Genomic DNA, 72,089 nt, shown 5'->3' with positions numbered 1-72,089 from the left:
TAGTTGAAGCACAGACTATCCAATCTAATCTAAAGGTAAAACAAGTACTAACGTAGAGTAGACTTCATTTGTTCTGAAAAGATGGCTTTGATACATTTTTCTAGGAATATTTCGATTTCTGTCAAATATACTAGTATAATACTATCTTTTGAAACAAAAACACTGCCATCGTTATTCTTATTTAGTTTTCCGTTTTTGTCATAAAAGCCCGATAACTTTAACTAGAGGAAATATGTGCTAATTATTTTAGTAGAACTAAGGAAAAACTTGTCTCAATTACATGCGATGATAACAAAAATTATTCATCAAGATCAATATTCATTTTATTTTAATTTTTTTTCGAAATTATTCATTTTAATCACATTATGTTGTTTTTGTTGTGATTTACATTGATTTGGGTCTATTATTAAATACCACCAGGAATGAGTCAAATCCCGGGCAAAGTATTCTGTTATTGCTTTGATCTCTCTTTTGTGTCAAGCTGGTTTTTACAGGCATCAATACATCACCATGCATTGTTTCATATGTGACAGGAAGTTTTTTTAAACGATGAATTCATGAATATTAATTTATGTTATTAAGTTAGTATTTATTTGATAATAGAATATTAATGATATTTCATTAAAGCATATGATGGAAACCAACCCTTTTATCACTTTTTCATTAACAGAAAAGTAACTTCACTTCATGGCTGCAATGTCAACTGGCAAGGGTTACATAGTCACATACTTTTCTCTAACGTTTGCATCCTAATATTTTTGGATACAGGATGATAACTAATCTAATGATGGTAAGGAAATGTCATAGTTACCGGTTTTCTATAATCATATGATTAGTGGAACATTTTCATACGGATAATTTTTATATATCACATCATTTTAATGATGAAAGATACTAGTATATTGAAGGCTTAAATTTACATAGGTACATATAAGGTAATCTATATACCGTGATATCTAATGGAAATATATTTATTATTTTTGGCTGTTCATTTCATTTGTATAATTTCAATTCATATACATGTATTATATTTAAATGTGGTTAAATTTTGAGTTCTTTGATGACAGCTGATTTATCTCGAGAATATGTTTTATAAGCGATCATGCTATGCACAGCTTGTATCAGAATCTGGATAGTTTCATTTGCTTCTTATATTTTATAAACATTATTAATTCCATTGCTTAGGACAGTTACATAATTTGGAAATAGTCAATCATGATTAATGTTTCAGCTTACAATACATATTATAATTGAAAAGATCACTTTAGGAGCACATTATAATAGCATATTTCCATTTAACTAATTTTTACACTTGTTTAGCATTTGTTTACTAGTATTTCCATTTCTTTCAATGACAAACATATTTCTTTCCTTTCTGTATGCAAGACCTTTTGTATATAATTTGAAAGTTCATTTTCCTAAGTTCTTGATTTGCACTGACCAATTAACAACACATACACCATGTATTATGTGTCCAGAGCTATACCCAGTCAATAGAACTTGACATGTCAATACGAATGGCTTCATGGTAACTGTAATATGTGGGGCAGACATGGACGTGTATGCCATTTGGAATGTTGCTATAAACATGGTCAATCAAAGTCCTATTTTCAGTTGTTGCAAAATCTACCAATTGGTGATATCCAAATTCTTTCATGAATTTCTGAATTGGTGTGGATGTAGTGGTACTCAACAAGTTTTCATTGAAATCACCCAAGATGATATTGATTCTTGAAGTTTTATGTAGTTTATTCAAGAGAAGTTCTAATCTTTGGAGGAAATGTTTGGTTGTATACACACTTGGCTTATAAATGATAACAAAAGTTATCTCAGTGTCCATATCTTTGAGCATCAACCCCTCTATATCTCTTATTGGCATCTGAACTCTGACAAATTGGCTTCTTTGTTTTATGTAAGCTGCAACTCCTCCTCCTTTTGCTCTATGCAGATTTCTAATTTGTTCATTTTCTCCAACATAAGACTGTTTTCGTGAAACATGATGCAACACAAAGTCATCCAAGGCAAACTGTTCTAAACTATCACAATCTGACATCCACGTTTCTGTCAGACATATTAAATCAGAATTTCTAATCCTGGTATCATGAGCTAGCTCAAGAAAGTTTTGTCGTAAACTTTGAATATTGATCAGTACAATGGACCTAAATGGTAGAATTTGAGTCTCATAAGTGAAAAGACGTGGCATTTTTGACAATGCATCAGAAATTTTCTTGTCAGCATAAATTTTTTTATGGAAGATTTCTTCGCTGTTAACTGAAATACTAAGACCTTTTTCTGATGTTACTCTACTTAAAGCTACATAAGCTTGCCCTGCCGAAAAAGTGCGATTCAAATCAACAACTATCTCTGTTGTTGTCATACCTTGCACCTTATGTGCTGTACATGCCCAGGCAAGTCGTATAGGGAATTGATGTCTTACGAAGTTCTTGTTCGATGAAGTCCTCATCTCTTCTTCACAACGATTTACTGTCACAACAAACACATCTCCCATTTTTTGTCCTGTATTTTTTCCTACATTTTCATTGTCAAAAGTAAGATTTATGGCTTTTACTTCATTGTCTGTGTTTTTCACTATTTTGACAATAGTTCCAGTAACCCCATTGACAAGACCATCTGCAACACAGATATTGCGTATCAGCATAACTCTGGCATTAACGGATACCATCAATGAGCTTGACATTCCATCACTTTTACAGCGAACAAATGGAGCATCTCGTAAATGCATCCTTCCACTGGTCTTATCCCTTTCAAAATCCATAGCTCGTACTTCCAGAATATTTTCACAAGTCTTCTTAATCATATGCAAGTTAAATTCATTCACTTCATCATTTGTAGAAAATACATGGAGGGCATTGTCATTTCCATCTTTCACACATCTTTTAAGCATTTGAAGAACTTGATTATCTAGATTTTCATCAAGGGTTCTGGTTCGTATCAAATTCAAATTTTGCGCAAAACTGACATCTTCCTTCTGGCGCATGATTTCATCTAATTGTACTAGTTTGAAATATTCATTCCAGAAATCTTCCGGATAAGAATTGTTTTCTATGTATAATCTCTCATCGTGGCGCTGCTTTACTGGTGGTAGTTGAAAGAAATCTCCAACAGCAATGATTGAAACACCTCCGAACGGCAACTTGCTTCCCTTTATTTGAACTAGTCTTTCATGTATATAATACAAGAGCTTTTTGTACACCATAGATACTTCGTCAATGATGAGGATTTGCAAATTCCCTAATTCAGCTCGAATGGGACTGAGGCTTTGCTCTCTCAACGGTTCATATGGGATGGGCATGTATTTATTTAAAGCAAATGCATGGTGAATTGTGCATCCCCCTATGTTAAATGCTGCAGTCCCAGTGAATGCTGTAAGCAGAACACAGGTTTTGTCTGGTTCTGTACTTGTTTTTTGCAGGATTTCATTTGCTACATTTTCAATGCTTTTGATGAGATGACTTTTCCCAGTACCAGCTCCACCTGTAACAAATATATGGAATGGCTTTGGTTTGCTATGATCAAGTGTTTCAAGGCACCAATTCCTTACATAATACATAGTATCTCGCTGTTTCTCATTAAGATTTCTTAGCATTGGCTTTATTTCAGCTTTTGAATTACCCCTTGTTACAGTGTATGGAACTCAGATGTTGATAGATCTGGAATGTTTTCATTGCTCTCATTGTCGACCATTCTCTTGTCTGTTTTCCTCTTACAACTATCCCTGTTTAGTTCTGTTTCAGGACATAACATTGCCCATGCATCTTCAACATTCCCTAGATTTTCATACATCTCTGTTGCAGCATCTAAAGCTTTTTCATTTGGTGCATATCTCCCCAAATTTTCATCAACAATATGTTTTACACACACTAGACTTTCTGTTCCATTTAAACTTACATGTCCACTTTCATAAAAGGCTTGGAATGTCTCAAATCCAGGGGGCTTTAACTGACACATATCACGATATGGCAAGAATAATTGCAGCAATGACTGATAATATTTTTCAGGGTTTTTTTCTGCATTAAATCTTGGATATCGAATCACAGCTGGTTCAGATTTTGATCGTCTCTGAATGTAACCTTTGTTATCTAACAATTCATAAACTCCTTCTCGTTCTGTTTTAGGTATTTGTGATTTCGCTAGAACTCGAAATTGTGAGCAGAACGTTGCAAGGCACATACAGGGAAAATCACAAGTCAGGGGTCTAGCTTTGTATCGATCAACAATACTTGTTATCCATAGTTCATCTTCAGGATCATTTTGAACAGAGATTTCTTCTTCAGAATCATTTTGTTTTTTCTTCTTTAAAAGGGATAGTGGCTTGCTTAACCTTGTGGGATTTTCACCGACAGGTATGAAGATAACTTTTCTAGAACATTCACGCATCCGTTAATTGCATATTCGATATACAGCTTCTTGCACACTAACTTCACGGTGATTGAGATAAGCAGATCCTATCTTTTTCATGGTTTGCTTGGCATTCATATTGCCCTCAGCAGCTTCTATCTTTGTTTGCTTCAAAAGCATGCCCATTTCACGTTCTGCTTTTGATATATATGAAACGACATAAACGATGCAGCTGAAAGGGTCTAACACAAACTGTATATCAAGATTTGCATCCCAGCATTGTAATAGTAATGGATTGTATTGATTAATCCACAATTCGTTTAGGTTTCTTCTTAGAACAACTGCCTGCTTTGAGGTTACAACATTGTAAGCTTTTTCATAAATATCTTGAGTTAATTGTAATGCATCAAAAAGTTGAGTTGTCGTTGTTCCTTCTTCCAATTGTTCATTCTGGATTTTTTCCCAAATACTCAGTAGTATGTCTTTGGCTTGATTCTTTTCCATTTCAGTTTCATCATCATTGTCTTCTACTGGGGAAGATATGAAGGTTTGGGAAGATGGTGGTCTTGGATAGTTGAAACGACACTCTTTCCCACCTTTTCTGCAAGATTTGGAATGTTTTTTGCTATGCTGTTGAACCTGAAGAACTGTTTCATGTATTTTGTCATCTTGAAGAGGAATTGAGCATGTTACATATTTGTCAATGAAATCACAAACAGCTTGCTTCCCATCTTCTAGCAGCTTTGGAGCATCTTCCACCCAGAACAGGCAATGAACATGTGGTGATCCCCTTTGTTGGAACTCAACTCTGTAGAAGTAGTCTTTTATTTTACCTATTGGGTTTAAAGGGCTCAAAATAACTTCATGTAGAAATATATGAAATCTGTGTTCAAACATTCTCGCAACTACTACAGGATTTGATTTCAAAAGTGTGCTTTTTTCTGTCCAATCCAGTTCATCTGGTTTCCTTTTATCATCCTGTTGTTTCAGTAAAGCATTTAAAATTTCACTCCAACGGAATTCAGCTGAGGAAAATGAACAAAACCAGGTTGGAATACCTAGTTGTCTCAACATTGCGAACAAATCCTTTTGTACATTTTGCCAAAATGAAGGTGTACCCCTTATCGGTTGCAAAAACCGCAAAGCGTCGCCACTTTTCAAAAGTTTCTTTAAAGATTCAGGGTCTTGTAGCATATTTGAAGTGATATGTGTTCCATCTTTCGTCTTTTCAAATGACTTTCTAAGGGAAATCTGAGTTTTGTCAATGACTTGTTTCAGTTCTGACAAATACTGACTAAAAAAAATGTAATCAGTGTCTTGTGCAAACCTTCTGTCAGCATGCATGAGCCTATTGTTGAAGTACCTAGACAAAGTTATGTTAAATCCCCTTTCCTCTGTCCAAGTATTTTTCCCATCTGGGAATAAGTGGGGAAAAGATTTTGCTTCATTTCCTTTCTCCTGAAGCATTTTAACTGGGTTTTTACCTTCAGCTGGAGCAATGTTATATATGTCGTCAAAATAATGATCTAAAACTTCTTGACCAATATCTGTTGGCTGTAGGCATGTGTCATACTGAACTCCAGAGACAGTGTCATCTTCATCGTCTTCCTTTAGATCATCATGTTTGCTCTCATTTCCAGATTCATTGAATTCTGACTTGTGTTCATTTTCAGAATCACTTTTAGTTTCCTTCTGAAGTATTGTTGCATCTGCATACCACTGATTGTGCTCCTTTAAATAATCCAAAGCTTTTTGAATTTGAGATGGATTAACAAATAATATTCATAGTGACCCTTGTACAAAAGCTTTCGTTTAAGTTTAACTTTGAGTACCATATCATTTTCTTCATTTCTTGGTAACTTTTCCACTGCTTTTATATCAGATGGAACACAAACAACAGGTCCATAAATAGCATTTTGACCTCCTTTCGGCAAAGATGCAATCTTCATGAATGGAATGTGCAAACAAACCAAATGCTTTTCCAGTGTATTAAGATTTTTCAAAACTTCAGGAACGTTTGTTAGTTCTAAATTGTTTGTGGCACTTTCTGCTGGAATTTGTCCATTTGAAATCTTTCTGTAACACGTTTTGCATAACCATAGGGATGAATATGAGCAATTCTTATCACAGCTCTTATTGCATTCATGCATGCATTTTTCTGATATACATTTTTCAGCAATAACTCTTATGGAATCTGATTTATTCTCGAAATGGTTTGAATGAATTCTTTGCACTTGATTTTGAAACAAAAGTCGTAGACAACAAGCACATGTGTAACTTGGACCCTGATTTCTCTTCATCCTGAAATTCTCCAATACAGAATCATACATCTCAAGCTTCTGGGTTTTCTTTTTCTTGCTGTCTAATATTTTCTGTTTAACTTCAGGTCTGGTTTTATATCTCATTTCATTGTACTCTTTCTTTTTTCTCTTGAATTCCTCTTTCATGTAGTTATTTTTGTTTCGACTTTTCAAATCTTCTTGAAATTTAAGACAACTGGAGTATTTCGCTTTGCTTTGTTTTTTCTTGGATGATCTGACTTCATCATTAGTTTTGTATTTAAGTCTGTTTTTTTCCTTCAAATTGTCTTTAAATGTTGAGCTTTCATATCTTGTTTTACTTTTCTCTATCACAGCTTCCCTGAGGAAAAAATTAGTTTTATATTTCTGTACACCTTTTTGTCTGACTAAAGCTCTGTGTTTGTCATCTTCATCATATATGTTTTCTTGCTACACTGTTTCAAATAATCTCTGTACTTCTGATCATTCCTGTACTTTGTTTTCCATTTGTCAAGTAATTCTTTTCTGTAACCAGCATTTCTCTTGTATTTTTCCTTCCCGAACTGAATTAAATTTCTTTTGTACCTGGCATCTCTTTTGTATTTATTGGAACTTGATAGCAATATTTTGTCCCTGTATTTCTCATCAGTTTTGTATTTAGCTTTAGCATATTCTAAAGATCTCTGTCTGACATTTTCATAACAGTTTCTGTGTTTCTCCGACATTTTTTTCTTTACTTTATCTTTAGCGTTGTGCTTTTTCTTTGTGGCTAACACATGTTTCCTGAAACTCATACATGTTTGATATCGCTTGTTATACCAGTCTTTCTTCCTTTTCCTCTCTCTATCAATTCTATCTGTTTGCATAGCTGTTTCAAGTGTTCTTGAAGTTGAAGATGAAGCTTTAGTCTCTGTGTTAACTGCACAATGATTGCCAGCAGGATTCTTGTTGAAAACAGAAACTACCACATCATAGTGATTTCTGTTCACATGATTTAGATATATTGCGCCATCTAAAGAACTCCATGTTTTGTCTATGAGTTTGCCACTATACTTTGACCACTGACTATCCTCATATGTAAATATTGGAATGTTCAACATGTGAGACATAGCTATCACTTCAACTTCTGTTGCCCATGAACCAAATGTCCCCATATCTTTTACATAGCTTTGAAAACATTGATTAGATCTTAGAAGTTTTTGAAACATTGCTTGATTCTGCATTATGTGCTTGCACATCTCCAAGCGCATCCTATCATGTGCATGATCTGAACCCGACAAATAGAAAGAGACTGCTCTAAAAAAGCAATTCCCATCTCCAGAAATTCCCTGACAACGCAAAGGTTCTCCTGCAGCAGCGATACTGACAGCTTGTGAAATGTTGTCAGCTATGAAAGGAATTTGAAGATTTTCACACAAGTGCTTTCTAATGTTCTAAGGAACATGTTCAAATTGTGTGTCTTTTGGCTTTTCAACAAATGTGATAGCTATATCATCTTCTGTATGTACTGTTTCAGCCCTATCAGTTGGCACACTGTTCAAACTTACATTGTAAGATGTGCAATTACAAGTTACTCCAGTAATCTCACATTGGATTGCACTTGTTATTTCCATAGAATGTGCCAAATCTATTATATGCTTGTAAACACCAGATAGGTTATTGACAAATATGCATGTACTTTTTCCTTCAGGCATTAATTTTCCAGTGACAGATCTAGAATGTGAATCAAACAGGAAATAACTACCTCTCACTTTTCCTACAATCATGGTATTTTCACTAAAACAAACAAAGCATCCATCTGTTTCATTCAAACATGTTTGTAGTGCTTCCTTGAGGCTCTTGGCATTGAATAAACTTAAATCAGGCATATTGTCATCAAATTTTGATTGAATCAATGTGCTGATAGGCTCATGAAAATCAAAAGAAAACATCTCATTGTGAATTTCAAGTGCATCTGGAAGATCAGAAACAAACAGATAATGATGGGCAATATGTGTATCTTTGCAAGTTTTCATACAACTCATTCCCTGTCATTAGAATTTTGTCCATGTCTGCTGCGTTCCATAGATGGGATGATTTTAAATTATGATAAGACAAAGCTGATAAACAGTTAGGAACACACTGTAACCCAGCAGTTGTACCAAAAAGATCATTTCCCTGATTAAAATTTCCTTGGACAGTGGGTCATGGGTTTTGAATATCAAAGTCATCATCAAATATTGTTGTAACTGCACTGTTTATATCTTGTTCATCTATTCTTGTAGAACATGATTTTTGATCATTTGATGAAGAGAGAGAATGTTTACAATTCTCACATGGAATTTCCTCATTCAACATGATATTTGCTTTGGTAAATTTCGTAAAGGTTGATGTTCTGCTGTTATTGTTGACATGATCTTGAGAAATATCTATCCCATGTTTATCTCTTTTAGTAACCAAGTCAGTCTGATCTTTGTTAGCAACCAAGTTAGAATGTTCTTTGCCTATTACCAAGTCAGATAGTGCTTTTCCTGTTACCATGTCAGACCATTCATTATTAGTAACCAAGTCAGAACATTTTGCATCTTTTGTGAAATCAATATTATCTTTCAAAGATAATAATGAGTGCGTCTGATCTGCAAGGCATGGCGAAATGCCATCTTTGTGCCAGGGTACCCTCGATGGAGTACAGACCGAATCAGAGACAGATACTTCCTCAGAAGTACTCAATGAAACGGAATCAGAGATCGGTGTCGTACACACGTATACGGTACTCAGACTTCCCTGAGGAGATGCACAACTCAGAGCATTTCTTGAATTCATTTTCTCAAGGTGAGAGGCCTGATTCTTGGCCAAGGGTTCTCTCAATGAAGAGCAGAACCCTTCTGTTGAATCATCAAGGGTTGAGCAGCAAGGTTTGCTTTCTTCATTCTTTGCTTCAGATTGAGCATCATTGACTTCTCCTCTCTTTCGGATTTTGTCTTTCTTTCTTTCATTTCGAGCATTTCTTCTTTTTCGTTTGGGCATCTAAATAAATCAAAACAGAAAATAACAAGATGTTATTATAATTGGGCCAGTTATAAATTCTCTCAAACGAATGAGGCCATCATTGAGATGGGGATTTTAACCATTTTCAAGATATTTTGGCACTTCCTGTTTGAGTGGGCTCAAAATTGCCAAAACTCAACAGGGATAAATGACTCGACTAACTTAGTTCGTGGTATAAATCTTATTTAGCTCGAGACAAAACAATACTGGCAATGGCTTTGTCGGAAAGACTCTATTTCAATATTCCTCTCCATGTGTGCGGACAAGTAAACAAACGCGTGTTAAATGAAATAGGGGTATCCTGTTTAAAGGTTTTATAGAAAGTCAATCATGTGATAGGAAAGCATTTGAATAGAAATCTTATTTTGGGGACAGAGTGAATAGCGGTAGCCAATCGAATATGACAATAACCATTCATGGTTTGGCGACATGCATTTCTCAAATAATTTTTTTTTTTTGCTTAAATTGATTGATTTTGTTCAAAATATATATGTACATGTTTTTTCAGCCACTTTAAAAAAAACATTGATACAGCGTATCAAATAAGATTTAAAATAAACTAATTACCTTGATCAATTTAAATTGAATTTCAATTGTCTATACAGAAGCATTGCACAATTTAGGGTTTGTACATATAAAATTGTGTTAATTCGTTTAATTCTTTGAAGCAAATATCGATACTATAAGTCCGAAAATGAATGAATATGAACAAAAAAAAACAATGAGAAGTCGATCTATTTATTAGGGCTCTCATTCGATCTATTTATTAGGGCTATGAATTTTTTTAAAAAAATGAAGAATACCTAATCTGTGTCGGGGATAGAAAGTCATTTTGGGAATTCACGAAGTACAGTGTACATATATAAAGACCAACGCATTGGCATCGAATTGTTTAGAAGCAGGTGCACTCCCTATATTACTATGATAACAATTAAGCATTCTGAGAGTATTGCATAAGCAATACACGTCCCCTACCGGTTTGTAGAAATTTGTGAAAACAATGCACTCAACTATGCAAGATATCATTTCTTATCGTCTTCTGTACCCCAAATCAACAGACCAACCCGATAATGAACCCGATTGTAAAAATACCAAAAAACCTTGTCGATTACATTTACAACACAGTTTTTTTTTTGCTTGACACTATTTTACAGAACATATTTGATTGTTAGAAACAATACAAGGAATGGTCAAAGTAATGCACGATGTTATTACTGACTACATACTTTCCTCGTTTATTCAATACACACCGAACCCGAAACGAACCTCAGCATTAAAAAATTAGAATATAAAAAAATTATTTTCTCGAAAATATGTCAACCCTGGACACTACAAAAGTGTAAACTTGATCTGTAGTTTGACATTTTGAAGCTGTTCAGCAAATTTCATTTTATTCCACAAACGCATAAAGGAAAAAAGTGTGGAAAACTGAAGTGGGACAGACAGACAGACGGACGGACGGACCGGACGGACTGACGGGCTCAGAGGAAAGCTATAGTCCCCTCCGGGGAAAACCGGTAGGGGGCTAATAAGATATAATGAATAATTGTAAACTATAGTACAAGTAACTTACCCCATATAATATTGTTGAGTATGTGCAGATACCCGATGGGCGTGGTCACAACGAGACTCGGGAGCTACGCTTTCTCGTGTCATTATGTCCACACCCATCAGGTATCTGCACATAACCAACAATATTATATGGGATAACTACTACATAAACCCTATATATGTCCTATAATAGTTAATATATGATTCTGAAAATGTAATTATCTCTGTCCGTTTTCAAACAATAGAGTCTGATTTTTCCTATAGAGTTCTCCTTTAGAAGTACAATCTTTTGATTTCACAAGAGAATGGTTGGCCATTTTAAATGTGAACAAGTAAATCTGTAAATGTGTCAGCAAACCGCATTTTCTTTTATGTGAATTGTATCCATAATCCATGTCAACTCGTATCAAGTGAAATGGAGTACCCTATATGCAAAGTTCAAAAGCTGGTATTTTTTTCATAAACAAGCGTTCTGAGAGCTTTGCATAAGCAATACACGTCCCCTACCGGTTTGTGGAAATTGTGAAAACAATGCACTGTTATGCAGAATATCGAACCCGAACGTTAAGAAATTGGAATATAAAAAATTAATTTTCTCGAAAATATGTCAACCAGACGCTACAAAAGTGTAAACTTGATCTGTAGTTTGACATTTTGAAGCTGTTCAGCAAAATTCATATTATTCCTCAAACGCATAAAGAAAAAAAGTGTGGATAACTGAAGTGGGACAGACGGACGGACGCAGAGGAAAGCTATAGTCCCCTCTGGTGAAAACCAGTAGGGGATTAATAATCAAAAATCAAAATCCTAGAAATATGCACACCGCTGATATATGTACCATTGAAATGCAAAGAACAACTACCTATCTTGAAAATTGTAGGAGGAGTTATCTATACAATGACAGTACCCTATATGCAATATTTTGCCGAAAAGTGATTAAGTTCAAAAGCTGAAATCTTTTTTCATAAATAATCAAAAATCAAAATCCTACGAATATGCATATATGTACAATTGATCTGCAAAAGAACAATTTCCTATCTTGAAAACTGTAGGAGGAGTTATTTGTACAATGATTGTAAACTTTTGGCAGCCGCCCACCCACCCACCCACCCGTCATTTTTACCATTTGGAAATCCCGCTTAAAAATGAAACCACAGTTGATGTGACATCATCAAAATCAATTGGTCAGGGCTGGAAAACAACACGTGCCAATGAGACAATTTGCTATCACAAAGATATATAAGCATTTGCAGATATATTGCAAAGTAAATACTGTGAAGTAAATTAAGTAGAACACCTGAGACGTTATCCCTATGAGCAGTAGAATACAGCACTGACTGATCTAATAATATTTTGAATATGAGCTATGCACAAAATTGAATTCGCGAATTCTATGTTTAGCTGTCAAAATTACAATAATTTTTTTTCAAATCTTCCCCAAAATTTTGGTTTGTTTCTTCATATAACCCCCCCCCCCCCCTTCCCCCACTTTTTTGCGCATCAATGATTTTTCTGAAATTTACATACCGGTACAAAAAGTGTTTTAACCCTTAGTTGTTCCCCACCCCCACACTCAACATTGGTCTGGAATCTCAATCCAACTATCAGTTAAGATGAGCATAACAGCAGAACTGTTAATAAATCAAACTGACTGACAGATGGGTCAAAAGCATTATACATCCTGCAAGTCAATGGTTAGATAGTGATAAAAGCAAATTTGTGTTTAGGAAATAATACTTTCTTTATTATATTTTTTGTGATATGTGCAAATGAGGTAAACCTGACAGGGTCTAAGTTAACAGTGCATGTGCTATTGTTTTTGGACTTTGCCAAGTTAACCTTCACCAATCAAAGGAATCTTCAACAACAAATATAACAAGTGATGTTAAAAGATTTTCTTGTCAACATTACTGATATTCATGAATCTCAGTGTACCTTAAAAATGGAACAGTTTTAGCAATGAGAGACATATATATGTAGTATTACATGTAAATCTACATATCCAATATAAACAAAATCTTCTTTATGAGACAAGAGGCCAATAGGCCTAAACAGTCACCTCAGTACTATACCCCTAAACAAACTCCTCAAGAAGTCTCATATTTGCAAATATTGCATGTCCTTAACTGCATTTATCTTTTCTCAATGCGTCTCATTGTGTTCTAAGTTAAAGGGGCATAACATACAAAAATAAGACTTTAACTAGATTTTAATTCAATTTGTATTCTCTAGTTAATAACCTACATATGAAATATCTCCTTTATATAAGCATCCCTCAACAAAAACAGAGCAAAAACTAACTAATTCTCATCTTTCTCAAAGTTTAACAGGAATGACTTTGTCGATCGAAATCATAGGACCAGAACCAAAATCAAATTCTACCTGTAATTTATACAATGCATTCTTATATTAAATTTGATTTGAATTTGTTCAACAACTGTTGAGATAGAGATCAGTGAGTGAATTTTTTTTTTTCAAACTTCAAAAGGTATAATTTATCAAAAATCATTCGTCCTAAACAAAATTTAAACTCAACCTGTATATTCATAAGAAACATCCATATATCAAATTTGAGTTGAACGTGTGCAATGGTTGTTGATAATGATCACAAATAGATACTGCACACCCCCGTCCCCTTCCTTCCCTTAATAAAAAAAATAAATCAAATATAAGTCCCTGGCAATAAGTCCTGCCTTTATATACCTGACATGAAGTATTATTGAAGATATCAAAAAAATGTTTTTTTCCTAAATATGCAGACATATTTTATTGTGTCAGTACATGTTTCTTCAACATTATATAAATTTACACAAAAATGACCATTTCAACCACAACCTGCATTAAGAATGACTACTTTATACACTATATGGATATTCTGGTCAAGCCCTAGATTCAAATCTGTACATTTGAAGATATATGAAATTTAAAATTTTGAATATGGCTTCCCGATCAACAAATTTGATACAGATGTTATGCAATAAAGAAATATTTTGGAAATATTATATGCATTAACACTGTGGAATACATCCGCTTTGGCCTTGTCCTAGAGTCAAAAGTCATACTCCAAGAAACATGAAATGTACTATTTTAGTGTAAAATTACCTATTTAACACAATATTGGCGTGAGCTTTTCCTACGAATATGTTACAGAAGAAAGGAACATTTATATCCCCCCTACACACACACAGTCTGAAACCCTGATCAAGCAGCCATGAATTACACAATTTAAGTAGAGGAGTTATATGACATCATAACAATGCACACAGTTTTTTTTTCTTTTTCTCTCACACATGTGTAACAATAATAGATTTCTTAAGCATGTTAATACAGGGGTTCAAAATTCCTCAAGCCTGACGTCCCGTACTAACAAATTCCGGATCCGGACTCTGCATTTAGAATCACCGAAGTCCAGGGACTTGGCATTGTGGCTTGCTTATCTTTTTTTAAATTAAAAAAAAATTCGAACAATTAAAAATAAATCAAATTCCATCATGGATTTAATAAAAATGTGTTATTTTTTGGCATTAATGAACACATAAGCATTACGAACATTTCGAAAATACAATCCGTCTTTTTATTTTCCGTTGCGGTATGACCTGCTTTTACACATTTTCTCATGTTTCTCCCCTATGACAAACGGCAGAAAGTTTGTTGAATTTTGGATTTACGAGCAGTAATATACACAAAGAAACGACAAATGAAAGACCCTGTGAGGAACATGAAGCCGGGGGTGACTCGAGGTGTGATAAAAATAATAATTCCTCGGACAAAACTTATGAAAAGAAGAGAATTCGCGAATTCCAAAAGCCACTGGCTTGACGATAGGCGACTTGACCATCATAAAAAAAAAATTGAACCCCTGTAATATTTAATAAATTTTCACTATATATGGCAATATTTTGTTTTTCTCATGCTTTATTTCTATTATTGCCAATCAATACAATACTTCTACATATAAAGACAAACACACCAAAAAGACAGAACTCAAACTTTCACTCACACTCATTCTAAATGTACAGTAACCACGGTTACTAAGGGGTTATATGCTTGTCATAATTACATGTTGATATAGATTTATGTGTAATGCCCATTATAAAAAGTAAGCATATTGAGATGATTCAAAATAATTAAACATGAATGTTTGCAATACGATTCTCAATAGTTTTCCACGTAGTAATAAAATCATCGCATCTCATTTTTATTGAAAACAACTTTCTCTCTATCAAATAATATACCAATATTGATTTTGATAATTAGCTAATATGCAGATCAGAGCTTTTTCTTGATTTGTAAAAAATATATTGCAATATTGACCTTGATCTAGAGCCTAAACCTTGTTCCATAGGTCATGAATATCAAAATTGAGGTAGTCTAGAGGACTTCATGGAAATCATAATCATGAATTTAGCTTTCAACAAATAATAAGGGGAGAAGAGTAAACTTTAACCATTCATATTCACTATATGGCCAAAATCCACTCCCTAGAGCTAAATTCCAGACCAGTAGACATTAATTTCACAATTTTGTTAGAGAGCATCAAGGACATCTAACCATGTCTTCATGTTTTCCTCTCACATATGTCAAGAAGAGAATTTTCCGTAGAAATTTTCTTTTTTCCTTTTGGATATTTGGCTGTGCCTGAAACACCCTGGAGTGGAAATGCCCGAGTCTGTGTATTATGCAGTTTTTATGAAAAAAGCAACGTACATGAATTGAATGCAATAATTTCATTAAAAAAAATCTCTACATTCAACATATATAAGTCTTCCTCTATGTTTGTATTAGAATCCTCAATGTAAAATTTCCTATGAAGTCTCCATGCTAATTCATGCGCCATGAGCACAAATGCAAACATTTCACGTTTTGAGTATATTTGTTTTGGAAAATTTAACAAAACCTTCAACCTTTCATATTAACCAATTTGATATCTACTCTAGGGAAATAATTATTAATTTATATCTACCCGTTAATACACAAGGTTTTCCTTCACAAAGTTTCTGGCAATATATCGTTAGCTGCAAAAGCTATAAAATAACATGTATGGCTGTTCCACATTTCCATTTATGTTTTATATCTATGACTGAGAGCATATATAAAGGCTTTACAGCAATGATACTGATATATTTCATACAAATAAACATCAGAATCAAAATAAATATAAGCATTGAATGCCTATTCATGGATGTCTTGGATCCTATAATACACCAAGCATTGCAGACAAATAATCATACTGCGCTAATAGGTGTGTTATAAGACGGAAGTCATGCACAAATAAGCATATAATAGGAAAATATTCATATCTTTTTAAACACGGAAAATTCCAATAAAACAATAATATAACCAAGGTAAAACCCGATTCAATGGGAAAATTCATCTTGCACATGCACTAGGTTATATTCTGCAATATTATAGGAATTTCATTTTGGGTTAAACTAAAATGTTATAAAAGTTCAGTTTGCAGCTTATTTAAAAAAGAACATGATATGCAGCATGCAGCAACATCCAACATATGATAATGTATAGTTTATGGTCTAAACTGGTGAGCTATGAGTTCTCGCCGAGTACAATTTGTCATTTGTACATTATGAAGCTATTTTTCATATATAATTTTATGTGTTGATAAAATGATGTTAAAATGTACTAGCGAAAAACGGAACTCTGCAAGAACTGGTTGCACACCAGCACAGTCTCCAAAAATAGTCCCATGCTCAAGGTTTTGATTAGATACTATAACCCTGTAGTTTCAACAAATCTATCTTTTTCTTCATTTGAGAAGTGAATTTATTTAAGCTTAAGCTGTGTATTTGTGCTTCTCTGAGCATAATCATTACAATATTTAATTTATAGCAGTTTGAAGCACAGTGTTCAGTTTAAAGAGAAACACAAATAAATAAGAAAACGGCATTCTGAATAAAACTATTTTCTGAAAAGAAGCTAAACAGTAAACACTTAAATAATCTCTGACATTCTCAAAAGTACCCAACTAATCACTCATGAAACTTTGAAACTATTATTCGCAACTAATCAACATCATCAAATCGACTCGGTCTCCAAATATCGAAAACGAGGCTAACCTTCAAACAGTAATTTTCATTCCCATTCTCAGTTTAAATAATTCCACGGGTATATCATTTCGGCATACCATTAAACAACACATCTAACATGTACCACATATAGTACTTTCAACAGAAAACAAAGCTATAATTAATACAGCCGATCGCTTCACAAGCTTACGCCATGATACGCGAATAGTAAACAACACAAATGGGCACTGCATTGTCGATTGTCGCATTGAAAATACTGATATACGGTTTTTTTTATTTATCTATATTATCTCCAGTACTTACACTTAGAGCAGCTCTACAGCAATCACATGGAATAATGGATATTGTAGTACAATATTGAAACGAACACAAATAATGCAAACAATAGCCTTCACTATGACCTCTCACCCGCTAGATGGCGCGCTTTATGAGAGGGTATCATGACAAATCGTACCCTGTTGAATATGTACCAATCATTTCGAATACGTTTTTCATTGTACTTCGGTAGACCTGTATTTACGGCTATATAAACTCAAACACGTTCATATACATATAAGTGTATTAAATAACTGCTTAGGAACGCAGTGCAGTTGTGGCTGATCTCCTCCGTGGGCGAAAAATAGATTAGCCTACGTAAAAATACACACACGCACAGCTTAGAACCCAGGAGGATTTGAAAATTTGCAGTATAATGACGAAACTCTATCAAGAGATTTTCCTTCTTAATTTAACTTAAGGTCAGACGACACGTTCCTCGAGAATCTTTTTTGTATCTCCTTGTAATAAAGAGTTCCAATAAAAAATATTAATTTTATAATTACTTTAAAAATGATCAAAATTTACTTGAATTTGGTTATATGTGTACATGGTCGAGTGGTTAGAACCGTGGCCGTTCTCTGCCAAAAGCGTATAGGTTCTAGAGGTCGTGAGTTCAAAGCCCCGCCCCGGCGGAGATATAGTTTTAATTTAGTGAATTTTGCTGTGCTGTAGATGTATTTATTTTATATCAGCAATTCAAGTGTATTTTCAAGATGATTATAAAGAAAATTGCATAGTCTAGTATTTTGCAGAAATGCCTGGTAAGGTACCCTAATTTTTTGCAAGAAAGCTTGTCAAAGTAGTAGTAAACCATTAACAAATTCTTGGAAAAAGTTATCTAATATTGAGGAACGTGTCGTCTGACCTTAAAACACACAATTGATCTATGTCTGATATTGCGTTAGATTGAGAATGACATTGCTTTTATTTGAACGATTTCTCAATTGACACCCTATCGTTTAATCCATAAACCTTAATATGTTAATATGTAATAAAAACTAAAATTCAATTCTTGAGTTCGCAGCTAAATAAACTCATATATGAGAGACGCAACTCTCGTGTATTAGATAACCGCTGACCGCTAGGTAGTCCAGCCGCGACCATGGTGAACGATTTTCTTGGCCGCGGGCAAGGGATAGCTTACGTAATTGTACACACACACAGCTCTGATTCAAGGTAGATTTTAAATGCATGCAGAATGATTACTAAAATGTAATGCATAGAATTTTTAAAATCCGTATTTTGTGTTTTACTCGATAAAAAAAGGATGTTTTATTTTCCGATTCTTGTTTTTAAGGATTGTGCACTACAAGAACTTAACAACAATGACTTAAGCCCCTAAAAAAAAATATTCTAATTTTTTTTTCATTTCTTATGAATTAATGCCTCCTGTATAAACCAGCATACTTTCTGTGGTGACTTTATGCCAGTTGTACGCACAAAGACTTCCATAAACTTGCCAAATGAAAAACATGTACATGGTAACACGTAAAGCTTTTTACACTCATACTACAAAACTCACTATCAAAATAACATTGCAACGACCTTTATGAGATCCCAATAAACAACTTTTCCAGCGACAGCCATATCGAAATCCTAACCGTTTTTGAGTTACTAATCAAATTTTTTTAGGGGCTATTGGCCCTTAATTTAAGGGGTCAGCCCTTTTTTATTAGTGTCAAATGAAAGCCCTTGATATTCTGCACAACTTTTATTCTACATGTCTTAACAAAATATTTTTCGGCAACAAGATACAAAGAAAAATATGTCTAAATTTTCGCCCTTTTTGGAATCCTGTTTTTTGACCCCCTACCTTTTCTTAAATAAACAAAGAAATCCAAAAACAAAAACCGATGTGCACAACTACAATGTCTCTGTTATTCAAATGCGTTGGATTCCCATTCCCTGCTATCATAGTCTCGGAGCCTTTGTCTGGAAACCAAAGGCCCTAAAAAAATTTAAAAGGGGAATAACTCGTTAACGGAAGAGGATTTCTAAAATTTGTAAATTGATTACTATAATGTTTTAAAAAGTCTATAAGCCCTGAAAATTTGAGCAAAAACCGTTCTGAAATGAGCACGCTACGAAGCCTCAAAGTTTGCGTCTAGGAAGAAAAAAAAAGAAAAAAGAAAAATAAGAATAATCTTAACCAGCACAATAATAGAAAGGTCTTCCGTTGGAAACGGAAGACCTTAATAACCGATTTAACTTTATTCTATAAGGACTGCGAACGATAACATTGTTCAGCCGCCTAACTTAAAGTCATTTTTTGAAAGTTGTCTAATTAAAGTAATTTTTTTATTATAATGTTAACATTTATGTATATTTTTATTAAATATAAATGATTTGGTCAAACAAAAAAAGATCACTTTTAGTTTTGGGTTAAAATAGCGCATTTCATAATAGAAAATAATGAACGGAAAAGGAAATGTTTTTTAAAACATCTCCCCCCCCCCCCCCCCCCCGTGAAACAAAAATTCCTTTCGAGCGGTTTTAATTATTGTTATTTGTCATATTTTTACCAAAGATTTTGTTGTTTTACGGGAAGAGGGGGGACATATGTCTACAGACCGAAATACATTCCAAAAAAAAAGAATTTTGCTTTGTAAATTTTCGAAAAAAAGCAACAGATATAAATTACATGTATCAAATTTTACTTTAATATATATCGTAAATATGTTATCAAGTTTTTATGCACATATTGGCCGCTAAATATTATTTTCCTCACTCATAGAGACCGATTTCAAAGAAATATTTTTAAGACCCCGCGTTAGAAATAAAGAATTTGATTACAACTTTATTTTGATATAAATTGATTAGGATAGGATTATATTTTTTATTTTTAGTAAGAAAACTAAGTTCTTAGCTCACCTGACACCTGAGCTGAAAGCATAAGGGAGCTATTCTGATCACATTTTGTCCGTCGTCCCTCTGTGTCAACCATAAACGTTTATTTGGTGAATGATTTGTCCAGGACATACTGAAGAGTTTTTCAAAGTTATGAGCTTAGCTCCTAACCTTCAAACAAAAATACGTTGTTTAGTTGCTTCTGAGTTTAGTAACAGATTTAGCTTCATTTGAAATTAACCACATTATCAGAGGACTCGCTTTTTTCGGACTCTGTCGGACGCTTTTTGAAGTTGTCTCCCTTAGCACATGAAACGTTTTGTAAACTCTCAAGCATATTTCTGACAAAGACAAACAACCGGTTATTTTAGCGTTAGGACTAGCTTATCGGAAGGATATATTTCTGTACAGGTAAGTTTTTTTCTTTGTATTTAATCAAAGCACATGTTATATTATATATCATCGAAAATTACCAGATTTTTTTTTTCAGGTTTTAAATCCATTTTGTAGTCAGTAGAATGGAAAATATATTTGTGAAAACGTGTATCCTCGTCTGCCTGTATTTCGACGGGTTTATTGTACTTTACAGATGAGAAAAAAAGCAATGTTTAATGCTTATTTAGTTGTGGAAGATGTGTGCACGTCCATTTGTAGGATACAGAGAGATGCAACAACGCCAGTTATATCAGTCAATAAAGATCATCTCAAACACTATCTGGGTAAAAATCCTCCTGTTAATTGGGTTTCTGATGATGACTCAGTAATCTGTTCAGACTCAGACACTGGGGAAATAGATCAGCCACCCCCGAGGAAGTGTACAAGAGCGGGCTGCCTCATAAAACCGCGGGATATCCTTGATTTATAAAATAAAATATGCAGAATTTTAAATAAAATTAAAGTATACAGTGTTTTGGTTTATGGTAAATGATTATTATTTGTTTTATCCTAGTGTTCAGATGCATTTTAATTCTGTATAAACTAAACATGTTGTTTATTTATTTAAACATATATGTATTTCCAGATGGACTTTCTCTACATTAATGTTTCAAACGAGGAATTGCAGCAATTAATTCCAGGAGAATGAAAAAAGGCTGTTGGTCGACGGCGCCATCTGTTAGGTGGAGACGTGTAGGAAACTAGGCCCTTTTTCTACTTTCCGAAAATATATTAACCATTGGAGCAAAATCCATACTAAACATATTAATATCTTCAAATGTTCTGTGTGTCATAAGAAGTTTGTGATCCAAAATTAAGGTCGCGTACACATTCGCATACACATGGACGCCATTTTAGAGGTTCAGGAAAAGGAAAACATTTTTTACGTTGAACCTGGACACTGTGTACCTTTCCGCCTAGGTGCGCCGGAAGAAAGAAAAAGAAAGAATTTAAAAGAAGCAAAGGCCCTGGCCCAGAGGAATAGCCGGGCACAACAGAGGGGCCTATTAGCGCCATCGTCCCTGGAAGAGGAATGTCGAATTAATTGTCGAGATGAGGAAATCGATATTTTCCTGGGAGAAAACAACAGCAACACATCAATCATCAAGAGTCTTCGAGAAAACGGAAAGAAAGTTGAAAGTGAAGTGATTGGAGACTACTGCATCATTCCAAACTTCGAAAAATTTATTGAACATTAAACTGATTAAAGTAATGTATGCCTCAAGACATTTGTTGTACAGTTAAAGTTACATTTTGTTGATTTATTTATAACATGACGTATTGTTACAATTATTAATTTTATTGAATAAAATGTAATAACTGTTTAAAGGAGGAGGAGTGTATAAGTACCTACTTAAATTATTTCCAAATTCATCGGGTTCGTTATTCATTTTCTCTTTCATCTACATGTATTATAAAACGTAAATTCTTACTGGCCAATTCTGTTTTAAGTGTTCACTATTGTGTAACAAGTATGTAAACCAGAGCACAATCTCGGGGCTTCTTCACTGAACATTTGCCTCAAGGTACAAAGTCACTATTGTTTAACAAGTATATAAACCCGAGCACACTCTCGGGGCTTCTTCACTGAACCTTGTATCAGGGTACGAAGTCGCCCTCCTTGTGGCAATTTTAAGTAGACTCAAATTCCATATTTATTTTTGGAAAATTACTTTTTTCTTTGATTTTTCGTTATTCATTTTGGTCACTAAGGTACACTAGCTCCTCATCGTCATTAATTATTATTTAATTACGAATAAATTATATTTTCAACTTATCAAATTCTTCTGTTTTTCTTTGTTAATAGCCTTAACAGGTGGACTCAAAATTATCTGGGTGAAATATCATGTAAAAACACAACGCGAAGTCAAAATGTATCATATACAGTAGTGAAAAAGATCTAACTACTACAGAATGTTTTCAAAAATAAATACGTGAAGCAGCTTATGGTATTGGTGTTGATTTCTGTTTCCGACTTTTAAATTAATAAAGATATATTTAGGCTTGAATTTATCAACGGCTTGAATATATCAATGTCCTCATCTTCTGCTGGTTGTGAATAAATCAAAGTAAAAACTCTAGATTCAGAGTTTTGTGGATCATCCTGATCATGTAAGCTTTTGTCATCATCACCTTTGCACAAGCAGGAATGATTTTTACGAATTTGTTGAAGAAAGATTTAGTTTAAATTTGTCCAGTTATGACTTGTTAACTCGTTCATAAAACAGTCGTCATGCCACGTTTGATCGCGTGAGCTTGTTATCTCTCTATCCATGCGTCACCAAGTATCCTCCAATCTGTGTTGCTTTCAGGAACTGCGGATCATTAATAAATCCAAACAATAAAATCCCCAGAGTTTCTTCCGTAACAAGTATATTATGAGGTTGAATATACTCCTAAGCTCTGCAAAATTATATAGTGTTACCGAGTTTAAATCGACTTAACTATTGTCCTTATGTTTGGTGGCGGAAAGTAAATATCAATATATTATTCCGGTAGTAATTAATTCCTTCTGATGAGATGAACGCAATTTTAAAAAGCTACAAATGTGTATTAAAATCCAGAAGTAGATTTAGATATAATCAAAATATAATTCACCTAATAAATCCAAAATAAATGAAAGGCACTAACGTTAAAATCCAATTTAACAATCAAAATATCTCTCTTCCTCTTGAATTACTCCGGCTATATTAACCCAATTACTCCCCTCACTCATCCTTCACTCCCCATGAACTTGCCTAAGGCCAGGCTATAAATCTTAAGACAATAAATCACTACTCCCCTTGCTCTCCACACTCTATTATCTAACTCTCTCCTCCTAATGCAATTAACTGCCCCCCCCCCCCCTCCCCCCATGACCTGTTCGCAGTCAGGGTTAATCTACTGCACACCGTTCAATTAAGGAAATGCAAATAAAAAATGCTATGCTTAAATAACGTATGCTTTTCAAACAAAAAATGGTACGAAATCATTATAATGTGGTAGTGTTGATTTTGCGTGTGTTTGTTTATTAAATCAAAAGATAAATATGTGTGTTTAAATAAAATAAAATATGTGTTCATGTTCATGTTGTTTTCATCAAATCATCATTTCATTCTATATTCATCTTCTTCTATTGCATGTTACTATTAATAACTAAACGACCTGATCGACGAGACAGTTGTATGTATATATATATCAAGGTATTTGATTGGCCTAGCCACTTTGGCGGGTCGTGCATTTTATAAAAACCAGTTAACAGGTTCTGAGAGGGACCAGACCAGTTACGGCTCAGGGCGTAGGCAGAGCATATTCTAGTCACTACGTACATATAAATAGTTTCATACAGAACGCACAGTAAGTAGTTTTTATCTCCTACTAATATTTCCTCTTTTGAATGAGTGAATGAATGAATAGGTTTATAGTCTGCCAGACGTATATATTAATTTAGTATTCTGATAATTTTACTTTTATTATAAATAATGAAAACGTAATGTTGAAGTTTACTTGTAACGCTGTATTCTATCCTCCAATATTTCATGTACTTTTTAATTGAAATACGGCACTGTTCCAGGTATATGTGACAGCTACATTGCCCAGATATAGTTAGATTAGATTCAGCTCGATTCCATAAATCGGTACGATATCCTTAGATATGCACATTATTACATTTATATTATAACAGTGTGCCGGATAATTATGCCAGTGCCAAGGTGGCATTTTTGCACCCGCTTAAGCTGCATATATCGAAAAATTCAAATATGCCATATGATAGACCATTCCTTAAAGAGTTAACAACCACCTTTGTTATCAGTGTATCTCACCTGTCAGGTAAGATATTTACCTTTCAAAAATAAATTCCTACAGGAAAATAATTTTTTCCATAGGAAAATCAATATTCCTATAGGTAATTTGAAATTTCCTATCGGAAATCAAGAACTTCCTATAGGAATTTCAATTCCGATAGGATTTGATAAAATCCGATAGGAACACTTAATATCCTATAGGAAAAGTACATGTCTGAATCAAATTCCTACAGGAATTACCATTCTCCTATAGGAAATATAATTCCTACAGGACTTTTAAAAAATACTATAGGATTATCAATATTTCCTGTAGGAGAGTCAATTCTCCTATGGGAATTATCATTTTCCGATGGGATATTAATTTTTAAAGGTAAATATCTCACCTGGCCAGGTGAAACACACTAAAAACAAAATTGGTTATATACTCTCTAGACAATTGTCTATCTATTGGTATACATGGATTTTTTCGAAACTGCATCTTAAGCGGGTGCAAAAATGCCATCTTGGCACTGGCATAATTATCCGGCACAGTGTTTTATATGTAATTCTAGAGCACTATTTTATAGCCAATTATAGCAAGTAACTGAGTATATAGTTGATGATATCCATTTTAAATTATCAAGTTCAATAACATAAACGTAATTATTTTATTACCAATGTTAGAGGCTGTGGGACTGTGTGTTTTACTTATATAACAAATACATGTTAGCGTGCAAATGAAATTATTGTTTGTCATATTGTATATTAATATTTATGTTGATTATTGTAGGGCTGATCCCATATATAATATAGTCCTGGGGTCAGGCAATAAAGTGAGATAACCCACAACCGGACTTGTTTTCCTTTATAAAACACCGGCTACAATAAGAGCAAATACGTACAGTTTATAACTTGTGTTTTTAACATAACGTTTACAGTTTATTTACAGAAGTCACTCTATGGTAAGTCATCAGGGTACGCGAGTAAATAACTGTTACGGAAATAGTTCATCGGGTCAGATATCACAATTGGCTCAGATTCTCTTGAAACAAACTCCCACTCGTTTTAGGATTCATCCATAAAATCGTTAAGAAAGTTCCAAAATACTTCGAGTGGAGAAACTTCCCTCATTTTTTCGGTGTATGAAAAGTTAATTTCTTTGATAACTTCAGTTCGTCCGTCCCCATAAGAAACTGTTTTCTTGATTAATTGAATCGTTATCAAATGTTTGAATTCTCTGATGTTGGACTTTCGGATGTTGGAATTTCGGATGTTGGAATCTCTGATGTTGGACTTTCGGATGTTTCCTCATACTCGGGAACAAATTCTTTATCATTGTATTTTTCAGAGATAAATCTTCCTCAAATGACTCTTTATCAGACTGAATGTCCTCATAGATTTCACTTTTGATGGTATGATTAAGGTTGAATTTTTAACTAATCCTGTTTTAATTGGAACTTCGTCTAAAATTTCTGTTAAATAAATTTTGAAGATATTTTTTTTTCTATTCTTCCAAAAATGCAAAAAGTTTGAATTTTACATGTCATAAAGACCTTGTAGTAAGGTTTTAATTGATATAAACTGACAAAAAAATTAATACATTAACCATAAATTTAGAGAGAAAACCAAATTTTAGTGATTTATTATTACACAAATTTATTTATAGAATTTTTGCTTTAAGGACAATAAAAATGTTATGTGATAGTTAAATCATATTTTAAAGATATACATGTATTCGAAACCCAAGTGTCTTATCATTAGTTCACAACTGTTTATTAATGTTCGATTACAATGTAGCAGATTAAAAAAATCACTTTAAATAAAAAACCTTTACTGGTGTTTTGGACATTCTCGACTTGTACAATTCCGATAATCCATGCGGCGGATGTTGGGGTCAAGCGAGGTCAGGGGTTAAGCGTCATTAGATACTGTTTTCGAAATGGGCAAAAATGACTTTTGTGTTGCATACGGCTGCAACCACCACCGTGCCGACGGGGCAACTTGTACATTCATCACATTTCCCGAGGACCCAGAATATTTTCAAAGGTGGACCAATGCCTGCAAACGAGAAGTTGTTTACGAAAGTGGCAAGAGAACGAAGTGGACGCCATCAGAATACCAGAAGCTTTGTAGTTGTCACTTTGAAAACGACCGGTGCCCGGACCCAAAAACAATGAAACCGGGGAACAAAAACAAAATTCCCACATATTTTCACACAAGGCAAGAACATGTAATATGTATATATTTACACATGTACGTATGCAATCACCAAGATTATAAATAAGATATATATAGATATATATAATAACAAAATTGACTCCCCGAGATAATCAATTTTTTTTTACTGATTTTATATAGAAATGAAGTGAATTCTACGGGGAACCGTACGCGCATAATTTACGCGCATGTAACAATACGTTGTGTTACCCGTTGCCCAGTATGTTGCTAAGTGTTGCTGAGTGTAATAGAACGGATTACCAACTGCGTCTAAACCAATCAGATTTCAGTAATTAACATGAAAGTATAATAAAACTGTTTAAGAACTGCTCTGTTAACTGTTAAAAACTAGCAGTCCATAAGCAGCTACTTTATACATCCATCATAATAGCTATGAAAACTGCATCAATTAAATACATTCAATAGCAAATTTCCTAAAGTTATCACAATTAAGCAAAAAAGTATAATCAACAATTTGTTTTCTTACAAAATGCACACATTCGAAACAAATTTACTGTGACGGTGTATTTTACAACACAAAGGTACATAATATCAACAATCTAAATTCTACAATATATGAAAAAAAATATAGAACTTGATAAGTTGACCACTTTGTAAATAAATATATTTTGGCAATATGTTCATGCTAATAACAAATTATTTTGATATGTTATTCAGTTCATTCACTATAGATTAAGAGGACACGAATCTACTGAACCGTAAAAAAAAATGGTTACCACTGTACCACTTACTCGATTTCAAAATTAATATACTGTAAAACAAAAATGACATTGGCAGAGGTTCTACAAGTTTTTTAAATGCTAAATAAAATCACTGAATCCCAAATACTCTCCATATGGCATGGTTAATGGACATATGTTTTAAAAAGCCACTTTCGTTTATTATTATTTATTATATATTGCCTTCCCTGACAATTATTTCCATATGTGTAAACATTCCTGCATGAACATGCAAACATATACTTACAAAATTACAAATTATTCCAACTGAACAGTTAACCATCCCAATGATTACATACAGGAAAAACCCTGGGAATAAAAATAATCTTCTTTCACACATGATTAATTCCAATTTGCAGAATATGTGTATATTTATCACATACATAGTCGCTTGAATGAAAATGATGTCTCATACTAGGGTTTACTGTTCACCAGTTATAGTCGAGCTGGTCATTTGACGATTCTTGTTTTTGAAAAAAAGATGCGGCCAAGGTCCTGGAATGTTTCAATTTTGGTAATGTGTACAGTCTTTTTCTTTTATTGGTCACCTTGTTGGTCACTAATTTATTTCAGTCTGTGACGGAGAGTTCTTCCCACTGTTTTTATCTTGCAGTAGTGTGTGATGTATCCTGCATAAAGACAAATTAAATACTTATTAATGTTGTTTTACATACAAACTATCCTAATACACTTTAAATCAGTTGAATTGACAATTGCTTCCAAAAAATGTACATTAAATTATTATATGAAAAATAATTTATTGCTTTAAATACAGACCTCTGACTGCATCAACTTTTTATTTATTTAGTGGTGGCTTTTTGTCATCTCCACTTTTCCTTAGTCCCAGCCCAGATGAGCTTGCAAGTTCTTCATCTTTGAAGACACAACCGAGAACTGAGTTCAGCAAGGTCATTGCAGTTTTCTTAGACGACTCGGCTAGAATGATCGCTTGTCTTTCTCTAATCTTGTCCACAAAGACAGAGTCGAACTTTCCTGGATTGTTTGGATCCTTGATCAGCAATCCAAGGTTTTCCTGATAAAGAACAGTAATCTGTAACTCTATTGAATCACTATTTACTAATGCACTCAAATTTACCCCTCATCATTCCTTCCCCTCATTTTTAATATAAATAATAAACTGTCCTCGGTTTATGACTACTATAACTGTAGACTACCACTACAAAAAACTACCACCAAGAATACACTATTAGAAATAATAAAAAAAACTCCACTAAACTACTTAAACAGTAAGTATATACACCTCACAAATTTACGAATTAACGATGTAATTCTCTACCCACTACCTCAATTTTTTTTATCTCAGTACTACTAATAAATGAATCTATTTAACATAAAAATTTATTTTAAAAAGTGCACAAACGAATTTAACAATAAAACATCAATTTTACAATAGTAAAATAATATCTTTAACTGTTCATAGGACTAGTAACAATTTTAACTGTCAATTCACGAAAATAAGTCCAAAATAATAATCCAATTAATCGAAATACTCGAATGTCCAAATCACTAACAAATATTTTCTGCGGATACAAAACGATTTCTTAAATTTTCCATCTGTTCCCGTACTTCATTGAGAATGTTTTCGGCTACGGCGGAGTAGCCAACTTCTTCAGGTACAAGTCCTTTACTGTAACTTATTTCAGTTTCTCTTTCTATCGATTGGTGCCTGTCCACATAAGGCTGTTGAAATCTCTTTAAAGTAAGAGTGTCTACTTCACTAGTATGAGGAACATCTGATGAACTATCTGATTGTACTTCATTACACTCTTGAATCATCACGTCTTCTTTTTCTTGGTGCAGAGTATCTTCATCCTCTTCTAGGTTCAGGATACATTCATCGTCTTCATCATTTTCTAGGTTCAGGGTATATTCTTCTTCATTCATATAGTTTTCGTTCCGAGACTGAACTCGGTCCATTGTTTCTGGTAAAGATGTTGAGGATATTTCACTTACAGGTGAATAGGGATTGTCTAAACATTCTTCAAAGTCATTTTTATTTTCGTCACAAGTATCAGAATATAGATCATTGGTAACAGAAACAGATACTGGATCTTTATAATGACGGCAATAAGCCGTTTTTAAATGTTGAGTAAATGCATATTTTCTTCCAAAAGTTCTTCCACAGGTTGTTACAGGGTATTGATGATGGAATCTTCCATGTCCATGAATTTCACAGTTCTGACAATAAAGATTTTTTTTATGTTTAAATTTCCGATTACTTATTATTATTGAAAACGGAATAAAGAAAATAAGAATAAATAATTTTAAAGTTATGTTTTTACACTAACTTTGTTCAATATAGTTATTAATTTCAACATTAAAGTAAATTTTGAACATATTTTGTATTGTGTAACTATATATACCAAATCTTACTGTTTGTCATTGTGTACATCTGCCATGCTGACGTATTTAACTGCAGAGAGTATTTTCAAAAAGTGCAAAACTGATGGAAAGGGCAAAACGGAAAACAGAAAAAGGTAAGAAGACGAAGCCAGACATCGTGCTTTCCACAAACATTGGCAGGTGGGTAGATGATGGCTCAAATGCGATGGGAGTGATAAAATATTTGGTGCGAGGTTTGTCGAGAATTCTACAAAAACCCCAAAGGGACATTACATCCTGGATCACTGTCATAGCACATCAAATTCGAGAATTGATGCAATTAAAACTCACGGAACCTCCGTCATGCATATTCTTTAGAAGAGCTAAGATGGATTGTAGAAATGCAGAAGAAAAGCAGCATCAACAGTTTGTTGAAACAGAGGTAACAAGATGAAACAACAAGGCAGCATGAGAAAGAAGGCATTGTGGAAGAACAAAGATAAAAGAGAGAAAAAGAACAGGAGAGATATGGTATTAAGACAGATCAGAGGCAAGACCAGGGAATGGGAGACACTGAGATAGAGAGAGAAGGGGAAGAAAAAGAAGAAGAGTTATATGAAAGTAATGAATCTGACTTTTAGCAAGATTACACTGAAAATGATAAAAAAAAAATTGCTGAATACGAGAGTGAATATGAATAAAGTATTTTACAGTTATATATTCAAACGAAAAAAAATATAGGTGTACTTACAATGGTGTCATTTTTCAGCTCGTAACCGTATTGGATAAACGTGGTATGAAGAAGTGAAAAGGTTAAACGATTTCTGACACTTTCTGATTTACTTTTTCGACAGCTTGTTTATGTGCATTTTCTCTTTGTAAAGGTTTAGTTCTGTTATCGATCACCTTGGTACATCCGACTTAGAAAGCCCTACTTTCTGGATGTGCTGTTGCTACCCAATATTATTTGCTTTATTGATATCTTAGACATTACTTTTGAACGGATCTCTTGATGACCTTCATGGGCGATAGCTACAGCACGGTAACGGAGAGACTTAGGTACGACAAGACGACCATCTCGGAGTAGAACGGTGTCGGAGTATACAGCTAATTCGTCTTGAACATTTCGTATGATCTGCAATTCGAGTAAATCTACATCAGCATCTTCCAAGTGCTTGAGATTATACCACTTTCCAGTGCACATGTATTCAATTACTTTCTTTAATGTTTTATCGAGGCCAGTTGCTCGCTTGACCTCATCCAGGTCCATGGCTTACAGAACGACTTCATTAGCAACGAATCGCACATACTACTCTGCTACATCTTCTTGCGATAGCTTAGGTGTCACAATAGGATGTCTCGACATGAAGTGCGCAGGATTGTCTTTGTCAGGTCGATTGACAATGTCTAGTGTGTATGGTTGAAGTCTAAATCCCAATCTGTCGATCCTTAATGGTGGTTTCGGACGTTTCCAGATCGTGGCCAAGGGTTTGATTTGATTTGAACATATTTTATTATGCAAATATACATTTACATAAACGGATTAGACAGCAGGCAATGCCAATGTAAGCCTTCTCCAAGGGTGTGTGGTCTGTGATAACTGGAAAGTGTGATGTGCCTCTCAGATAGAAGTCAAAATGTTCACACGCCCAAAGGATTGCTAAAGCCTCTCTCCCTCTGTCTAGTACACTCAACGAACGACTTGCAAATGCCACTACATTGTCCTCCTTGGTAAGTATTGCCTGTAAGCCGACAGGGCTAACATTTACTACAACTTAGATTTCTTCGTTCGGATTGTAGCTTTTGAAGGTTTCGAACGCATGTTCCTGTTCTGAAGTCAATGCCAGTCAGTGTCAGATCGTGTTGGGCGCGGCAATGTTTTACTCGCGGTTGAGTGATCAGGTATGAACCTTGAACAGTAAGACGATTCGCAATTCACGTGCATTTGCTGGATTATATGATTCTAGGATAGCAGATACTTTTGTAGGATCAGGTGATATCCCGGATTTCCTGAACAACAAGCCGAAAAATCTAATATGGTCACGATTGAACTCGCATTTCGATTGACTGAGCTTTAGGCCACTGGCGGTCAGTGCCTTTAGTGTGTCGTTAAGCGTGTTGTCAGGCTCCTCTTGCGTTCTGCCAAATATCAATATATCGTCTGAGATGTTTTTAGCACCAGCCAGGTTTGAATCACACCGTCTCTTGTGTCGGTAGATATCAATAAGAGTATCTAATTTTACTCGTTACAATATTAAAAATTGGCATCAAACTTTATGTAAATGCTCAGCAAAATTACTTATTAATTATTACAATATTATTCATTATTGATCATCTAAGAAAATTCTTCTGAATAATTTGGGAATGCCTTAACATTAGCTGATCATATAGGTTTTTTTTCAGATTCTTTTAATCTGTGCTGTAGTTTCTTTGTTCTTCCATCTGTTTGAACTGAGCTCCGAGAAATATTTTTAGATACTTCAGCTCATATATCTTTTTAACTGTCAGTGAATACAATGCACTTACCTCCTTCATTAAGTTAAACGAATCAATCCTGTATACATGCTTCTCTCTCTCTCTCTCTCTCTCTCTCTCTTCAAAAAGAAAAGATGTAAATACTTAGCATGTACATAGAGTTTAGTACATGAGTGAGTGGAATTATGAATGAAATAATAATAAAACTGCTACCCAAAAGTTGACTTAATTTTCTTTAAGTATGAAATAAACTATTTTTTTTTATTCACAGAGTGATATTATAAAAATAAAATCTACTTTAAAAAACAATATGACAATACATTCCAAATAATGAAACACAACATTTATTCAACAAATATATGTAAACTATATACATTCAACATTAAAAGTAATAAATGATACATAAAAAAATTTACAACACGGATGAGGGAAAAAATATATCTATACATAAAAATATATATATATATATATATATATATATATACATAAAAAGGAAATTAACAGCGTCTTAGCACCCGTGAACTTTCACAGGTGAATAGTCTTGGGTTTCGGTAGGGAGTCTTCCCTACCTCTACCACCTCCTCCTGCTCTTTTGACGCGGAACAACATAAACAAAACACGGACATAAAACAGGACAACAACTATAAAGGAAAAAAAGGTGTCCTACATTCCCTTGTTGTTTGGAATGACCTTTGTTGTTCGTGGACGTGTACGATGAGTTGGCATGAAAATTTCAACCCATTACGATGACACAGTAGAGAAAAAATCAATGACAATATCTATGCCTATGAGAAAATATTTAATGCAGACTCTTATTTGAAACGTTACATTCAGATAATTACGTGCACTTAAAATTTTAAAGATTTCTTTTTTCACTTTCTTATACGAAATTGTGTTTACGTAATAATCAGATTTAACTTTTTAAAGATGTGATATTTGCATTATGTAGTGTTTTTTTTTTATTAACGTTAATTTATAAACTTGATGCGTTTGACACGTTTGTATTTTTATTTGTAAATGATTGATATTTTTGAAAATAATGAAAATAGTAATAATTGTACAGTACACTTCTTCAAACCATTGTTCAGCAAGCCTGGTTAGTTTTACCGGGAATATGCTTCCCAAAATTCAGAACGTCCCATGTTAAGTGGCATTTGAACATTCCACTGAAAACCTTCAGAATTTATTTACCTTCACTTCTTTACACAAAGTCGAAAGACACAACATATGATCTGAACAAAACATAATCCTCAAATCTACAAGCCGATATCACTCTAGTGGCGATAGATGTTGCATCGCTTTACACCAACTTCCATCAGGAAAAAGATAAAACATCCTGTAAAAAACATTACGATACAGATTCCTTCAGTCGAATACCTCATCAATCTCCTAGAGCAAGTCCTTAAACACAACAAATTAATGTTTACTGGAAAACATCTTCAAATCAGTGGCACTGCTATGGGCACAAAAATGGTATAAAACTCCCATATAATTCTAACAATCATTAGCTGAGAGAATGAACGAAAGCAGTTATCGATACTTAATGACACGATATCGCTAGGTTATTCATAGAATTTATAAAACGTAATAAATAACAAAACAAAGATGCAAACAGCTGCAGTGAAATGTTTCAAAGAAGAAATGTTAACAATCTTCAAGACGCAAAACTTAACTTAGCAGTTGATAAACCCACTAAAACAGCTCATAAGGGTTTACAATTAGCTCTGCGTTACATAATAAAAACTTCATGCGAGATAATAAAAGCCAGCTATTGATTGAATCACCAAGATGATCAGGCGGAGAAAATGGATAAATTTTTCAGCGTTGCAATTGTTTTCTTTCTTTATAAATGTCGAGGATTCAATAATATGAAAAAGACAGTCTGAACTTCGAGCTCCAATAAAACTCACAGAAAAGACAAGCATACAAAAGCTGAGAAATCAAACGAAAGAACAATCGCTTCCTTAACAGAGCAAGGACCATGTACTATATTTGATTTCAAAGAATTTTGTACATTAAGAGATGCACTTGTATTCAATTTAACTCTTTACAACGCACGTACAGATGACGTGGCGAGCAGTATGATGTTAGTTGGAAGAATGACAAGATGTTTGTGATCAGCATCAGAGAGTATGTTTATTGTATAAAACTCGCAAATCAGCTGGATGTGTTTTTACTCAATTTTTTATTTATAATTTGTTATTTACCATATACAATGTTCCACAAGCATCCTCCACCAGAACTTAGCCATTGCATTTATTTAAAAACAGAATACGAGGTCCTTTAACTCAGGAAAAGCTCAGCAACAGGGGACTACGAAGAACATCGGTTATCTTTGTACAATCTATAAGGAGTTCTGAAACGCAGTACACATATCAGTGGATGATGATTCTCTCTGGCTCCATGTCACTCAAAAGAGCTCGTCTAATACATCACACAACTTTTTTTTTCATGAGGATATCTTTTTTGGAACATAATTAAGCATTTAAAAGTAATGCAACTTCGGTCATTTTCTGGAACTTTTTTTTTTTGATAATGATAAAGCTCAGTGTGCCTGGTGGCGGATCAGGTGAGTACTAAAACTTGAGTTACCTTGATTCTCTTCTCTTTCTCCTCAAATTTTTATTACACTTGATATTCTGACCACAAAAAAGTCTAGAAATTTCTCAATGAAATTTAACTGTAATTCAAAATGCGGATGCCTTAACAAAGTCGTACAAAAACGAGAGATATATTAAATAAACTTTAGAAAATTTTCTTTTGAAATATATATGCTTTAATAAATATTATGTCTTACCTGTATTTTCGTTTACATTTTCTGGTATACCGGAAAATTTGGGCCATGACTTTCTCGAGTACTGTTTAAGCTTAACAATTCGATTCTCGAGATTTAGAGTTTTAACATTGAGTTTTTGAATTTCAGTAAAGAGTTCGTCAATAATACAGTTTTTGATTGCTGGTTTACAATTGCCTATAACTTTTCCTGCAAAATTGCATAAAAGTTGGTGCATTATACCTTTCGTAATAATAGGACTTGAGTAAACATTTCACTTCTGGCTTATAAGAAAATCTTAAATACGATTACTTGGAAAACTCATGCATACTCATAAAAATTTGGTTATTCGGTTCACGTGAATCTCCTGATTGGGGACTCGCGCGGCGAAGCAGAAACTTTATCGCTTCAAAACACACAAACTTTTTAATATGCACATATATCGAAAATTACCTTAATTCTATTTCAAATACTGCAAATTATTTCAAATTATAAATGGCAAACACTAAAATAAGGTGATGCTACATTTATACCGATTCTTAATAAATTCAGCGACCGACGCGGGTTCCTAGAACTTTTGGGCTATTATCTTTTGAGAAGTGGACAGGCATAGCCTACATCCACTTCTCTTCGCTAGCCCTCATATGTTGATTCTGGAAATCATGTAAATGTCGGAACCGAAGACAGTCTACGCTTCGACCCATGATTCGACTCCAGTTTCCCTGAACTGTTTGCAACAGATCTATTATTTCTACATTTTAAACATTATTTCATCCATGTATAAGAAAAAATTGGCACGTGAAGAAGCTTCTATTTTCATTTGCAGTCGGAATCAACTCAACAAAATGGACATCTAATTTTAAACAAAGTTCTGTTTAGAATCTCCATATTTCAGCGGCGCACTTTTTTTTACATACGAGTAATCCATTTTGGTTGCGATGTCTGTTCTTATTGCCAAGTGTCAGTATGAGAAATAATCTATTGTCGGGGCACTATGGGAAATACGCATACATTGTATATATAATTTCAACTAGCCTGCTATTGATGTATTGCATATATTGTTCGAAAATATTTTCTGTTCACAAGCTAATGACAAACAAATTAACTTAATAGCTTATTAATATTAAAGACCTTAATTTCCCATGTTCGCGAACAAGTTTCAGGATGACCTACCTTCTATTAATTCACTAATAATTTGATAGCTCGTACTTAAGTTACAGTTGAACAGCTTGTGCTTAAGTTTTTCGTCACATACTTTAAAGTTTAACACACTTTTTAATACATATTCAATGACTGAATACATTTGAAGATAAATAAAACAACTCATTCACGATGTCTTAACTCGCTTAAATATGTAACGAGACTGGGGGAGGGGTAAATGCTGTTAACAATTATGTCAAACTTTGTTCTTTGATGCTAATCTGATTGCTCATTTTCTCAAGACTCCCTAGTCTCTTCCTCCTTGCACAAAATGCATGTGTGCAGCAGAAAGTTATTACTGACAAAGTGATGAATGAGAATATGAATGAAAATACTAAAATAAAGTAGAAAGATAACATGTAAAACAGAATGCATTAATTGCTATGGTTTAGTAACTAATGTAAACATATTAGTATTTCAAACTATGATCTTTAAGCCTTCAAATGAAATCAAATGATATAATATTAATGTACTTACTAACTAGAATGGTGATTGTTTTCCCATCAAACTCATTGTCTCTTTCTTTGGGATTGAATTATAATTCACTTGACATCTTCACTCATATGTGGGAAAATCTAAAGTTAAGAAAAAGAGTTAATAAAATCGGTTAATTACTTGATTAGGGTACTTACTTCTTCGCTTTCCGACAACATAACACTGGGAGAAGTCATTTAACGGGAAGTCATAATTTCATCGCCCTGCTGCAATCAAAAGTGCAAACTAGACAAAAGTCAAAGCTTTAAAATTTTAAATTCACCCAAGATCTTTCACAAGATCATTGTCTATTTTATCCGCTTTTGCATCTGCATGGAGATTGCTTATTGTGGGAGACACTTATAAAATTGCTACTTTGCTTATTGGTGAATTCTAACTTACTTTTCTGCTTTCCAGGATCATTGGGGTGTTGTGAGATACCTCTCTGCATCAGTCATCTGCAATTAAAAAAATACATATAACTTACATTAAACTATAATACAAATAAATGAAATATAAGCATAGATTTTGAACTGTCATGAATAGTTTTGGTGGGTGGTACAGATTGGTTGATAAAAATAATTGTTTCAATCACGGGTTTTGTAACGTAGATGCCATCAATATTTTTGGATCCATATATAATAGTAATTGTCACACTTAAAATTCAATCACCATCGTTAGTAAAATGTATAGTTAGGGTTGGGGTAGTATACTTACACAGATTTGCATTATTCATATATAGAGTGATCGCTGTCTGTGATGAATAAAATTTATCAGTACACGTCAGTGGTGTGTCCTATATATAAACGACCGTAACACCCGTGCATCGAAGACCAATGATGCCCTCAAACATGTTGAAATCGGATGCTGTTAATGTCATCCGGCAAACAGCCAGTATACAGTCCTCCACCCGTCAATGTACATATAGTCTAGTTAAGGAAGGAGTCTTTTCTGGTTTTCGACTTGTCAAATTTAAATTTGATTAATTGTTCATTAAATCAAGATGAAAGGAAATTAAAATAGTATATTTTTCTTTCTTTTTGACTATCATACAACTTGGCATAGAAAAATGTAATCAATGTTTAGAATGGAACAAGGACTATATTTTTGCGTAATATTGGCGTAGGAAAATATGACATGTTGCGCAATTCAGAATTGCTGCAGATTATATATATGTATATATATATATATATATATATATATATATATATATATATATATATATATATATATCTGCTTTCAACCTTAGGGTGACTATATATTTTTTTGAACCTTAAGGGGACATTTCGTATAATTTGATATGTTACTCTCAACACTATATGAGTTACATGAAAATTAATTGTATGGTTACCAAAGGCCAATTTTCTATAGGAAATCATAAAACTCGTAAAGATAAAAAATATACAATTTCCGTGTCCCCTTAAAATTTAGAAACCATGTCGCACTGTTTACGGGGACATTTGTATATTTATTTACAATGGGCATTTTAAGTAGACCAGATGTATATTGATATATTCCAACTTAAGGTGCCCAATATTTTAATGTATCTCATTTAAAGTGTTACATTGTGTTCTTTTTGTATTTATAATGAGATAATTTTAAATAGCTTAGTGAAGCATTCCTTACATGGCTGAAGGCCCGCCATTAGGTTAAATTTATAATATCATCAAGTTATTCTTACAATAAATAAACTTCTTTTCTTATCAGTTCTTTAGTTCTTTAATTTCTAAATTTGCGATGATTCCTACTTTTTATTATATATTTTTTAATCTCTAATATTACAGAGGTTAAACTTCAGTAATAGGCATGTCAAAAGGTGAAAAGGTGTAGGTATTTTCTGACTTTGAGAAGCAAGTGACAAATAAAAAATAACTACACAAATGTATGAAATATTTCAGTGCCTACATAAGTGTCTCAAACAATACCAAAGTTCCAAATTAATGAATCAAAAACACTAGAAATAAAATGATGAAATAATCTTTCATTATCTGCATCTCAAAATACAACTATTGGGAACTTTAAAAAAATACCAGAAAAACAAAATTGGGCTTTCTGAAATTCTTTTATTACATATTCAAACAATTTTATAGGAAAAATTCAATTTGTTCCAACTTATTATTCATTTCTTTAAAAACAACATAAAAATTAAAACATCAATTGTACTGTTTTCAAAAATTCTTGAGCAAAAGTCAAAGAGAATTACAACAATGTGGAGCATTTTAGTCAATGTCTTTCATTTCTCCCTTGAATGACCAGTCTACATTCAATCATAGCTCAAAGCTGAATTTTTAATTCAGCAAATATAATGTAGTCTGTCAGTTAAAAAGTGATTCTTAACCAAACTTTTTTTTCAACACTTTGCACTTTTAGTTGAGCAAGACTGTGTTAAAACTAAATAATATGATGTTCAGAAGACAATCAAGTTTTTAATTAAACATCCATTTAAAGTTAAGAATCAAATGATCATAAAAGTAATTCATTATTGCATAATCTACTATATATAAATGTAATGCAAATATCATTACAATCTAATTTATTTACTCATTGAACAAATTAAGACTTAAATTCTTAAAAGCAAGTTCAGAACAAAAATGTAATTCATCTTCAGTGCATCATTAATGTTTAATACTTTAACTTTTTTTCAATATTTCATAGGATCAAATTCAGAAAATTGATGAGTTGTTTCATCAAACTAGTAATCTAATACATAAGTTTACATCATTACTTAAATCAATGTCCTTTTAATCAGAGTTATTTCATTCAATTCTTCAGTAGACAATTTCACAATAATTCAATGTTTTTGTTGAAATTTATTCTATATATGCACCTTTTCCAACACACGACATTATCATAACTTACTTTAAAAGAAAATTAAACAAAGCTTCTTTAAGATCAAGATCTTGTACATGCAAGGTGCCTACAGGATTATGAAATTCAAGATATAAATATTTTTATTGATGCTTCATAAAAACAGCTTTGTTTGATTCGGTGTGGTGGGGCTATGAACACTATGAAAACTCATGTTTCAAACTGTCATTTTCAATAAAATATAATGGAAATAAGGCTCATGTCATGTTTTTGTTTACATAAGTTCAATATACCGGCAAAGGTTCTTTTTCTAGCTGAGTTTTCTAATTACTAATTCGTTTTTAACTTAAAGAAACAGTTCCTAGCGTTTGTAACATTCATTTTTGGTCTAAACCTGACATTTTTCCCTAACATTTAAAATGTACTGGTAATCAAAATCATGACCTCAGCTTTGGTTGTGAGCTCTATATCTCGCTTATAACTTCACGACTGACACTCAAATTTTTGGTTGATTATTAGAAATGCCTATTTAAGTCACTGTAAACATTAAAAAGAGAAAAATTAATTTTGAGCCAAATCGTGACCATGCCCCTTTAACATAAAAGGCATCAAGTTATTTGCAGTATGTAACATTTTGCAACACAGATCTTTTCTACAGGGATGTACAGGTTACATCAGTCTGCAATTATTCTTGGTAACAACAAATATCAATTTTTTTTTTAAAAGAAACAAAATTCTAAAGGTCAATTCATTACAAACAAACAAGATATCTGTGAGCCAATACTCAAAAGTGATACCCCTGCTCTGATCTGAATATACAAAATATGCAGTCGATATTTCACAGGGAGTTGACATCATTTTTTTTAAAAATGGATCCCATCATATGGCATGCCTACACAAAGAGGTTAAAATTTTAAGCCTCTGCTATTAATATGTGCCGAGAAATTTTTGACAAAAATTTGTTTGAAAATTTAAGCTAAAAATAAACAGTCGTCATTTAACAAAAAGTTGACATTTGATTGGTACACAAGGGTAACATAAGTAATGTAAACAAGACTTGTGCCATGTGTTTGTTTACATTTTGAAATTCCAGGTTAAGCCATGAAATGAATTTGACAAATACAAGGAGCTGTTTATTGATGTACAAAACAAATTAGCAGATAAAAAAAAATCAGCTTGAAAAAGAACTTTTACCGGTGTATTGAACCAATGTAAGTCAAAAAAAATAAGACACAAGCCTTCTTACAAAACAAAGAATTGAAGCTCTGCATCTGGCTAATAACACTACAACTAACACTCAAATTGTGGTTGGTCATTAGAAATGCATTATACTAATGCATTATAAACAATAAAAAATACAAAAATAAAAATCTGAGCAAAATCGTGACCACTCCCCCATGAGATGTACTAATTGCTAATATCTGACTAGAAAACTACATACTATTCATATGCATATTCACAAGTCATGTTCATTTCTAAATTGTTCATATAGCCACCAACTCCAACTCTGCAAGTTTTTTGGAAGTTCTTAGCCTCGCCGTTTTTCTCTCATTAAAAATCTTTGTTCTGGCTTTGGAAATTGTTGTCTTCATATGAAGACCATCTAATGATGATATATTATTTGTCTTCAGGAAGTCCTCAATTTCTTCCTTACCTGTAAAAATTAAAGAGGATCGAATGATTTGTCATTGATTATATTTTTAAAAACATGTTCATGAACACCACATAAATAGGCATAAAGTCATCATTTTAAACATTAATATTTTAATTAATCTCAATGAAATAATCCTAAATTAGGTAACAAATTCCCCAACCGACTTCACTGAAGGGAACTAGAGATTTTTTCTCCATCTGTCTATCCCACTTCAGTTTTTCACAATTTTTTTCATTATGGGTTTGAAGAATAATATTAACTTGCTTCAAAATGTCAAACAACAGATCAAGTTTACATTTTAGTAGCCTCTGGTCGTCATATTTTTGAGAGAATTGATTTTGATTTTTACATTCCAATTTTTTTAATGACTGGATTCGGTGTATGTACTCAATAAATGAGGCCAGTATGTGGTCAGTAATAATATCATGTATTACTTGTATCATTACTTTTATCATTTCTTACAAACAAAAAAGTTTTGTAAAATATGTCAAGTATCGTGCTGTACATTTTATCGGCAGTTTTTTTTTGTAGTATAACAATCCAGTGTTATCGTGTCTGGGCTGTTAAATATTAAAGTTTGGTTTGAGGTTCAGAAGACTTTAATGATATTGTGTATAAAACAGGGAATACTTCTAGCAGCGAACACTTAATTAAAATTTTGCCATTCTTAATTACTTTATAATGTAAAATTCAAATTATAATACAAAATATTATATGATAAATATTTAACATCTAATACAGGTTATGTATTTTTCGGCATGTCGCTACAATCATATTCTGCAGGAATCACATTGCAATAAAAACTTTAACTTAAGTCTATTCTCATGCAGTTAGTGGTCTTGTGACAAAATAGTCAACAGACAGGAGGGCTAACAGACACAACTACATGTCATTAGCCAGGCTCGCTTGAAGTAACAATTCAAATGGTCACCTTTAATTTACAGTTCATGAGCTAAATAAATTGTTACTTACATGGTAGATTCCCTGTGTTATTGTCTTTCTGAGTAAATATGTACTTTCTAAAATGAGATTTCAAATCTGCTGTGTCTTCCTTTGACCACTTCACTGTTGAAATACAGAAAAAAACATTGATAATTCAAATTTGCATGGGTTAGGTGACATAAAATTATCATTACGTTTCTCGGGCCAAATTTCTCCTAAATAGATGGAGGAGGGTGGCAATTTTTTTTAAAGTAGTAAATAAGTAGATGCGGGGGGGGGGGGGGTCTTTTTTATATATTCATTAGCCATCTTGAGTTCCAAAAGCACATACCTAATGAAATTGTCATCAACACAACCCGCCCCCTCCTCCCCCCAAAAAATTCAGGGCCATACTTAAACAAGAAAAAAGCTGTCAAAATGACAGCAAACCAGGTTTTCTTTTGTGTGAACAGTATCCATTATACATTTGTCAATCCTAAATTGATATCCAATCCAGAAAATTGAGGCACTTTATAATCTATAAAAACATAGGTAATCACAGATTACAAAGCTCACCGAGACGAGACATCACATTTATGAGTCTTCACCTTTAAGAGACCCCCATTATCATATTGAATGAAAATCATACTTTATGATCTTGGATATTCATGGATTCTGTTTTGACACAATATCGTATATCATCTGTTAAAAAATTGTATGATAATCATATGTTCATTTGTTAATCAATACAATAAAATAACATTAAATATTGCATCCTATCATATTTACAACATATATCATATAATACAATAAAACACCATAATAAACAATAATGAGATATGATATTGTAACGTATGATATGACATTGTATTGTGTTATACGTTATTGTATTTGATCAAATAATACAATATCATTATATAATATATATAACAATATAGTATTATATTACAATATCATATTACATAATACATCATAACATTAAAACATATGATATTATCTTGTAAAATATAGTATGATATTGTATGATACTGTATCATTTTTAATACATAATATGATATTGTATCATATGATACAATATAATTTGATACAACATTGTATCATATCAAATGATACAATATTATGTGATAAAGTAAAAAAATTTATAATACAATATTATATTATACATATTGTATCATATGATACAATAATATGTTTTACAATATCATAGAATACAAAAATATGTGATGTGATAATATATCATATTATAAACCAATATCATATTATACATTATCGTATGATACAATATTATATAATATTACAGTATCATATTATACAATTTTATGTGATATAATTCTATATTACAGAAACTAATATCATATTATACAATATCGTATGATACAATATTATAGAATATACAATATTGTATCATAGGATACAATATTATATTTTGCAATATCTTATCTAATAGTATCATGTGATAAAATAATAAATTAATAATACAATATAATATTATACAATATTGTACCATAATATACAATACTATACATAACGATATCATGATACAATATCATAACATAAAATATAAAAAAAAATTGATACAATATCATATCGTATCATACAACTTTTTTATAATATGACATATGATATTATATTGTGTCATATCAAACAATATTGTTTCATACCAAACAATACTATATCATAGGAATCATGTTATATCATTAATCAACAAACATTCTTTAGCATCCTTGATAATGGAGATCAGGCTCTGCATCTGAAGCAACCTCTGCGTTTCATTTATAATATAGTTATATCAACTACGCAAGCTATCATCTATAAAACATGTGGCATGTTCCAAAAAAACTAAACCTCATCCAGCATCCGAAACCTATGGCTCAGATTCAGCATTCAAGCCTGTCAGGTGCATCAGTATACATAAGACGCATCTCCATGCAAGTTTGGTGAAATTCAGACCAGTAATAACTAAGATATCATCATCAAAGGGCACTAGCAATTAAAACCTTAACCTGCTCCAGCATCCACAACCTATGGCTCAGATTCAACATCCATGCCTGTCAGGTGCATCTGTATCATAAGACACACCATCCATTCAAGTTTGGTGAAATTAGGACCTGTAATAACTAAGATATATTTTTTAGCATCCTTGATAATGGAGATCAAACTCTGCATCTGAAGCTTCCTCTGTGATTCATTCATACTACAGTTTAATCAACTATGCAAGTTTGAAATAGTACTATTACGGTATCTATTAAACATGTGACCTGTTCCAAAAAACTTAACTTTATCCAGCATCTGAAACCTATGGCTCAGACTCAGCATTCAAACCTGTCAGGTGCATCAGTATCATAAGACGCACCATCCATAGAAGTCTGATGAAGTTAGGAAAAGTAGTAACTAAGATAAAATCATCAGAGGGCACCTGCAACAAAAACTTTAACCAGCTCTGAAAACCTTAACCTCCTTCAGCATCTGAAACCTATAGCTCAGATTCAGCACCCAAGCCTGCCTGGTCCATCAGTATCATAAGACACACCATCAATGCAAGTTTGGTGAAGTACGGACCAGCAGTAACTTAGATATTGCTATCAACGGGCACCTGCAACAAAAATTTTAACCTGCTCCAAAAACATTAACCTCCTCCAGCATCTGAAACCTATTGCTCAGACTCAGCATTCAAACCTGTCAGGTGCATCAGTATCATAAGACGCACCATCCATGGAAGTCTGGTGAAGTTAGGAAAAGTAGTAACTAAGATATAATCATCAGAGGGCACCTGCAACAAAAACTTTAACCAGCTCTAAAAACCTTAACCTCCTTCAGCATCTGAAACCTATAGCTCAGATTCAGCACCCACGCCTGCCTGGTCCATCAGTATCATAAGACACACCATCAATGCAAGTTTGGTGAAGTACGGACCAGCAGTAACTTAGATATTGCTATCAACGGGCACCTGCAACAAAAACTTTAACCTGCTCCAAAAACATTAACCTCCTCCAGCATCCGAAACCTATAGCTCAGATTCACCACTCAAGCCTGTCTGGTGCATCTGTATCATAAGACACACTATCCATGCAAGTTTGGTGAAGTTAGGAAAAGTAGTAACTAAGATATAATCATCAGAGGGCACCTGCAACAAAAACTTTAACCAGCTCTAAAAACCTTAACCTCCTTCAGCATCTGAAACCTATAGCTCAGATTCAGCACCCACGCCTGCCTGGTCCATCAGTATCATAAGACACACCATCAATGCAAGTTTGGTGAAGTACGGACCAGCAGTAACTTAGATATTGCTATCAACGGGCACCTGCAACAAAAACTTTAACCTGCTCCAAAAACATTAACCTCCTCCAGCATCCGAAACCTATAGCTCAGATTCACCACTCAAGCCTGTCTGGTGCATCTGTATCATAAGACACACTATCCATGCAAGTTTGGTGAAGTTAGGAAAAGTAGTAACTAAGATATAATCATCAGAGGGCACCTGCAACAAAAACTTTAACCAGCTCTAAAAACCTTAACCTCCTTCAGCATCTGAAACCTATAGCTCAGATTCAGCACCCACGCCTGCCTGGTCCATCAGTATCATAAGACACACCATCAATGCAAGTTTGGTGAAGTACGGACCAGCAGTAACTTAGATATTGCTATCAACGGGCACCTGCAACAAAAACTTTAACCTGCTCCAAAAACATTAACCTCCTCCAGCATCCGAAACCTATAGCTCAGATTCACCACTCAAGCCTGCCTGGTGCATCTGTATCATAAGACACACTATCCATGCAAGTTTGGTGAAGTACAGACCTGCAGTAACTTAGATATTGCTATCAAAGGGCACCTGCAACAAAAACTTTAACCTGGTCCAACAACCTTTACCTCCTCCAGCATCTGATATTTAGGACTCAGATTCAGCATCCAAGTCTTTCAAGTCCATAAGTAGGTCCAGATGCATCATCCATGCAAGTTGGGGGAAGATAGGGCAAGTAATAGCTTAGATAGAGGACCTGCAACAAAAACTTTAACCAGGTCCGGACGCCGACACTGACGCCGACACCAACGCCGACTATTAAAGTAGGCGGTAATGTTTTAAATACTGTCGCAAAGGAGGCCAAACTTCCTGCCTTACAAATAGATGTATGTCTAACTTGATCGGAACATATTGATTAATTTACATGTATGTATGCGAGATACTCTCACAGAATATCTATTTTTATGTCAAATGGTGCATTATTTAAAATGTACAACACTTTTATTTTTCACATCTTAACATGTTGTACTGTTTCGTGTTCGACCAAAAATAAAAATTATGGTGAAAGGCTTTTATAATTTATAATCAATAATTCTGGATGCATCCAGAATTATGGATTATAAATTATAAAAGTAACAAATACTGCTACTGTAGAGATGTTTAGCACTTGTGAATGACTATTTTGTAAATAGAACACTTGGTGCTAGCTATTTAGAAATGTTCTAAAAACACAAACTGAATATAATAAACAGTCATTTAAACAATCAACAATTATGGAATCAGCATTGGAATTCGTCTCGGTGAGCTAAAAAGTACATTGTTATACCCCTGTAAAACAGTTACTATATAACTCTATACAAAAAAAAGTCCAGCATTTTGACTGTTGGACTGGAACTGTTAGACTGGAACTGTTAAAATTGACTGTTAAAAAAGACTGTTGACCGGTGACGTCTCATTCCGCGAAAACGTGTTATTGATTAGAAGGGGTATAACAAAACAGTTGTTGACTGTGTCTCGGGCAACAGTTGATCTGTCGGACCGGCTCGCAAAATGTTGCCCGCGGCCTTCGACCTTGGGCAACAGTTTGCGAGCCGGTCCGACAGATCAACTGTTGCCCTCGACCCCAGTCAACAACTGTATAATATTGTGTATATTTAAAGAATAAAGAATCATTTTTTGGGTATTTTAAGGTGATAAATTTGGTCGAGTGTGATCAAATCCATTACTTTATTTTTACTTCAACATTTACTTGAATGGAAATATATGCATAAAGGAAAAGTTTTCCACCTCAAACAATATCTGACATTTCAACTGAACTAACTTGTAAACAATGAAGACAAGTATGCACATTATTTTTTAGCAGGGGTGGGGAATGGGGGGGTATAGTTTCAATTAGGCTGGAGGCAATTCCAAACAAACAATAATTCTATTTTGCCCCAAAATACATTGACATTAATAATACATAAATATTTACCAGTCTTTGGGTTTTTCTTCTCTTTTGACTCTAGAATTTCATCTAAGGAGGAAAACAAATTTAATGATAAGTCTATATGATATGTTAAATAAAAGGTTTCACATCATCTGTCATTCAAGTTGCTTTTAAATAAGTAATATTAACATTAAGAATTTAAAACTAAGGTGGCCAACTTTGGATTTCATTGCACATGCTTTTGTGCTTGCCATGTATATACAAATTTGTTGATACCATTTACCAATATTTAACCAAATAACAAATTACCAATCAAAACAATTTGGGGTGTTTTAAAATCTGGTAATATAGTAAGATAGTTAATGTATATTTTATGATGCCCCCTAAAATAAAAACAAATGATTAGATTTTCATAAAACATTGCAGGTACATGTACAGGAGCACTTAAGTTGACGGAAAATTAAATATTTGTTTTCCTCTTACAGTGCTGATATCATGAAAGTTGACAAAACAAAACAATCCTATCCTATATCCTGTATCATGTATCCTTTCCTGCAAACAAGCTCTATCCTATCCTATCCTATCCTATCCCATATTTAGGAATAAAAGATAAATGAAACGAAAAAAGAAATTAATAACTTTATCAACTAATATTTTGCTCAAAAGATCCAATTAATACAGGTACATAAACCCGACGATTTTCAGAGCGAGGTAGTATTTTTGCCTGCCTTGAATAATCCATTATTATGCCTCCTGTCAGTTTCTCTATATATATTCAATACTCATCTATTTTCGCATAGTATACAAAGGGATGACAACCGCGGATTTTACATATATGATACGTAGATACATACGATTGACATCGAACAATTAATATAAATAGCACATAATACTGACGGGAATTCTAAAGTTAAAGTTTCAAATAAACATTTGAACAAATCGATTAAACATTCGTGATCAAAATTGTACTTGAGAATCCCGAAAACCCTATATTAAATGATGCTTGATAAAGAATATATGGGATAAAAATTAAATGAGATTTTGTCTGCTAAACAACTTAAGTTTCCCCGGTAGAGTCCCTCGCATCTTATTTCTTGAAAAGAACATAAACGTTTGTCAATTTATTTAATGAACAGCAACTTGTTGATTAAATAATCAATCAAATCAATTGATTTATTTGAATGAACAAACGTTTGCCTTTCTGGTGACTAGACAACATTCGAACGTCACAGCTACTTATAGAAAGACACACCAGTATATTCAACAGTCGGCATAACAATAATAGTGTTGTGCATGTACTATGCTTAAATAGTGGTCAGGGTTTGATACAGGCTCGTGCACTATGTATCAAACCCTAACTACTATTTAGGCATAGTACTTGTAAAACACAACACTATTATATAAATAAGCAAAGCATTGTTTTCAACATTGAATAACCTACATGTAATTTAAGAATGTGACACTATTAAGATTTCTTTCCATTAATTCTAAACAGTATAACACATCAGTTAAATTCTTTCAACATTAAGTTCTGCTTTACTTACCAAGAGAGTGTGTTCAGTTCAGAAAGAGAAACTGTAAAAAGATTTTGTTGAAAGATTAATGCAAGGCAATAGTAAGAGTCTTTACATCCTAGAAACAGAGGTTTTATAAATTATTTAAAGGGAAATAAGTTTAGTGAATTGCATGCACTTGACTGCCTCATGTCCATCATTAGGCATAACTTCGGTTAAAGAGGGCTAGATGGCCGTTGCTGTTTTTCGACAAAATCAGTCTCCTTCGAAAAAAGAGCTCTGTATAAAACTATATATATAAAAGCTAAGCTATTTGGATTTGCGTTTTTCTGATTATTATGGCCAAAATAAAAAATTGCTGTAGTTTTCAAGTAGATTTGATAGGCAAGTTGTTGATTACCCAATGCCCTTAAAAATTACATGATCAGAAGCCATATACATGTATTTTTTTAAAGGGACCAAAACGCGATTTGAGCTACAATTTTTCATATTTAGTTCTCCATTTTTAATGTTTAGAATTGTAAATATGGTTATCTTTAAGGCTTCATTTAAATTTGAAAGTCAATATCGAGTAACCTCCATGGAAAGAGTTTAGAATTCTTTGTGTGTTGTAGTGGTATAAATTTTGATCAAGTGTTGCTTTCTTTGCTGACAATATTATTTATGAACATATTAAATCAAATGATCTTGTTTGCCACAAGTCATTTGTGACTAACTTTACTTTACATTATCTGTAAACAAACACAAGACTTGAGATTTTTTTGACGTAAAAACGAGCTTTCATCTCTGTATTTAGCTTGTAATTTGACTCCTAACATTCAAATTTTGTCTGATCATTCGAAATGCACATTCAAACTATTTTATACATAAAAAATAAAATGTTGACCTCAAATCATGTCCAATTCCCTTTAAGTTATGTATGGTAAGAATAGGGTATGTAGGACTAAGAGCTGGTCCTCTTATATTTATCCCAACTTGGAAGGAAGCTACCCAAAATGGCCCCTTAAATCATCCTAACAAAGATACACAAAATCTAAAGTACACAAACAAAAGATATGAAATTGGTCCCCTTAATCATCCCAGCAAAGATATACAAAAGTGGTCCCCTTAATCATTCCAACAGATACATAAAATGTAAAGTATAAAACAAAAGATACTAAATTGGTCTCCATAATCATACAAACAAAGATACTCAAAATGTAGAGTATATATACATAAGTTATTGAATTAGTTTTTTTATCATCCCAAATAAGATACATTTAATATGATAAAAAAAACACATTAATGAATAGGTCCCATAATCATTCTATTTAGGATAAACAACATGATTATCACCTACTCTTTAATAACAAAGTTAACTTAACTGGTCCCCTTAATCATCCCAAAGAAGAAACACAAAATATAAAGTACACATAGATCACTTTATTGGTCTCCTTAATCACCCCACAGAAGATACACAATACCAATGTCTCTAACTTGGTCCCCTTAAAAAAAACTCAAGATGAATAAAGAAATGTATGATGAATTCTTACCTACAGAGGAGAGACTATCGCTATATGATTCTTCCACCAAAGATGACTCATTTAAGTCAAATGGATCCGAGTCACTATCTGCAAGAAAGTAACAAATATATACATTAATGTCATTTTTCTAAAAATAGATTTGCAGCAGTTATAAAAAAAAAATGAAAAAAAGTGGGCCAAAATCATTCTTTCACAATAACTTATGATTTCACAACTGACAAGATTAGTTACAAAAATGATTTGCAATGACCAATCTTTCATATCATAAACTCTATGTAAAAGATCTTGAATATATCTAAGTTGGCATAATATTGAGTTCAAAGCCTGATCACTCAATCTCCAAATTGCACAAATTAAGTATTTGGGGGGGGGGGGGGGTGGTATTAATATGATAAAAATCCACAGACTATTTGGGAAACAGCAATTCATTAATGGTCAATTCCCCTTTCTCTTGTGGTGCATAATTACCACACGATGCATCATCCAGCAAAATTTGGCAAAGGTAGACCCAATAATTACTTAGATATGGCCATCAAAAAGCACCTGATCCCAAATATTTGACCTGCTTCAAAAACCTTAACTTCCTCCAGCATCTGAAATTGACTGCTCAGATTCCAAGAATCCAAGCATGTCATTTGCATTCAAAGTATCATAAGATATACCATTCATGCAAGTTTAGTGTAGTAAGGACTAGTAATTAATAACTTAGTAATGGCCATCAAAGGGCTCCTGCTCCAAAAAATATAACCTGTTCAAAAACATTAAACAACTCAAGCACCTGAAATCTATGGGTCAGATTCAGCATTCAAGCCTATTAAGTACTTTAGTATCAGAAGATGTATCATCCATCTAAGTGTATAAAGTAAAGCTAAAACCAATAATTTAGATGTTTCTGTTTAAGGTCATATGCCCAAAAAACTTTCACTTGCTCTAAAAACTTTAACCTCCTTCAGCATCTAAAATTGATGGGTCAAATTCAGCATTCAAGCATGTCAGCTGTAAATGTATCATAAGATGTCATCCATGCAAGTTTAGTAAAGTAATGACTAGTAATAACTTAATAAGACCATCAAAGATTGATAAAATAACAGGAATAAGTTAACAAAACATAGAAATACAGCAACAAATAATAATGTTGTCAACTAAATGCAGATAAAACAATAACTGGAATAAGTCATCAAAACATAGAAATAGAGCAACTGATAATTATTTTATCAACTAAATGCAGATTAATGTTGGTGTAAAACCTTCAAATAATACAACAATAAAACAAGGAATTTTCCAATTACCATAGGTATACAAATCAGGTATAATTTTTTCCTAAAAGAAAAGGATGAATATTAAATTGATAATTGGCAAGACTTAACCATTAATTTTATTGATAAATATTAAGACTGTTAAAGTCCTATAACACACCTGGCCATGTAGACAAATTAAAAACTGCTTAATTATTGACATGGTATGATAATTTGTCTGCATGGCCTGGTGAGTTATAGGGTAGGACCAAAGATATCCTAAAATCAGCTTTTATTTACATTCATTTTTATGTTTATTTGTAATGAAATATTCTTGTATCACACTAAAAAGTCATTATACACGCTCCTTGTCAGAAATATGAATAACAAATGGAGCAGCAATAAAAAATGGTTAACAGTGTGCTTCTGCTGCTAAAAACATTGCCTAGAAAATTCTTTTTAAGATTGAATTTTTATGATTTAACAATTATTTTTCAAAAGTATGTATCAAATTGGTTAGGTAATTTTGAATGTTTCATTTAATCTTACAATAAGAAATATATTCAAAACTTTTAACATTCACTTGTGCTCGTACGCCGTGTCAGATTTGACATTATTAATCAAAGTACTGAAGTACTGACGGGAGTTGATTTTATCAATTATCATTTATTAAAAATCACCGATATGTGATTTTGCATGGCAAGTAGTATCAGGAATCGAAATATTTCTGAGAAATTGTATGGATTTAGGCAAGATTGAACTCTTGTCTTGTTCAACCAAACGCTCGGCTGTCTCCGTTTATCTCCGACAAACAAGAGAGACTCTGTTTTGTCGGATATTAACAGAGACAGCCAATCGTCTGGTTGAACGAGACTACATTGAACTCTAGCGTGGGAATACATACGACTTTAAAATAAAAAATATCTAAATTGTTTGTACAATTTATAAATCTTATTATTTTCATGGTATTAATAAATAAGTTTTCCTGAAAAACAATGCTTCAGAATACATAGCATCGAATTTATTTCGATTATTTTCAAGAACTAAGTGTTGTCAGCGGTATTGATTTGTGCTTAGGTCCAAACACTGTTTCACTTTCGTTTTGCCCGAGTAAGTGCATAGGAGAGTTGATTAAAATCAACTCCCAAAAATTGAATGTTACAGATTTCCAATGCAAACATAGGGGAAAAATAACATAAACTGGCATAGGAGAACTTTGGCATTTTGTTAATTCTTGCCTTAATATTCTAAACTAAAAGTTTCAAATATTTACAGAATCTCTTTTTTTTTTTTTTTTATAATAAACCATTTCTGCACTGAAAATGGGGTATATAATGTAACTTTGAATGCTTTCATCATCCAAAATTTTCATAATTAGCTGTAATTACGGTATACCCTATCTAAACTGTACAACTGTACATCACATCCCTTCTCCAAAATTATTACAGTCAATGCACATTTTGCACAAAATACAACCAGCCAAAAAAGCATAGTGCCTGTCCAGCAAAAACATCTCTAAATCAAATAAGATGATACTATTCATTAAGCTAATAAGATTTTATCGTTTAATCTTAATCTAACAGGCGTTTATCACACTCCTAGTTGAAATATTGACTAACAGACATTGCATTACCTTAATTAAAATTCTTCATAATAAATAAATCAAAGGCCTGAAGGGCCACAATGGTGTCGAGTTAAAGTTAATTTGAAGAGTAAAAACCTAAATAATTTTTTTAACAAGTGAAAAGCTGTCAATGTGACAGCTAACCGGGTTTTCTTTTTATATGCGAACTGTATCCTTAATCCATGTCAACCCATATCCAGTGAAATAAAGTACCCCATATGCAATATTTTGCTAAAAAAGACTTAGTTCAAAAGCTGGTAATTTTTTATAAATAATCAGAAATAAAAATCCTAGAAATATGCACAGCTCTGATACATGTACAATTAATCTGCAAAAGAACAACTTTTTACCTATAAACTGTAGGAATAGTTATCCGTACAATGAGGGTACCCTATATGCAATATTTTGCTAAAAATTGACTAACTTCAAAAGCTGGTATTTTTTTTTTCACAAATTATCAGTAATCAAAATCCTAGCAATATGCACACCTCTGATATATATATAATTGATCTGCAAAAGAACAACTTCTTATCTTGAAAACTGTAAGAGGAGTTATCCGTACAATGAGGGTACGCTATATGCAATATTTTGCCAAAAATGACTAAATTCAAAAGCTGGTATATTTTTCATAAATTATCAGTAACCAAAATCCTAGCAATAAGCACACCTCTGACATATGTATAACTGATCTGCAAAAGAAAAATTTCCTATCTTGAGAACTGTAGGAGGAGTTATCCGTACAATGAGGGTACCCTATATGCAATATTTTGCCAAAAAATGACCAAGTTCAAAAGCTGGTATTTTTTTCATTAATTATCGAAAATCAAAATCCTAGAAATATGCATACCTCTGATATATGTATAATTGATCTGCAAAAGAACAACTTCCTATTTTGAAAACTGTAGGAGGAGTGGAGGACTTATCCGTACAATGAGGGTACCCTATATGCAATAGTTTGCCAAAAAATGACCAAGTTCAAAAGCTGGTATTTTTTTCATAAATTATCGAAAATAAAAAAAAAAATAAAAAAAAATACATTAGTCAACTTTAAAAAAAAAATAGAAACTGCTATTTCTCACAAAACTAATTAAATTACAATTCATTACAAATTTGCTCACCTAATTTTTAAAAGTTTTGAATTTCAATTGAAAATTTAAGTTTATAGAAATATCTTAGGAGTTAAAATTTCAAAAGATTTTTTTTTCCCTCTATTTATATGGAAATAAATATTAGAATTATTATTGTGTTTAATTCTATATATTGTATACTGCTGATAACCACTCTGTCTCTTATTATCAATTTCATCTAAAATTCACAAGGGTCCAAATGACACGGGCCGAAAAGATCAGGGGTAGATAAAAGAAAGCACCCATTCACGTTGTTTACAAAGTGAAAGTAGTTCACTAGTTGGTTTAAAATAACTTTTGGTTGTAGATGTACTTATCCCTCGATTAGGAAGTTTTGTTTCTACAAGATGAAACATTTGTGCATTGTCAATTTTCGATATGGATACAAAATAATCTATTTTGCAGGCTAGTACATTTCATAACCAAATTGAGTATGTAAGCCCAGCTATCGCAATGGTCTCGGTGCTAGTGTATTCATCCGCTGAAACCGAGACATATTGTTTTCAATAAAATGTGAACATTTTTAAAGACGGCAACCATTTCAAATCTGCAAACTTGTTTTGTTGACGTACAGTTCTGCTCGAAATTGAAGTATGTCATCTATTTTTCTTCAAACACATACGAAAACTCTGCACTTATTTGAGTTGTTTGGCTCCTAAAAATGTAACTTCCGGACGTACGATCCCTAATAAAATAATGCATTTTAAAATTAAGTTTCAAAATAAACAGAACATGCCTTATTTCTCCACCAAAGATTTTTGTCATCTCCATATGGATAAGACAATTCTTCACCTACTCCTATGTCTTTGTAGCAAAAAGACATAGTTTCGGCCTCCCATCGATATCCAGTAGTTTCATTCTGGCGTTTGCGTCCTTCACATTGTTGTCGTTCACATACTGACAAATATGTTCAACACAAGATGCAGCATCAATGCTGAAAGAAAGAGCAAAATGAAAGCATCATAATAACTATATATATATATTTATATACATCATTAACGTAGTAAATTACTTATATACATGTATAACTTTTTTGGGCAACTTTTATTGATATGAAAAATGAAGATACTGTGATAAGTAAATAGTCATCGATATTGATTTTCATGTTTTAAGTGAAAATCAGTTTAAAGGGTAGAGTAATGACCCTTTAAATTCAACTTGTTATTTGATATTGCATTACAAGAACTCGAGATTTTAATAAATTTATGGATCAACTCAACAACGAAAACTAAAATATTGGTATTCAATGAATATTGATGAATCTACAGTAACTTACCAGTATTGCTTTCCTTTATAAAAAAAAGAAATATCATGTTACAATCCAGCTTCTTGGAACAAACAGCAGCTTCTTCTGGTGAAATATTTTCACCGAAATATTCCAGCAAAAACTCTCCTTTTTTGAACTGTTCTTTTGCAAAAACACCAAAACCTTAGGATGATAATGAATAACATATTTTGAGTGTTTCAATTTCTTCCTTTCAATTTAGCGTCATTTTGGCTTTTCTTAAATACCATGAAGTAAGAAAGTTAATCTAGTATTTACACCAATGTAAATTATGCATATCAATTGAAAATTTGTTATGCTTTGTCTATAACCAAGCCCCACCCCTAAACAGAAAACCATTCTATACTTTCAACAATATGTGTCACATACAGTACCCGCAACATTATTTTTTACAAGATAAACGATAGGATACACGCACGATAGGATAGGATTAACGCACAATAGAGCAGGATACACGCACGATATGATAGGATTGATACACGATAGGAAAGGATAAATGATGTTCAGGATAATCTCATTATCCAGTGAGTATATACAATATTCACACTAAACCTGATGATTGCATACTTTGATAAACAAAAGGTACGAAGCAATTAAGTTATAAGCAGAATTTCTATTTTATTTTCAAACGAAATGTATTGCTAAATATAGATGCCTCATTTGAAATGAATACACTGAAAATATAATTGAGGTGGGCTAAAATTATCTGTATTGTACATATACACTAATGTTGTTTACGTTACCTATCAGCCCATCGCGGAACAGCTCAGCCTGATGAAAATTCACACGGAAAATAGTGGCCTAGAATAAAATTCAATCTTGTTCTGAATTATTATAAAATCTATTATCAATATAATTATTTTTTTAAAGATTATTGCATAAAATATGTACATCGCATAACGTACAAGTTGTGTGCAGCAGTAATACACTTTCCGCGTACGATTTAATAAATTAAATGTACGGGTAAATAATATGTTACCTTGTTCCTTTAAATTTTGACTGCTCATATTACTCATTTATCTCCATTTTGTAGAGATGATTATATTTTGTTTATTTCTTTTTAAAATATCTTTGAAATAAAGTAATTGCCTACAGATAACTCAATATTGTTCATCTGATTGAGTGCTTTATCTAGTTGTGCATTATTATTCGATAAATTATCGTTTGCAGCTTACTGAACGACTTTTAACTTGAATATAAAATCACTTTCCCACGAAAAGGCAGCATACGATTAACACGATAGGATAAACGAAAATACTGATAAACGATAATTCTGATAGGATTAACGCACGATAGGATAGGACTAACGCACGATAGAACAATATACACGCACGATACGATAGGATTAACGCACAATAGGATAGAATAGGATTGTAATAAATAACGTTGCGGGTAGCTCACCTGAGCAACAGTGTCTCTAGATAGAAGTATATATTGGTAATTTGCTTATGAACGAATGAAATGCTTAAATACACAGCTTCATTCAGGTGAACTAAATATGTATTGTATAACCTCAAATTTACCTTCGAAATCAGAAATGTATTTAACTTGAAATCCGTCTTTATCTAGACCATACCGAATATAAAATTTTAGCATCCTCCTCTGGTGACAGTCACCTTCTCTAGAAAAAAAATTATGTAGAAGAACATTATTAAGTAATTTTTGAACAAATATTGTGATGCTGGCTAAAAGAAGAATTGCTAATTTCAGACAAAATTGTGAATTTGCCATTTTGAATCAAGATTATGGTGTGGTTGTTTATAAACCCACACCACTGGGGATCTTCTGACTTTTCTGTATCTGTCTTAGTCAAAATATCTTAGCTATAGAAACACCTAATATGCCAGTCATGTTATGTTGAATGATGTTTTACTGAAATAATGCAATTTTACTTCTGCTGCAAATATTTTTTTCTTTTCATACTATATTCCATATTGGCATTTTTGGTGATGCTACTTTTTAATTCAATTCAACAATGTGTCAAAAATTTATTTGTAAAAAATTTCATCCAGCACGTTCTCCAGACAAAAAAATTAACCAATAAGCTTATATTGTGTCTAGTGATATTTACTCTATTGCAATATTATATTCATCTGTTATTTCATATCACTAATTAAGCTACAATATGCTTTTCCAATTTAATTACCATTAAACAGGAATTTATAGATATCGACAGGAAGACATATTTGTTTTCTTTTTACACAATTTAGTTTAATAAATAAAAAAAATGTGTTATTATGCATATTGTGCAGTAAAGACCAACAAACTCTCTCTCTCTCTCTCTCTCTCTCTCTCTCTCATGCTTTAAATGTTGACAAAGCATCAGAAAGCGACTTAACATCAACATCATGCTTTTAAAGGAAATACTCTCTCTCTCTCTCTCTCTCTCTCTCGTATTAAAAATACACGAACGTTTTGCTAAAAAAAAAAGGATTATTGAAATACAATGGAAAGAAATAGTAGGTTTAAAAAAAAAAATCTCAAATGTAGTTATCTGTCTTATATTACTTTTCAACGAAATTTCAGATTAAAAAAAGAGTTTTTATTTTATTTTGATGCTTTTACTTACACAACAGATCTCTTTATTTTGTGAAAAAATATTAAGGTACTTCATTACACCGAGTCTTATACTTTTTAAGACACTACGTCACAAGATGGCGATTTAAATGTTTTGTTAAACTGTTTGTATCAATCGATTCACATGTATATTGTCATAGCTCAGTGGTTAAAGTATCAGGCTTGTGAACCGCAGGTCATGAGTTCGAATCCACCTGGGGCTTTTGTTTATGTTTACCGAATGGAATTTTTTGAAAACATCATTTTTTATCTAAAATTGCACATTTTTCGCCAATTTGACATACGTACTTCTTATCCATCATGCTTTCTATCATAATCAATTAATTTCCTGCTGATTTAAGAAACTATTTCACGGTGTAGTGAGGTACCTTAATAGTATAAAAAAATAAATAGAAATAATTTTCAAAAAAAATATATGATATTGTCAACCAAAAATTTTGATTTATGACAAATTTATTAATCTATAGTGGTAATTTTTTTTTTTGGGGGGGGGGGGGGCTTAATATTTATATATATATATATATTTTTTTTTTTTAATTTCGTTTAGTTCCAAAGTCCGGGAGCAAAATTTATATCAACAAATTGAAGATATGAGTTGGAGCGAATTACCGTCAGGTAATGAAACTTCACAACTGAGAGCTACTAGCCCTGCAAGTGAAGGAGCCAACATTTCGACGACGGATTTTGACGACATCGCAGAATCATCGTTTCACAGAGATTGTTCTCTACTACTCGAGGGCGATGCGAGCCTTTCGACGGACTTTCCCGACATTGCCGATTCCAGTTTCCGCGAAATCGAAAATATGTCCTTAGACGACGATTTGTTGCTTGCCGACGACCTCATCAGAAATCAAGTCGGCGCGGGTTCTGACGACTACAATATAAAGATAGTCAACGAGAGAACCCTCAAAGATATGAAGGCCGTCGACGTCAATTACCAGCTGACGTTTAACAACAAGTTTTTCCGCGAAAAAAAGAAATTGGGTGAAGTCAAGGATATTCTTCGGGATGCCTTTGAAAAAATGATTAATCACGTAAAGAAAAACCTTCGACCCCGCGACATCATGAGGGGGGTGTCACATTAAAATTCATCATTGTATATATTTAGTTTCGTATTTTAACTTAACCACATATCCCGTGGTGAGCCCCTTAGTATTTTAGTCTTACGTATTTGTAAATACCCATATTGAACCTCAGTTCACCGGGCCTTAAACCCGCCAGTCCGTGCAGTATCAGTTTGAACGCGGCAGTCCAGAGGGAAGGACGCACTTATACTTCTCTCGTTCATACCATCCAGTCACTATGCATTTTGTTAATATAAATAGCTGTGTGCTTACTCTGGGGTGAACCTGGTACTGGCTTTTTCTGAGGTGAGGTTTATTAATTGTCAATTTTATCGTCATTTCGTTCATTACTGTTCTAAAACACCCAGTCATGGTATTCCATTCGTTTTCATGCTTATTTGTTACGTTTGAATTTAAATGTCTATGTTTAGATACACGTGTTTGAATCTATTATAAGTATGGCGGACTATTATGGTCATACTCCTTTTGTAGTCATGAGTAGTATTATGCAACACTGCATTTAAGTAATTCAGTTAGTATTTTGTGAGTATAAAAGCTAACATGCTTTATAGTAAGTCTTCTTTAAGACTGAATATCAGTATTTTGTGTGTAATAAGCGTCTATGCTAAGTGTGTCATTCATGACCGTATAGCCTGTAAGTAAAGTATGGTGCGTATTGGTGTAAAAGCCACAGTTGCTTTTGTCATGTACTTAATGTGTTTGTGTACTATGTTGGCGCAGGTCCCTTGTTCCATCTTTTGTGTAAACCACTTTCATCGATGGTGGCCGAGTATTGGTGACGTCTTGTGTAGACCAAGTGGCCAGTAGAGAACATTGTCTATTGGAGGACCTCACCAGTCCATTCTTGTCAAGACCAAGTGGCAATAGACAACAGTGGAGGACCTTACCAGTTCCCATACTAGGACAATTACTTTCTATATGTATTGATTCAAACTATATTAAATATGTAAAAACAATGTAAAAATATTGTCTTAATCTTTGTCTTACAGTAAATATAAATTTTAGTTAATACCGCTCGAAAATCTGTGACAGGGGGCCATTCACAATCAAAAACTGGACATACCCATCTACGTTCCTTGCCGTCTGATGGAAGAGATGGACGCCGAGGCCATGATGGAGAGTGTTGTAAATGTTCTTAATAGTAACGAGGACATTCCCTTCGACTCCACCTGTCGCATCGACATCGGCGCCATCAAGCACCCTCTCTCACTCGCGCCGTCTGCCAGTCCTTGGGTATTTCAGATGATCAACCCTTAACTTATGCATTGATCCCGACATTAGAAGATTATTTGAACGCAAACATTTATGTCGTAAGCTCTGCCATCGGAAACGCGTTTTCCTACATCAGCCAGAACTGCGATCAGGAAAGGAAAAAACTCTTTTTATACCACGTAGACAAGAAATCGGGGCACTTTCACGCCATTGTTAAAATAAGTGGATTTTTTGCAGGTTCCTATTTCTGTACAACGTGTTTGACCCCTTATGAGCACAACTATAAACACGGTTGTAAAAATCACTGCAGTGTGTGTTTGTCGGATAACTGTGAAAAAAAGGAGGTGTGTATTTGTCAAGATTGTCACAGGACTTGCAGGTCTGAAGAGTGTTACAGAAGACATAAGATCCGCACCGAAAGCGGTAGCGTGCCATGCGAAGGGTGTGTACAAATGTCCGACCTGTCACAAGTTCGAGGAACATCACGAGATGAAGCCTGAGGATCACAAGTGCGGTCACTTTACGTGTAAATCCTGTCGGCAGTACGTTGATCCGGAACATCTATGTTATGCTAGAAGTTACCCCCGTTCGGAAGACGGAAATCGACGTTTCATCTTTGCGGACATAGAGACCTCGCAAAAGGACGAAATAGTCCAGTGTGAATGGGGATATGCCCCTCGCCCTAATGCCCATTGCGAACAGTGTCTTCGAGAAAAAAAGACCTGTACTGATTGTCGCCGATGTCAGCACTGTCTCGAGTCTCACTGCGGGAAATCAAGACATTCTGTTGTCTTAGCCGTCTGCCAGACTGCCTGTACAAAGTGTGAAAACGCGGGCGTCATTCTCGAAAGCACGTGCAAGGAATGCGGAGATCTGTGCGAACGTTGTTCTAATAAAGATAAAAAGACCAAACGATTTATTAGACCCCCCCCCCCCCCCCCCTGTACGGGAAAGTGTGGGTTTCGTGAGCGTGTGTTCAAGACGCTGTATGATCTGGGTTCCTGGATATTCCACGAAAACCACAAAGGGTATACGGTCGTGTTTCACAACCTGTCATATGACGGCCCGTTCCTGCTTCAGTACCTTCTGTCGCAGACCGTACGCCCTTCGTTTATTATCTACAGAGGTGTTCAACGTAAGCGCTCTCCATATCAGAGTCATAGATTCCGTTAATTTTTAGCTCACCTGAGCTGAAAGCTCAAGTGAGCTATTCTGATCACATTTTGTCCGTCGTCCGTCTGTCCGTCCGTCTGTCCGTCTGTAAACTTTTTACATCTTGAACTTCTTCTCTAAAACCGCTTATCCAATTTCAACCAAATTTGGCACAAAGCATCCTTATGGGAGGGCGAATATTAATTGCAGAAATAAAAGTCCGATCTGTATTCAAAGCGGAGAAAACCTTGAAACTGTAGAAAAAGGGGGGTGCATTTTTAAAAATCTTCTTCTCAAGAACTACCGAGTTAATCTTAAGGTAATTTAGCATAAATCATCCTTAGGGAAAGGAAAATATAAATTGCAAAAATTATAGGCGATTTCTGTTCCAAATTTGAGATAATTGCGAAAATACTTATAAAGAATGGCTCGTTATTCCATATATCGTAGACTGGCAATTCATTGCGATAGACTGGTCTTATGACAGGCATCGCCAGTCTACCGCATCTCGAAAACGAGGTTCTCTGTTTGAAGTTGGCAGTTTGTTGTGCAACAGTTCACGTGCGAATATAATCTTTGAAACATGGAAATAACCTTGGTGCCGATTATTGTGAAGTAAATTGAGGTTAAATATTTCAACGCGTTGTCATTTTCACTTGTGATGTTGGTTTTAGCTTGTTTTCATTTTTTCGTTTCATTTTGCTTTTTAACTTGGGAAACAATCGCCTTGTATTTGGAACATAGACTTCGGTAAATGTTTACCTGCGAAAATGATAAAATCTGATGCATTAACAACGTACTAAAGTGCATTTCCCTCTGTTTTTATTGTTTATTAATTAATTTTCTAATTGTTCCAACAAGGATCAAACAAGTGTGTTGGTGTTAGCTTGTTCGGATTTTCGTTTCGTTTTCATTATTTACGCTTTTAAACCTGGAAACTATCGTCTACAGGTATTTCGTGATTTTTACGTATCAATTCAAACAGATACTTCGATAAATCAAACAGTTAACTGTTTACCTGCGCAAATTAAGCAAAATCTTATGTAGGGGTACTGAAATACAATTCCTTCTATCGGTAATTCGGCATTTTCTTTTGCGTAATGGTAGATTAATGCAATAGATTTTGTTGAGATGCTCGACATTTTCTCGAGTTTATTCAGTTTAAATAGAGTTTGATATCGCTGACGGAAATATGTAGGTATATACATATATATATATATATATGATTCATTTCGAAAAAATAAATTGTTCTTTATTTGTTATAGTGCATGTTTCTTGTGTTTAATTGTTTACAATTTCTATTTACTAACCATATTTGAGTGTTAAGCTTCGAATTATAAGCAAGATACAAAGATTTGCTCACAATTCTATGTTTGTACACAGATCTTAAAAACTAAAGATTAAAAAAGTAAAAAATTTGTCAATATTTATTAAGAAAATGTTCAAAGTCTGTTCTTCCAGAAACCAACTTTAACAACTTATTGTATTGTAAACTTAATCTTTTTAGCTCACCTGAGGGTGGGGCCACAATGGGGGGGGGGGGTCGAAGTTTTACATAGGAATATATACAGTATATCTTTAAAAATCTTCTTCTCAGAAACTAATCAGCCAGGAAAGCTGACACTTGTGTGGATGCATCCTCAGGTAGTGTAGATTCATAGTTATGAAAATCATGACCCCCTGGGGTAGGGTGGGGCCACAATGGGGGATCGAAGTTTTACATAGGAATATATACAGTAAATCTTTAAAAATCTTCTTCTCAGAAACAAATCAGCCAGGAAAGCTGACACTTGTGTGGATGCATCCTCAGGTAGTGTAAATTCAAAGTTGTGAAAATCATGACCCCCGGGGGTAGGGTGGGGCCACAATGGGGGATCGAAGTTTAACATATGAATATATAGAGTAAATCTTTAAAAATCTTCTTCTCAGAAACTAATCAGCCGGCAAAGCTGAAACTTGTGTTGAAGCATCCTCAGGTAGTGTAAATTCAAAGTTGTGAAAATAATAACCCCTGGGAGTAGGTTGGGGCCACAATGAGGGATCGAAGTTTAACATATGATTATATAGAGTAAATCTTTAAAAATCTTCCTTCTCAGAAACTAATTAGCCAGGAAAGCTGGCACTTGTGTGGAAGCATCCTCAAGTAGTGTAGATTCAAATTTGTGAAAATCATGACCCCTGGGGATAGGTTTGGGCCACAATGGGAGGTCGATGTTTTACATAGGAATAAACAGAGTAAATATTTAAAAATCTTCTCAAAAACTAATCAGCCAGGAAAGCTGAAACTTGTGTGAAAGCATCCTCAGGTTGTGTAGATTCAAGGTTGTGAAAATCATGATCCTCAGGGGTAGGGTTGGGCCACAATGGGGGGTCAAAGTTTAACAAAGGAATATATAGGGTAAATCTTTAAAAATCTTCTCAGAAACTAATCAGCCAGATGATTCTTTATAATTATTAAGACTTTGGCCCCAGGACAATTCTTTGGCCTCACGAGAAGGTTCAGAGTTTGATGTACGTTTATATCCGATATATAAACTATTGTTAATGATCTTTTTGAGAACTGCAATACTCAACATATGATATGACTATAAAATCATCCTGTCAGAAAGGGGACTAATGATTATAAACATAAGAATATCCAGGGGAAAATGGATTTTATTTATACAGGATCTACATGTATTATTGTACATTGTCCAGATAGTTTGTATTATGACTCCATTAAGCTGATTTTATCATACCTATTGTTCCTCAGGTGAGCGATGTGGCCCATGGGCCTCTTGTTTACCCATGGCCCTGGCTAAATTACCAGAGGCATTCCAACTGGAATCTCTGGTCAAAGGATATATTCCACATTTCTTCACGTGCCGGGAAAATTACTTCGGACCCTATCCGCCCCCCGAGACATACGGACCCGATGGCATGTCAATAGAAGGCCGAGAAAAATTTTACAAATGGTATCGGGGAAAATCAACAGCGGAGAAGTGTTTGACTTTCACAGCGAAATGGTGAAATACTGCCGAAGCGACGTTGATATACTGCGCCGAGCCTGTATTAAATTCAAACACCTTCTACACGAAGCGACTGGCAGAGACGGAGGTCGCGCCGTAGATGCATTTGACTCTTGCACCATCGCCTCTCTTTGCATGGACGTTTACAAGCTGAAATTCCTCGAAGAGCAGTGGCAAATTATCGTTAAGGAAAACGACATCGAGAGCCCGGTAGATGCTAAAACGCTGAACGGAAAAACATCTGTCTATTATCGAAATGATTGGATAGACTGGAGCGAATTTAGAAAAATGAACCCGGAAATTGTCAAAGAAGTTTTCGTGAAGTCTGCCATTGCTCGCCCGCCAGCAAACGGGTATCAGGCTCGCGTCCCCTTTAGCAAAAAATCAATAGCATGGCTCGAATGGTTGATGCATGCGCATGCGGCCAACACCTGACTATTTCCCACGCATTTAACGGAAGGGGGGAGTACAGAGTACCGGAAACTTGGTATCGACTAGACGGTTACGTGGCGCCGACCCCCGAATTTCCCGCCGGAGTCGCGTATGAATTTCACGGCTGCCCCGTTTGCTTTAAAAAGGGGAATGGTATTTTACTGCCAAACTCCCAGCATACCGCTTCCGAGTTGCTTGTACGGACTCGTGAGAAAGAAAAAAAGTTAAAGAGTCTGGGAATGAAACTTGTCGTCATCTGGGAACACGATTATGACAAATTGCTTGAAGAGGACCCTGACGCCAAAGCCTTTGTCGCCAATCTGGACTTGACCGATCGTCTAGACCCCCGCGACAGCCTCATGGGTGGTCGTACAAATGGTTGTGTTTTGTACAAGAGAGCATCACAAGGAACACAAATCAAATATGTAGATTTTACCTCGCTGTACCCCTTCGTTAATAAGACAGCGCGATATCCCACCGGACATCCCGAAATCATCACGCGCGAGTTTGACGACATCTCGAACTATTTCGGACTAGCAAAAGTAAAAGTTTTACCACCTCGAGGTCTTTTTCACCCAGTGCTAGGCTACCGCTCACAGGGAAAGTTAACGTTTCCGCTGTGTCGATCCTGTGTGGAGCGCCAACAGAAAGAACCTTGCGCATGCTCAGACGCGGACAGAGCACTGACGGGTACTCACTGCACATCCGAACTTCTCAAGGCAATCGAAAAGGGGTACAAGATCCTCAAAATCTACGAAGTCTACCACTGGGAGGATTCGACTCAGTACGACCCCTCGTCCAAGACGGGCGGGCTTTTTGCGCCTTACATTAACATGTTTTTAAAAATAAAACAAGAGGCCAGCGGGCGACCCGACTGGGTCAAGACGGAGGACGACTTCGCTCGATACATCGAAATGTACGAGCAAAGGGAGGGCATTCGTTCGTTTAGACCCCGACAATATCGAACACAACCCGGGGTTACGTAGCCTGGCAAAGCTATTATTGAATAGTTTCTGGGGTAAATTCGGTCAGAGAATGATTCTATGCAAAACGCAGATTCTGCACGACAGCCAAGCCCACGTTTTGTTCGAACAGATGGCCAATCCGACCATAGAAATTCCAAGATTTTAACATCATTGACGACCACCATCTCATGCTGACCACTAAATGGACATCGGAGGACATGTGCGACCCCGGTCATAGCAACGTTTTCTTGGCGTCGTTTACCACTTGCTGGGCCCGTCTTAAGTTGTACGAACTTTTAGATATGTTGAAGACTCGCGTTCTGTACTGGGACACAGATTCGGTGATCTATACTCAAAAAGAGGGGGAAATAGAACCCCCAGTCGGAGATTATCGAGGCGAACTCACCAATGAATTAAGAGAAGGCGACTGGATCACCGAGTTTGTATGCAACGGCCCTAAAAATTATGCATACAAATCCCATAAAGGGAATGAGGTATGCAAAGTCAAGGGTTTTTCCCTCAAATACACCAACTCGACGATCCTTAATTTAACCAGCATGAAAGACGCCATGTTCAATCGAGAGGACTCCGCGGCGGGAAACTATCACACCGTCAATCCGGCCAAAATCAGTCGAGAAAAAATTCATAGCGAACTTTATAGTCAAGAGGAAGTTAAGAAATATGCGTCTGTGTATACCAAAAGAGTCGTGCAGCCAAATTTAACGACACTTCCTTATGGTTATTAATAAAAAAAAAATCGAGTGTTTAGACTGTGTTTTATTAGCCATTGTACATTGTTCAAACACTACATTTTAAAAAAATAAATAAAAGCTATATATGTTAACAATGTTTTTTTTTTGTTTAATGAGGTCTACAGTTTATAATGAATATCTCCTCTTTTACAATTAAAATGTCAGCCACGTTGTCCTTCTCTTTTAGGGTACACGTATGCTAGGCGGTGAGGTCGCTTTTCTCTTTCTACAGTTTATAATGAATATCTCCTCTTTTACAATTAAAATGTCAGCCACGTTGTCCTTCTCTTTTAGGGTACAAGTATGCCAGGCGGTGAGGTCGCTTTTCTCTTTCTACTTCCCGCGTAAATAAGACCGGCTCCGTGTTGTGGGGGTCCCGTTCTCTATGACGGCAAACGAGGTGGGAGTTAATTTTCATTGCCGAATCTTTCCGTGTTTCGAGAACAAATGAGAAATGGCGAATCTGTGACTGACTTTTAAGAAAATTTAATTCCGTAAGATAGATGCGCATGCGCACAAGAATCCTTCAAAGATGATATTGTACTTTTTTAAATCATTTTTTTTACTTTCACAATGAAAAAAAAAAACTACCTGTATAGCGTGTTGATTTGATTTTAGTGTAAAAACATGACTCACACATAGATCTTTTTTTTTTACAAGATTTTCATTTTTAATTTTACTATCATTTCTACAAGCAACACACACTCACACGCATATACAAAATCACATCTTATTTTTGTTACTTTAATTTGGTCCATTCATTTCAACTACATAAACATTTTTAGTAAAAGTCATTCAAAACAAAATTTACGCCAAAAAAATTCAAAACAAAAACTAAAACATAAAACAAATATATAAATACATTCACTCACACAATGATAATTTTTTCATTTAAAAATAAAAATGTTTTCAAGTGATACAGTTCAATACAAGTCATTTGACAAAGTGCATTTCTTAAAAAGTTACAATCCGTAATAAGCCACGGCAAACCCTTCGTCGCCCGGGGGGCTGTGCGCGCGCGCGGGAACTTCGGTCTCCGGGATCTAAGTCTCCGGGGTCCATGTCTCCGGGGTCCAAGTCATAAGGGTTTTTTTTTTTTATCAGATTATAATTTAAAGGACAATGAATAGTTGATTTTTTTTTTGGTTTTCTTTTGTTGTTGTTTTATTTTTGGTAATGATTTAAATTTTCGACAAAACAAATTTGCGTACAAAGTCGTCTGATTCAATACGATTTAAGTGTTCAAGAGTGTTTTGCATTGAAAACCCTTGTGCTCGGCGATACAAGTAGTATAAAACATGAAAACCACAAGTAGAAGTCGAATCTGGTTGTACTTGTACATTATTATACATACACACAAAGCTATTTCTATCAATAAAGTCTCTTAGACGAATGTCATAGTATTCCGGCAATCTACCGAGGCTGTCGTAAAGTTCACATTCCGTTCCGTTTCTGAACCAAAAAGCAATCCAGTGAGAACTTTTTTCTTCCAAGGGGTCTGTGTTGCACACGACAGCAGAGGGAAATCGAGTGACGCGAAATGGTAGAGAGTTGAAGGCAAAGATTCCTCGGAAAAAAAAGGTCCGTTAGCAAATCGACGATGTGTAGCATTTTGTTAGTGTTCATTTTTTTTCCCATCTCTTTACAATTGCCTCACTTCTCTTGTGTTGTCGACGAGAAGAAGAGCGGGAGATTCACAGTATGCAATTGCGCTGATGGTCGCTGTTGTGGGTTTAGAAAAACGAGCGTAAACACCGACGTTTCCTTGATGTACCAGGTTTATATACCCGTCTCCGAGATCAGTGGGGACGAGATCAAAGGCATAGATGGCATATCCGACTGAAGACTTCTCTCGATCGATGACGAGGCTCTCGTCTTTAAGCCACTTTTCAGAAGACTGATACAGATTGCAGAGAGGCGTGACAAAATTCTTATTGTCTCCATAGTCTAACTTAATGGGGCGAACGGGCGTCGGTTCTCCGTTGACGTACAAGACAATCTCGGAGAGGTCAAAATGTTCAAAGTTGAAAGGGTTGTCTAGGTACTTCCGTTCACGGCTGACTGTTTGACGAAAGTCACGTATACTTTCGAGGGTCTTTTCCCGTTCCAGACGTCGTCCCAGTAAAACTCGCTAGTTTTGTCGGAAATGGCGGTCATCTTGACGTCTGATTTGAGGTAATTATACCTCGCCGGTGACTTGAGAATGGCATTGGTGTGATTCACCAGAATGGCGCTGTCGACTTTGACTTTACAGGCCTTAAACACGGCGTCTAGAATAGTGACTTTGTAGCTGGGTGATGCTTCCTTACTCATGATCACCAATTCGTTCTTGGAACGAAACAGTCTGAGTTGAATGTCTACTCCGTCAATGAGATACTTGTCGAGATAAAAACAATCCACGTAGAGAGGTCCCTCTAGATCGAATGTTCTCGATTTCTGTGTAAACACATATCTCTTTCTCAGGGACATGTTAGCTCCGGCTGCGGCGTCCGGGTCTCCAATGCCTTCTCCGTCAGGCCAGTACAGCTGGGTCTGCATTTGAGAGGAAAATGCCTTTATTCCTGAGGACAGAAGTACTTTGAAATATGCTTTCCACGGATAATTGTTGGCATTTTGCGAGACGCATTTTCCGTTCACGTAGACATCAATCTGAGAAAACAGCGCTTGAAGAGGTAAATTAACGATCCCCGTTTTTTCTGCATCTCCCAGGACCGTCCCGTCAGACTGGGTGATTTTGGCCTTAATGTACAGTCGACTTTTTCTGAGATCTAAATATTCACCGCCGTTTCCCGGAATGGAAAATTCCAGAGACGCAGTATCCGAGTCGAATGACAAAATGGGTCTAGTTTCCTGAAAATAGATTTTATGCACTGCTACTTGATTAGGTGGGTCGGTAAAGAGAGCCAGTTCGGAGGGTTCTGCCATCGTCGTGTTTCGTTCACTCAAGTAAGACATGTTTTGTTTTTGTTGTTTTTTTTTCTCTTTAAAAAATAGGTTTTCCTTTGAGAGTGGTCTTTTTGTTGCCAGCAGTTCTCTTCTTTGATTTCAGACTCTTCTTTTTCTTTATCTTCTTTCTTAATGAATCAACCTTCTGTCGCTTTGGCTTCCTTTTTTTCTTTGAGCGTCCCTTTCCCTTAGTGTTTGACGAACGTCTGGCAGGGGCTCGTTTTTTTCTGCTTTTAATACTCTTTTTCAACGGCATGTGCGGCTCGTCGTTACGCATGGATTCTTTCAATTCGGATACCGCTCTCTCTTGCTCGGCCGCCACTTGTGACACTTGTTGAATGTCCGGTTTTGGGATCGAGGTAGGACGAACTGGAATCATGTATACTCTTCTTCTGTTAAGTATTCCACCTCCTCTCTGTACCTTGCGTCGAATCATTGGAATAAAGTTTTCTCCATCGTCGGTGTGTTGAAACTGACCCCATAGAGTCGGGTTCGAGATATAAGTTGGCCCAGACATGATTCTCACATCTGTCGGAACACGAGTGTAACAGTCGTTTCTCCAGCTAAAAATGACGCATCTCCGGCGTTTTGGTCCTTTATATAGATGTGTAGGTCGGTGAGGTCGTTGGTGCGCAAAGGAATGCGGTAGGGACGAAGAAAAATCTGATTTTTAGAGAATGTCATTAAATAAATTCTTCTCAGAAGAGGGCCTTGCCGTTCACCTATGATAGTGTCGTCACAAATCGAACAATAGACAAATATTTCCTTGGTCGCTCTTCCAATTTTGTCGTTACAAAATTCTGTCAACTCTACAGACCATTCCCCCGTGAGAGGTAAGGATCTTGGTAGATGCACTCTAAAATCCCAAGGTTTGGTATCGGAGTGCGTAGACGCACTGTCCGAAGATTTCAGAACCATTCGCAGTGACATCTATCTGGTAAATGAAATATCACTCGTTTATTCATATGTTTTTTACGTCATTCTCCGGAATCCAACTGTCGAATTTTTTAGGCCAGCCTCACTATCGAACCAGGACTTCCGAATTTCCGCGTACTTTCCGTTTTCGGACGATTTTCTCGATCCGCCATTGAGTCTGTTCGTCTTTAGATACCTTTTGAAGTTCGCTGGCATAAAAACTCCCCTGAATGGGTTAGTCCGTCATGTCCTTCAGTTTGTAGATTGGAATACCTTGTGAGACGAAACGACGACTGACTACAAAAATTTCCTCTGTAAACGTCTGATCATAGTCGCGTTGAAACTGTCGTCTCAGGTGTGATATGCGCACCTGATCACCTATCTTGAAGGTATACTCCACACGTTTTCTTTTTGAGGACATTTTCTTTTTATTCATTGGCGCCTTTTTCTGAGATTTTTGTCTTACTAGATAGGCGTCCAGTCTCACCTCGGATTCGTTCTCTGCATTGACCGACGCTGGGGCTCTTCCGTTCAGCGAGCGCTTGGGTGTTTCGTTGATAGACATCACCACGTCTTGTAAAATGTCCGTATACTTGTGTTTTTTAGTATGTGTAAAATAACGATACAATCTCTTCTTTAGAGTTTGAATGTATCTTTCTGCAAAATTGGCCTTGGTCTCGTTCAGCGCATAAAAAATGTTGATGCCCTTTTCTTTAAAATGTCCTTTTTAAAAACTGATTATAAAATCCGAACCTTTATCAGTTCGAATGGCTTTGGGTTGACGAGGACCATTTAGTACGTCTTTAAACGCATCTATGATTGACTGAGCTTTCTTGTCTCTCAGGGGTCTCACCCACAAAAATCGAGAAAATACGTCGACAATGACCAAAAGATACTTTATTCCGTTATTGCTCTCTGAGAGGTTTTGTACATCGGCCAAAACCGCTTCCCACTGATAATCTATTCCCTGTACTATCACTCGTCTTCTTTAAAATCCTCTCCGTCTCACTTTTTTCTGCAGCGAAAAGCCATCTTGATTTTGTAAGAATCTTTGATTCGATTTAAGCCAATGTTATATTTTCCCTCTTTCTTCACTATTTCGTAGAGCTTCTGAGCTCCGGCAAATGACCCAGGGTGTCGTGGATCGTACCATATCTTTTTTAAATATTGCTCCATTTCTTCTTCGTTTCTGGTCTTAAAATGAAGAACCCATTGACATTCTAATCTTTTTATACCCCCCTCAAACAAACCTCAGGTGGGGTCATCATAATATATTTTAAATAGAAAAGCATTCATTTGATTCAATGCATATACCATAAAAAAATAAAGTGTACAAG

At 34.4% G+C, this 72,089-nt stretch overlaps 4 protein-coding genes across 6 annotated transcripts; 1 reads left to right on the top strand and 3 right to left on the bottom strand.

Annotated features, from left to right (window-relative positions):
- Positions 1 to 28,377: 28,377 nt before the first annotated feature.
- On the bottom strand, positions 28,378 to 29,519 carry LOC128174653 (uncharacterized). The gene is made up of 2 exons (XM_052840153.1): positions 29,169 to 29,519; positions 28,378 to 28,614 (listed from the first exon to the last, which is right to left on the bottom strand). Exons 1-2 carry the CDS (start codon positions 29,517 to 29,519, stop codon positions 28,378 to 28,380), a joined length of 588 nt encoding a protein of 195 aa, XP_052696113.1.
- Positions 29,520 to 40,339: 10,820 nt separating this feature from the next.
- LOC128172819 (uncharacterized) lies at positions 40,340 to 57,999 on the bottom strand. 3 transcript variants are annotated; one of them, XM_052838560.1, is made up of 5 exons: positions 57,232 to 57,999; positions 50,447 to 50,524; positions 47,446 to 47,487; positions 42,281 to 42,373; positions 40,340 to 41,308 (listed from the first exon to the last, which is right to left on the bottom strand). In XM_052838560.1, the coding sequence occupies exons 1-5, from the start codon at positions 57,437 to 57,439 to the stop codon at positions 41,139 to 41,141; spliced, it is 591 nt and encodes a 196-aa protein (XP_052694520.1). In that variant the 5' UTR covers positions 57,440 to 57,999; the 3' UTR covers positions 40,340 to 41,138. The 3 variants fall into 3 exon arrangements, 1 of the variants encoding a protein (XP_052694520.1); XR_008242329.1 differs by lacking the exons at positions 40,340 to 41,308; positions 57,232 to 57,999 and adding exons at positions 48,945 to 48,975; positions 51,727 to 52,179; XR_008242328.1 differs by lacking the exons at positions 40,340 to 41,308; positions 42,281 to 42,373; positions 47,446 to 47,487; positions 50,447 to 50,524 and adding exons at positions 55,159 to 55,357; positions 55,700 to 55,852; positions 56,452 to 56,509 and having other exon boundaries at positions 57,232 to 57,990.
- A 7,135-nt stretch (positions 58,000 to 65,134) lies between these two features.
- Positions 65,135 to 66,160, top strand: LOC128174652 (uncharacterized). Its single transcript, XM_052840152.1, has one exon. It carries the CDS (start codon positions 65,135 to 65,137, stop codon positions 66,158 to 66,160), a length of 1,026 nt encoding a protein of 341 aa, XP_052696112.1.
- A 2,768-nt stretch (positions 66,161 to 68,928) lies between these two features.
- Positions 68,929 to 69,816, bottom strand: LOC128174651 (uncharacterized protein F54H12.2-like). The gene has a single exon (XM_052840151.1). The coding sequence runs from the start codon at positions 69,814 to 69,816 to the stop codon at positions 68,929 to 68,931; it is 888 nt and encodes a 295-aa protein (XP_052696111.1).
- Positions 69,817 to 72,089: the final 2,273 nt, after the last annotated feature.

Source organism: Crassostrea angulata, chromosome 2 (genome assembly GCF_025612915.1).
Source record: "Crassostrea angulata isolate pt1a10 chromosome 2, ASM2561291v2, whole genome shotgun sequence".
Taxonomy (NCBI): Eukaryota; Metazoa; Mollusca; class Bivalvia; order Ostreida; family Ostreidae; genus Magallana; species Magallana angulata.
The sequence above is the reverse complement of the archived record's forward strand: the minus strand, read 5'-3'. Positions and strand labels throughout refer to the sequence as shown.

What these genes read in the sequence shown, in the direction of transcription:
- LOC128174653 (XM_052840153.1), bottom strand. Translation starts at nt 29,519, where the DNA reads ATGGACCGAGTTCAGTCTCGGAACGAAAACTATATGAATGAAGAAGAA. An exon ending in CCGAAAACATTCTCAATGAA is followed by an intron (nt 28,615 to 29,168) that starts GTACGGGAACAG and finishes GTTCTTTATCAG; the next exon opens with GAAAACCTTGGATTGCTGAT.
- LOC128174652 (XM_052840152.1), top strand. Translation starts at nt 65,135, where the DNA reads ATGGCTCGAATGGTTGATGCATGCGCATGCGGCCAACACCTGACTATT.
- LOC128174651 (XM_052840151.1), bottom strand. Translation starts at nt 69,816, where the DNA reads ATGGCAGAACCCTCCGAACTGGCTCTCTTTACCGACCCACCTAATCAA.
- LOC128172819 (XM_052838560.1), bottom strand. Translation starts at nt 57,439, where the DNA reads ATGGCAAATTCACAATTTTGTCTGAAATTAGCAATTCTTCTTTTAGCC. An exon ending in CGATAGTCTCTCCTCTGTAG is followed by an intron (nt 47,488 to 50,446) that starts GTAAGAATTCAT and finishes TTTCCTCCTTAG; the next exon opens with ATGAAATTCTAGAGTCAAAA. An exon ending in TAACACAGGGAATCTACCAT is followed by an intron (nt 41,309 to 42,280) that starts GTAAGTAACAAT and finishes TAATTTTTACAG; the next exon opens with GTAAGGAAGAAATTGAGGAC.